This window comes from Gadus chalcogrammus, chromosome 21 (genome assembly GCF_026213295.1).
Source record: "Gadus chalcogrammus isolate NIFS_2021 chromosome 21, NIFS_Gcha_1.0, whole genome shotgun sequence".
Taxonomy (NCBI): Eukaryota; Metazoa; Chordata; class Actinopteri; order Gadiformes; family Gadidae; genus Gadus; species Gadus chalcogrammus.
Window position 1 is genome coordinate 19,326,354 of NC_079432.1, and position 72,089 is coordinate 19,398,442.

The window sequence follows — 72,089 nt, forward strand, 5'->3', positions numbered from 1 at the left end:
GCCAGGTCTTCCAGGCCATTCGGGGTGCTGGGCTGCTCCTATACCCCAAAAAGTACAACCTGCTGCATTGCGAGACCAGGTTCCTGGGCCATGTGGTTGGGACAGAAGGCGTGGCTACGGACCCTGCAAAGTTGAAGGCGGTAATTAACTGGCCCATCCCCCGAAATGTCAGTGAGGTGCGCAGCTTCCTGGGACTCGCCTCATACTATCGACGGTTCGTCTGCAACTTTACATCAATTGCCACCCCCCTACACAGTCTCACAGACAAGGGGAGGGAGTTCAGCTGGGAGGACGACAGTGCAGCTGACCCTGGCCGCAGCTTCATAGTGGACACAGATGCCAGTGACGTGGGACTGGGGGCAGTCCTGTCGCGGGAGGGAGTAGTGGGCGAGAGGGTGGTGGCTTACTACAGTCGCTTACTTGTCTCGCCCCGAGCACAACAACTGCGTCACCTACTACTGCGTGAGCTTCTGGCAGTGGTTGAGGCGTTAAAACACTTTCGCCCCTACCTCTATGGCCAGCGGTTCCTTATGCGGACGGACGACGCGTCCCTGACCTGGTTGCTCAGCTTCAAGGAGCCCAAGGGTCAGGTGGACCGTTGGATCGAGGCCCTACAGGACTACGATTTTGAAGTCCAACACCGAGCTGGGCGTCTGCACAGCAATGCAGATGCCCTGTCCCGAAGCCCCTGACCCGACGCCCCGGTCCCCGATGCCCCTGTGAGGACTGCAGACACTGTAAACGCCAGGAGGAGCGAGATGGAGCTACTCTCCAGGTAGCTGCCACAGGACAGGTCGGGCCAGATGAAGGTTGGCTGACTGCGATGCAAGACCAGGAGTGGCAGGCGGCACAGGACAGTGACCCCACACTGGCCAGGGTGGGACAGTGGGTTGACAACCAGGCACGCCCCTCCTAGCAAGCTGTCTCTGCCTTGTCTGTGGAAACCAAGACCTACTCAGAGTGGGCCACCTTGGCACAGCGTGATGGACTGCTTTACAGGGTCTGGGGGAGAGATGTGTGGCAGTTGCTAGTGCCCAAGGACTGTAGCATGTAGCACCAACGGGTGCTATATGCGGTCCACGGTTCGGTGGGGGCAGGAAACTACGGGGTGGCCAAGACCCTCAACAAGCTGCGCCAGCGTTTTTACTGGCCTGGTTGCAGGAAGGACACAGCGCTTTTCGTTCACTGCTGTGAGTCCTGCATTACTAAGAAGGGGCCGACTGGACGTTCCAATGCCCCTTTGCAGTAATACCAGGTGGGGGGCCCCATGGAGCGGGTTGGGGTGGACATCCTGGGCCCATTCCCCACCACAGAGAGCGGGAAGTGGCCGGAGGCGTATGCGGTCCCCGACCAGAGTGCGGTGACCACAGCCGAGCGCCTGGTGTGTGAGATGTTTTGTCGCTTCGGGGCACCTCAAGAACTGCACAGCGATCAGGGGAGGAACATGGAGGCCCAAGTCTTTGCTGAGGTGTGCAAAGGCATGGGGGTAAGCAAGACCAGGACGACGCCCCCTCCACCCCCAGAGTGATGGGCTAGTGGAGAGGTTCAACCGGATGCTTGCCACGCAACTGGCTATCGTCACCTCACGATACCAGATAGACTGGGACCGCCACCTACCCCTATTCCTGTGGGCTTATAGCTCAGCGGTGCAAGAGAGCATGGGGTGCACACCAGTTTGGCAGAGAGCTGTGGACACCTGTGGACATAGCCTTTGGTGCCCCTCACGGCACTGATCTCCCTAAGATACCGGTCTTCAAATACCTGTGGGACATTCAGCAGTGTCTGGCAGAGGCTCACAATTTTGCAAGGCAGCGTCAGGAACAGGCGGGGGCACGACAAAAGCGGGAGTATGACCTCCGTTGCCAGGGCCGCTCCTTCATGCCTGCGGAGAGGGTGTGGCTCTACAATCCAACCCGGAAAAAGGGGGTCTTTCCCAAACTGACCATTTACATTTACATTTAGGGCATTTAGCAGCAACAATAAGTACATTTGTCATAAGAAGTGCATCAATATATCGCTGTCGGTACAGAAAGGATGATCATAGAACCAAGTGCAAGCACAACAATCGCTAGGCTAACCAATTCCCCGTGTTATAGCAATGATAGCAGCTACTGCAGTTGCTACACCGTTAAGTACTAAATTACAATACAATGCAATACAACATAATACAGTGTACAATGGTGGCCAGAAGGGGGAGGGTAGCTATGCAATGTCGAGGTGGATTCTGAACAGGTGAGTCTTGAGTCTTTTTCGAAAGATAGTGAGCGACTCTGCGGTCCAGAGAGCGGCAGGGAGCTCGTTCCACCACTGGTCCCAAAACCGAGAAAAGTTGTGACTTTGCTGAACGGCCTTTGCTAGCTCTTAGCGATGGCGGCACCAGACGTCCATCTGAGGTAGTTGAGCGGAGGGATCGAGCTGGGGTGTGTGGCTTTAGCAATGCTTGGAGGTAGGCAGGGGCAGTTCCATCGACTGCCTTGTATGGCAGTACCATCGGTTGAACACGAGGCGCGCTGCCGCATTCTGGATGCGCTGCAAAGGTTTAATCGCAGAGGCAGGAAGTACAGCCAGGAGTAAGTTGCAGCAGTCGAGGCGGGAGATGACCAGTGATTTGACTAGAAGCTGAGCTGCTTCCCTTGTGGGGAAGGGCCGGATTCTGCGGAGTGCAAATCTGCAGGATCGGGCCACCGCAGTGATGTTTGCGGTGCAGCATAACTGATTGTCCAATACAACACAGAGGTTTCTGGCAGTTGGAAAAGGAGATACAGTGATACAGTGATCTCAACAGTGACCAGTAATTCCATGTGTGGGCAATCTTTCCCGAGGAGCTCGGTTTTGTTGAGGTTAAGCCTCAGGTAATGGGCAGTTGTCCAGGTGCTGACATTCCGATATGCCTGTTGCAATCAGGGCTTTATCAGATGAGGGGAAAGAGAGAAATAGCTGAGTGTCGTCAGCATAGCAGTGATAGGAAAAGCTGTGTGATGCAATTACCGAGACCAGAGATCTGGTGTAGAGGGAGAACAGAAGAGGCCCCAGTACAGAGCCTTGAGGGACACCAGTTTCAAGCGTGTAAGGTTTGGACAAGGAGCCATTCCATGTCACTTGATAGGTGCGGTTCGTCAGGTAGGATGTGAACCAGGAAAGAGCAGATTCAGCGATGCCAAGTTCGGCAAGAGTGGCAAGGAGGATCTGGTGGTTCACCGTGTCAAATGCTGCGGACAGGTCGAGTAGAATGAGAACCGATGAGAGGGACGAGGCTCTGGCAGCATGGAGCGACTCAGTCACCGCGAGGAGAGCCGTCTCAGTGGAGTGTGCCTTTTTGAAACCTGACTGGTGAGGGTCAAGGAGGTTGTTAGATGAGAGATAGGAGGACAGTTGGTTAGCAACGGCACGTTCCAGTGTTTTAGACAGGAATGAAAGAAGGGATACCGGTCTGTAGTTCTGGATGTCGGTGGTATTAAGAGTTGGTTTTTTGAGGAGAGGCTTTATTCTGGCAGTCTTGAAAGATGCTGGAATAATGCCTGAAGTGAGGGAGGAGTTGATAATTGAGGTAAGAAATGGCAGGATCTTGCTTGAGACTTCCTGGAGGAGAGAGGAGGGGATAGCGTCAAGGGGGCAGGTGGTGGCATGGTTAGATGTTATTATTCTGTTGACCTCGTCAGAGGTGAGAGGGCTAAATTGGGTAAAGATAGAGGAAGGAATGGGAGGAGGGAGAATGGAGGCAGGGATAAAAGAGGAGCTTATGTCCTTCACTTTCTGGGTAAAGTAGGTAATAAAGTCATCAGCAGTGAGGCAGGAAGGAGGTGGGGGTGAGGGACGGTTGAGGAGGAACGAGAACAGGGAAAACAGTTTCCTTGGGTTTGAGGCAGAGGTGAAACCTGAAAGAAGGAAAAGTTAGTGAGATAGATCATCAGGACAGTCTGATCTCTTCCATTTCCTCCCAGCTGCTCACAACTTCAAAACGAGAAGGCGTTTCTCAGTGATCAAGATCAAGTACACATACATTTCAAACAAAGTCCCAATGATGAATAAATAAATAATAAATAAAGTCCAGTGAGAAGATCTAGGACGCTGGTGCATTGAGCATCCTGACAGCTTGAGGCAGGAAGCTGTTCCGCAGCCTGGTGGTGGAGCATCTTAAGCTGCGATAGCGCTTCTTGGAAGGTAGCTGAAAGAAGCTGTTCAGTTTGTTTACGTCCACCCGTCTCTGCTGCGTCCTCCTCCGGGCAGATGCGGGCACAGTGTCACAGTGTCCGTTAGTATCCTATGTTTGCGTAATATGTCCAGATGCCAGCGAATGCCAGTTATGTTACTCGCTATGTCCTAATGTTTAATATTGTTTCCCTGTCATAAACTATGTTCGTAGGACGTCTCACACTCAAACATTCAATCTCAATCTCACAGATCTCGAGAGGGGCCGCTGCGACTGTGCGCGCCGCCCTGGCAACGAGCTTACTTCCTCGTCTCCTAATCCTGTTACTAATTCTTCCTCTCGATCCTATTTTCCTCCGTATTGTCTTCTTTATCAAAGTTGTTGGTATGAAATGTTCTACAAGTCCGCAGAGGATGGGACAGCCAAGGGGGGGGGGGGGTGAGGATCGCGCTGGTCTTGAGTGGAAGGGACAGAGAAGGAGGAGGAGAGTGAGGAAGCAGAGTGTCTGAAGATTCATCTGTAGATAGTTGAGAGAATTGTTCGATAGATGGTAGTGAAGACAGAACAGTAGAGGCAAACGTAGAGGGAGAGAGGGATTTGAGGTTACGGCGAGTGGTGACAATGTGGGGTCTAGAGAGGGGGGGGGAGAGGATTTCAAGGAGAAAAACCAACAAAGTGATGGTCAGACCAGGGGAGCGGGGTAACGGGGAGAGCAGAGGTGACGCAGGACATTGACAGCGTGGAATTGAAACGCAGATCCGGCCAATTGTTCTAGTGGAAGGACCTGGTAGGACCACATGGGTGAGATGAGGAGTCCGGTCCCCCCTCCTCGCCCGGATGGTCTAGGGGTGTGCGAGAATGAGTAGATGGTGGAGAGGGCAGCAGGAGTAGCAGAGTTCTCTGGAGTGATCCAGGTCTCTGTCAGGGCCAGGAAGTGAAGGGTCATGAGGGAACTAACCCAGTTTGTGCAATAACAGTGGCGGGAATCCATTTAGGTTCGCCCCGGTAGTTCCTTACCAGCACAGATTCTCCTGCAGTGAAAACTCTTTCTTTGCCCTTCTCTTCTCTGTACCCAACCTGTTTCTCTTGTTGACTTTGGAAAACGTCCTTCACCGATGAGGGTTTTAAGAGGTCAATGGTGGTGCGCAGGTCTCTCTTTAGCATTAGGCTAGCAGGAGAAGTCTTGGTGGTTGCATGTGCACTGTTGCGGCAGGTCAGCAGGAAGATATGCAGTCTCTGATGTAGTGTTCCTTGTCCCTGTGATGATTTCAAAGCATGCTTCATGGTCTGAACGAACCTTTTAGCGAGACCATTCGTTGCGGGGTGGTAAGGAGCTGACTAAATGTGTTGAACTCCATTAGCTTGTAGGAACCCGGCCATTTCCTGTGAGACAAATTGGGGTCCATTGTCAGAGACGAGCTGTGCAGGAGATCCAAACTGACTAAACATTTCCCCCAACTTCTCAATAGTCTTCTCTGCCGTGGTTGATCTCATGATAGCCGCCTCTGGCCATTTACTGTGTGCATCAACAGCAATAAGAAACATTCTGTCCTCAAATGGTCCCGCAAAATCAATATGCACACGCTGCCATGGTCCTTGTGGAAACTCCCAGTGGTGAAGAGGTGCAGGGGGAGGGTTGTTTCTGACTTTTTGGCATGATGAACAGCTTTTGGCAAGCTCCTCAATTGGGCTATCCATCTTAGGCCACCAAAAGTAGCTTCTTGCTATTTCTTTCACCGTGTCCCGAATGTAGCTGTTGCAGCACTTTTGTGTGCACGCACGTGAACCTTGGTAACAACCGAGAGGGACTTCCGCCAGAATATTACCCAGAATAACCCGGTGCTTCATTACTACGGAATCATAGTAAGCCCAGAATGCACAACACCGAACACATACAGAAATCTTTGTGGGTACTTGGAAAGGGGGAAAAAACTTCAGGTACAAAAAGTATGGAATGCAAGTATCGTTTGAACGGAGATGTTTCGATGCTACTTGAGACCGTGTTGTTTTGGTCGATACCTTAAAGGGGTAGTTTGGAATTTTGGACACAGGACCTAATTTCCAAAGTGAGCCAATGTGTTATTTATCATTGGAGACAATTCAACATGTTTTATTCAGTCCTTCTAGTTGCAGAGATCACTGGTGCTAGGCTAGAGCAAGTCAATGGTTTCTGCTAGACTGCCAATAAAAACAGTCTTACCCTCTGCACATTACACCCAAGAAAAATAAATAATAACGCCAGACTATCAATGTAAATGTCTGTTTTGATAGAATAATGTTTGATGCATTTTGACGCTTTCGAATTTTGAGGGACTCGTTTCACAGCAGCGGCGGCGGAATCATACTTTGCTCCGGTTAGTTGTGTAGTAACCAATTCACTACAGCAGAAAGTAAACAGAAGTGCACTCCAGTCGGGACACCTATTAGGCAATAGTAATCCACTACGCCAACTCCGCTGCCTCCCAGTGGTTGAAAAAATATGCGATACATTTCTTACATAGGGTGTATCTAAAGTGAATTCCCTAAATTATAGAGTAAGGCAGGTTGGACGTTGCTTATGCATTTTGAAATCATCATCACTTTATTGAGATTAATGGTGAACACTTCTGCATTTGACATAGTTATTTTACAGAAAATATGCAGAATCTTTTCACTTATACAAATTTACATTATCGGCTGTTTTTTGCCAGGATGCCTCCCTAGCCTTATTATGTGCAACTGTGTTTCTCCTAGCTGTTATCGGATTTTTTAACTCCTCATAGAAGTTCATTATGACTCTCTGTTCCTCTTGAGTGAAATAGACTGCCCTTTATCAATTCACTTTGTAAAGGTGAGAAAAATGACGCGATAAACACCCCTTTTATGTGAAGGCGCATTGAACCTAAAGCGGAAAAACTGCATGACAAATCAAATCCCAAGTGAGCTTCTTAGTACCATTTAACTCTGATAGAGAGATCCGTCTCTGTCGATCCAGGTTTTCCCAAGAAAGCATCGGTATGTTTGGCTAGGTTCGTAGTATACCCCACTGGTCTACTCAAATTAAACCTGTTCATAATTCCAACTCCCGTCCTGTCTGTTTTCTGCTCTTGGGTCCACCTGCTATTGAACCCTAACAGTACACTTTTTAAAAGTACATGTTTAACATACTTAAAATTAAGAACAAAAAGCATCCTTGTAATAATTGTTGTATGCTTATATTATATTTGTACTACACTAAAGTATACTACTTTTTCACCTGGGAATTGTTGTGTATGAATTTCGGAATCTCTAGCCTCTTGAAATGGAGGGAAGGGGGAGTGACATCGAGCTGTAGAGTAAATGGGCATAAAACAGTGGGCAGTTTCCTTTGAATCAGTGAATCCACTGTGGAAAAAAGCCTTTTAAATGAATCACGTGAGAGCTCTGTGGCACCCTTTAATCCTTCCCTCTGTCACCGTCCCATTCGCTGCAGTTGAGACGGTATTATGGGCCACGCTGACGGGGGAGCTGGGCCGGGTGGCATGGGGTGATGAAGCTTCAACAACTATACTTTTCTTTAACTCTTAAATATATAGTTGCAGCTCAACTTATTAAGAGCTCAAAAAGTTTACATATCTAACCTACTACAGCATGCCAGTAGTAGGAATCGAGTGACAGTTGGTTGTCAAAGACGGAACATATTTATTGTGCTTGATATACAAGTGTTACATCGGGTTGCTTTCATCCCTCCCTTCCTAGTTCCCTTTAGAACTCTTCGTTCCTGCAGCCATAATGAGTCTCATTCTGTGTGCGTGGGTGCATCTGCATTTGTTTTGTTTTTTACTTTGTATTGATTATAATTAATATTTTTAACCTGCTAATTACTCCAGTGTGAATAGCAATACCGAAAAAAGTAAACCTTACTGATACAATAACATTTCTAAATCTACTACCACATCCATTGAGCACAGTTTTTGTGCACACCCCTCCAAGTGATGCATATTCCATCTCTAAGAGCAAATTAGGTTGTGAAGCCTCTAACCTGCCTTGTCGTCTGGCGGGAGCACGGCAGAAGGATCCCAGGAGGTGTGGACTTGTATTCCAAGCTACCGCACCAAGGTTTCAAAGAGTTCATCAACCTGTACACTAACAACCATCCCAGTGGGTTCATGGGCAAGAGAGTTTGGCATAGGATCCAGAGTGAACCCCACAAGGACCATTAAGCACATAATTTAGCAATCCTATTGTTTGGCTCTGTAATATATTAAAGTGATTCAAGAGTTGAACAGCTAAACACAGGGTAGTTCTTTTGACTGATTCTAAAGGCAAGCCAACTAAATAGGAGGTCATAAGAAAAACTGTATAACAAGAGTAGGACAATAATAATGAGAGAAATAGGAATTAAAAATATATAATAGAATGGGATAGAATACAAAGAGGCATGACAAGTGGACATGTGCCTTGGGTAGACTTATGTATATACATTAAATAAACCCAGTGGAAAATGATCAATGATCTCTCCACACACCAGACACTCCTGCTCTCCACAGATAGACACCACAGAACTCCTTCTCTCCACACATACACACCAGGGAGCTCCTGCTCTCCACAGATACACACCAGGGAACTCCTGCTCTCCACAGATACACACCAGGGCACATGCCCATGAAATGTTCCCTTGGGGACGGGTGTATGGATTTATGGATGGATGATAGCTTGTTCTCTCCCACACCAACCACAGACACACACGGGGCACAGACACTGTAATGAATAGCTGTGCCTCCTGTGCCACTGATTAAGAAGGTCCCAATCTATGTTGCGTCGGTCATTATGTTGGAAGGAGGCTATAATAGTCTGGTGAAGGACTGCATGAGCCGCTGTGCCGTGACAAATCCATGCTCTGATCCCTTCTCTGTCAAAGTCATTAAAAATGCAAACGGTTGTCTAATATCATCTGAACCCCTGCCTCCCTGTGTCCCCAATGTAACCGGCTGGAGCTCGGAGTCAGGCAGGTTGTTCTGCATTGGTCAGGGTTCTCGTTAATCACATTCCTCAGGTAGTGAGTGGAGACCCTTCTTCTAACTCCCATTCCCTGTCAATCCTAGCTTGCCCTGGACAGTAAGCCTTCTTCATTCTTCTTGTGTGGATCTCAGAGACACCCTGACAGCGTGGCGATGTTTGATGGACAGCGACATAGTGAGGGAGGCACTGCACCCAGGACAACATTTCATTCATTTGTTAGGACTACTGTTATTCCCTTTTAACATGTATGAATATTTTTAAATAGTACCGTTGAAAGGCTAAATCTTTATTTGGAGACTCGCGCTGTCTTTCAATGAGTGCCTATATGAACACCCAGCTTAGTTAATGGTAAAATAACGTAAGTTAGTGAATGCACAGTAAAGACCTTTTATCCTTCATTAGACCATTTACCATCATTAACATGAAATATATGAACAGAATCCATATTTGAAACAATTGGGTATTATTTTTTTAGCTTAGTTCCGCTATTAACTAACTAACTAACTTTCTAAATCAAACAAGTTTGATTCAGCTAAACTTAAATTGTTAATGGCTTAGAAACTAAAGACAATGACCTCTCTGGGGCCCGTTGTTGTTCATACAGTGAGTAGCGTCAGCGTGGTAAAGCATGGACACACAAACACACTGTATTTAAGAACATCAAGCACCATCAAACATGTTGACATGGGCTGTCTTTGTTGTGCACCCTCTTCTCCGCAGCACAGAGAGCGGCTGGCTGCAGTAAGAATAAAGTATCTGCCCGAATTAAAAAATGGAAACAAAGTCATGCATATGAATGACCACAGATTATGCAGGGTAGGAACCTGTTGCTGGGAGTTTATGTAGTTACCTGAATTGGGCCACAGAATTGCCAACCACTTGTCATGTTCGCCTCCACCTCTTTGACTTAGCCATCATTAGGGTAACCGTTTCCAAAGAGAAGCACACCAACTGGATAACAATATCTGTCCGTCTAGCTCCACAGGTAGCAGAGCCCCCAAGATAGGGGACACTTGGTGCCTGTTGTGTTATCTCCATACGGCTCGGCCCTGGTGGACGTCTACATTAATATGTGTTGTCAAAATGTGGAGGACATCGAGGAAGGGGGCTGGGTAGACGTGCTCGTTGAATGGATGAAAATGATTGAGGTAAAGGAGCCGTTGAGCCAGCCTGCCCTGCGGCGGTGTGCCGCTCTCTTCATCTTCTGGCCCCGGAGCTGCTATTGATTTTCCCTCTTTGTTGTTTTTCTTCTCTGGTGTGAAAGTCCAGCAGATGCATTGCAACTTAATAATTGCTATGTGCTTACTTAAATCGAACATTAGGGAATTCAATTTTGTTCATCAGACACATGCATAAGAACGCACAAACAAATTTAACATGAATTCAACATGGAACAGAGAGCGATGGTCTGGGTGGCTCTGTTCACATTTGATACCGTAGTGCAATGAAAACAGCCTGTTTTCTTTTGTAACAATCCAGCCAGCAGCAAGAAGAGATTTCAACACCCTTACTCCATGTTGCCATCTCATGTTGCTCACTACATATGAGATAGCAAGACAGCTTTCTTCCATGGAGGACATGCCCTTTTTAACCTAGATTCTAAACACAAGACTATCTTTTCTCACGGCCCTGCCCTGCCTGTCTTTGACACAAATCTACCCCTGGGACATCCTGACCACATGCACTCTCTCTCCCTTTCTTTTGGTATGTGTGTGTTACTATGCGTGTCTCTTTTTCTGCTGTATTCGCTCATATTATCTGCAGCCCCACCAGGACTATCTGTTAACATGTTGCTTTCCGTTGGAACTCTGACTAGGGCTAACCCATATCCCTGAAATGTTATTCTCGGTTTTGGAGACAAGCCACTAGCTTGTGAAATTTTCCTTGCAAGTCATTACGGTAAAACAGCCCTCCAAGTAAACTCAGTGTTGCCACCCCTTCCATATCAAATGAACACAGCTAATTTGTCATTCTTTTACATTTTTTATCGTACTATTCTCTAGCACGACGCTGCAATCACAGAGACTAAGACACCCACACTCTTTAGGAGCAGAACTTCAAGGACCTTGATTAATAAAGGGGGGAAGACATGACCATAGTAATCCAGCCCAGGCTGTATTCTTCTGGTACACCTGGGGAGAGGGTCGCAGAGAACAGGAGAGGTCAACAGGGAATGTCTTCTTGCCTGGACAATATCCATCCTTTTTCCATCCCAGAAGTCATCACAATAAGCTGTGGTCTATAAGCAGTCCAAAAAAAAAAGTGTCTAATTCACACTGTATCCCTCTTCAAATGGCTCCACTTACTAACCTTCCTTACTGTGGCTACCTTTGGTTCGCTCCTTGCTTAGCTCCACACCTGCAGGCAGCAGTGGAAAAAAACATGAGCCTGCTTGTCGATGGAGACGTGCATCTGTAAAAGGTTCTCACTATGAATGCTCAGATGGTGTTGATATAAAAATGTTGATATGATATCCTGGGGGACTCCTGACTCGGTTGCAGGGTACCGACAGGCTCGAAGGGCTGCAGCGGCTGCCGTGTCGGAGGCTAAGCAGCGGGTGTGGGAGAAGTTTGGAGAGGCCATGGAGAAGGACTTTCGGTCGGCACCAAAGTGTTTCTGGAAGACTATCCGGCACCTCAGGAGGGGGAAACGGGGAACCATCCAAGCTGTGTACAGTAAGGATGGGACTCTGTTGACCTCAACTGAGGAGGTCGTCGGACGTTGGAAGGAACACTTTGAGGAACTCCTGAATACGAATAACACGCCCTCTATGTTGGAGGCAGAGCTCGAGGTTGATGGTGTTTCGTCGTCAATTACCCTGGTGGAGGTCACTGAGGTAGTCAAACATCTCCGCAGTGGCAAAGCCCCAGGGATTGATGAGATCCAGCCAGAAATGCTAAAGGCTCTGGGTGTTGAGGGGCTGTCATGGTTGACACGCCTATTCAACATCGCGTGGGAGTCGGGTACAGTGCCAAAGGAGTGGCAAACCGGGGTGGTGGTTCCCCTGTTCAAAAAGGGGGACCAGAGAGTGTGTGCCAATTACCGGGGTATCACACTTCTCAGCCTCCCTGGTAAAGTCTACTCCAAGGTGCTGGAAAGGAGGGTTCGGCCGATCGTCGAACCTCAGATTGAAGAGGAACAATGCGGTTTTCGCCCCGGACGTGGAACTACGGACCAGCTCTTCACTCTCGCAAGGATCCTGGAGGGGGCCTGGGAGTATGCCCATCCGGTCTACATGTGTTTTGTGGATCTGGAGAAGGCGTATGACCGGGTCCCCCGGGAGAAACTGTGGGAGGTGCTGGGGGGGTATGGGGTAAGGGGGTCTATCCTCAGGGCCATCCAATCTTTGTACTCCCAAAGCGAGAGCTGTGTTCGTGTTCTCGGCAGCCAGTCAGTTTCGTTCTCAGTGGGTGCTGGTCTCCGCCAGGGCTGCGCCTTGTCACCAATCCTGTTTGTGATATACATGGACAGGATATCGAGGCGTAGTCGTGGTGGGGAGGGGTTGCAGTTCGGTGGTCTGAGGATCTCGTCACTGCTTTTTGCAGATGATGTGGTCCTCATTGGATCATCGGCCTGTGACCTTCAGCACTCACTGGATCGGCTGGCGGCCGAGTGTGAAGCGGCTGGGATGAGGATCAGCACTGCTAAATCTGAGGCCATGACTCTTAGCAGGAAACCGGTGGATTGCTTACTCCGGGTAGGAAATGAGTCCTTAGCCCAAGTGAAGGAGTTCAAGTACCTCGGGGTCTTGTTCGCGAGTGAGGGTACTATGGAGCGTGAGATTGGCCGGAGAATCGGAGCAGCGGGGGCGGTATTGCGTTCGCTTTACCGCACCGTTGTAACGAAAAGAGAGCTGAGCCGCAAGGCAAAGCTCTCGATCTACCGGTCGATCTTCGTTCCTGTCCTCACCTATGGTCATGAGGGCTGGGTGATGACCGAAAGGACGAGATCGCGGGTACAAGTGGCCGAGATGAGTTTTCTCAGAAGGGTGGCTGGCGTCTCCCTTAGGGATAGGGTGAGAAGCTCAGCCATCCGTGAGGAACTCGGATTAGAGCCGCTGCTCCTTTACTTAGAAAGGAGTCAGCTGAGGTGGTTCGGGCATCTGGTAAGGATGCCCACTGGGCGCCTTCCTTGGGAGGTGTTTCAGGCACGTCCAGTGGGGAGGAGACCTCGGGGAAGACCCAGGACTAGGTGGAGAGATTATATCTCAACACTGGCCTGGGAACGCCTCGGGATCCCCCCGTCAGAGCTGGTCAATGTGGCCCGGGAAAGGGAAGTCTGGGGCCCCCTGCTTGAGCTGCTCCCCCCGCGACCCGACCCCGGATAAGCGGATGACGATGAGGATGAGGACAAAAAAATCCCCAGGATCTCTAATGGAATGTGACATTTTTTGCATGCTAGCAGGAAGGTACTGTGGTGCGTGAGGACGACAGAAGGTCGGCTTGTCTGTTGGTTACCTTAAAGAAAAACTTCTCGTCTCTCAGCTCGTATGCTGCGTGTCTGACCTTCCTGCACTGCCACAAACACCCGCTACATGCTAACAACATGTGAAATGCTAAAGGTTGTGGTCCAAAATGCTACTTGCTCAGCACCTTGTTTCAAGTCCTTGTGCTCAAAAAGTATAGAAGTCGGTGTGGAAATTATGTCAACACCGCTTACCTTTGTTGAGGTTGTGAGTTGTGACAGTATTGATTGTCTGAGCACTTTTTTTTTTTTTATCATTTGTCACATGCTACATACAAGTTATAGAGGTTTAATACACCGTGTAGCGGGTATGATGCTCAATGAAATATCAGAATGCACCACATGGACAACAGTTATTATTGTTGATAAACATGGAATTTGTAATAGAATAATATGTTATAAAAACTCTTTCCTTTCCTCAGCCCAATAAACCGAGAGATTGCATGGTATCTTGAGCAGATGAAAAAAGCTACATTGCAGGAGAGCCGGGTCGATTGAAACCCTTTTCAGTTAAACGTCTTTTTCAAAGATGACGTTACGTATACAAATAATTTCAACATGTGATCAACAACTCACATGTGTGTTATCTTAGTTACAAGTGTAATTTAATACATATGTTGGATGATCGAGCTGTTTTTTAACTTTGAAAGTAAGTTGACATCTGTTCTGTTTCAAACACCCCGCCTAGTCGGGACGTTTGAAACACAAATGCGGGACGAATGAAACAGCATATTTTAAAAATTAACTATTGAACTTACTCTTGTTTTCATGCAATATACCGGACAACATAGTAGTGTACTCGTCATTGCTAAAATTTCACATAATTCCGCATAATATAAATAGGTTAAAATATATTTTTGGCCTGTGCGTAATTGTGCGTAATTGTCAAGATGCACATTTCGATTAAAACTCCCCTTTCTTCTTTTGGACGACAAAATTTGCATTACATTTACTTATTTCCCTGTCCTAAGTCATGTTTAGGGATACACAGTTGAACATCCTTTTATTTATTTTAAACAAAAACTACCACGTCAACCGGATAACATGACTCCTGTTGCGTTTGAAACAAGTGTTTAGATCGTCCCGACAGCGACTACTGACACTTAAACCTTTTTTGCCTCTAAACTTCAAAACTCTGACATTGCACACTTTAACACAGGTTTAAGTACTAATTCATCTGTTGTACAGTCATATTATTATGGCATGAAACAAAAAACACAACTATTTATTACAAAAAAACTACCGCAGGAGGATTTTAGTTAGCGCTCTTGAAAACAGGTTTGGGGGATAACATTTGAACGGTGGGACGTCATTACACGAAATTTCCTGGGGTTGGTCAGTCTTGCGTGCTGAACGTAGTGACGAAATTTGACGTGAATGCGTGGTTTTCGAGGAAATCACTGTGTTTCAATCGTCCCGTGTTTCAATCGACCCAGCTCTCCCCTACCTCAAATCAGAGGATTGAAAGTTGGTGGAGCATTTTGCGCAAAGAAAGCATGGACTACTGGATACAACTCCTGGGAGAAATTAAAGACGAGGGCCTGTGTATTGGGGACTACCTGGACAAATCCCTTGTGCAGTTTTGCTTTCGGAACATTATTCAGGTGAGTTTGAAAGTATGTGGGCCTAAGAAATGACAATTTACTAAAATGTAAAGTAGTCCGTGTACAGCTTGTATAACAGTGTACATTTACTGGGGTAGCTTAAAGTGTGGGTAAGCTTATATTAATTTCTCAATAATCGTGTCTACTTTCTTTCATGTTGGTCTGGTAGGATGAGCTAGATGAGATAAGAGGGTCTGGAACAGCCACCGCATCCGGCAAACCAATAATCCCAATGTACCCAGTGGGATCCCTGATGTGATGTTCAATGTACCACAGCTCTGGGGTACTGAGGACTTTATTGTTCCACATAGTTATCTTGATGTCTGCAAAGAGGCTTGCAAATTCCTCTCAGCTGTCCCCTGCGATGAAGATATATTTGACCTGTCTACTATGATCATGTAAGAGTCGGACCTTACTTTCCCGAAAAACATTTCAGAAGCTCAAGAGTTTTACTTGACAATTTGTGTGGCTCTTCGCTCCCTCAAATTTAACTGAGCAGCCTATTGGCAACTAAATGATTGAAGCTACTCCCCAGGCATGTCTTAAGACTTCAAATAGAAAAGGTAGGGGCATCGTCTTCAATGAACGGACTCGATTTTGGTGACCGGTAAAAGGTCAATTGTAATGTCATACAGAGCACATAATGAACTGGTTAGATTATTCAGACGGTTTCTTTAATATATTTCTGTTTTGTTTTCAACAGTCAGTGCAACTCTTAACACTGAGGTCAATGAACCTTTTATGTTGATAAATTGACTTTGACTTGACTCCTATCTCTGCTGGCGACTCTTTGGAATAACACATATAGTTACAGTATGCCCCACTGTGAAAGCCTCACATATGAACAGCTACAATATGATATAATTGATATATGTTATGATATGTTTTATTTATGTCCTAATATTGTTAATCATTGTATTATTCATTATGCTTCCACATCTCTGATGTAGGCCTTTACTCAAACAGTCTGCAGTAAAAAGGATGCATACACACAAAACACAAAACTCTTTGATGTAAATGTATTCAACAATTGCAAAAACATGTTAACACTCCACCTGTAATATGACCAACGATTCTGGAAGTGAAATACAACTCATTACCAATTCCATTACTAAAATATTAGTTAAATGATAACTATTTAAACATGGGTTAATTAAAGCATGGGTTAACAAATGTATGTTGACACTCAGTGGTCAGTGAATGATTTACTTCACACATTTCTATAAATCTTCAAATGTTATGAGTGTATATGAATGGACTTTTGTTATATTTTCTTTGGATAAAATGACAATCAAATATCAAAAATGAAATCAATATAATACAATCATTCAAGGGCATCACATTACTTTTTCCGTACTTTTTTTCAGATATTTAAAGAACATGGAGAGTTCCAAGCACATGGACAATATATAAACTTACAACATAGAATACTTTTGAAAGGACATGAAGTGGCAGAACATAACACATTGCCTTTGTAACTGGTATGCATGTCAGGTAACTAGTTTGAACTGTAATGCAGATTATATTCAGTGAATGTATAAGCAACACACATTTTTTAAATCTTTGCAAGAACCATGAATGAATTTGCAAAACAAATATGTAGAAAAAAGCAAATGTGAATGCATATGTAAAAGATGTACCTGTGTGTGTGTGTGTGTGTGTCTATGTGTGCAGTCATATTAGTGGGTGCATCCGCGCATGGAATAAGACGAGCCTTTAAGAACAGCAGACCAATGCAACAATAAAAAGAGTTTGCAACATGTAATAGGTGTGCCTGTGTGTGTGTCTATGTGTGCAGTCTTATTAGCTGGTACATCCGTGCATGGAATTAAATGTGAAAGACCTGCTTAGGTTTGATTCACACAATGTCCATTACCCAAACTAAGCTTCTCAAAATGAGGTCAAAGTCATTACGGAGGTCTGGGTAATTCTGATAATTGATCGGCAACATTAGCTGGCACCCACACGTGTGCCCCTGTGTGCGACACTGGAAATCAGACGTTTGAATAAACTCCACCTTAATTCTCTGTCCGAAAAGGACATCTGCTCCTGTGCAGAATCTCAGAAATTATCTTAGGGTTGGGTCATCGCATTCCCCTACATACCTTTTCAAATTTCTTGCTGCTGAGTTTTGGAAGGCCGTCATTTGTGTTGGGAATATCAGGAGGTCTTTGACTCGTTTTGGAATTGGGTTATGCATGTCAATTACTTCAGCAAGTTTCCATGGGCACAAGGTGTCTGCCAGCGTTTTTAAGATTGGTCTCCAACCTTTGATCACAAACATCGGCATCTGGATCAACGTCTTGTGAGCCAACTGTGAGATAAATACTGTAACGTTATCTTCAGTGGCCTGGTGGTGGCAATCGTGCGCATCCAACACATCTAAAAGAGCATCACGATCAACTGATTGTAAGGAGCTTAGTGCTTGCTGAAGTACTCCTCTCTCCTCTTTTGAGACATATTTCAAAAAGTTCTCTGTGACACTGCTGTAAGTGGTTCCGTATAGGAATGCGCGATATACGATATAAACGATAAAAAATGGCCTACGATAGAGATTTTAGTTATATTGCTCTATCGCGATAATGCATGTTTGACGCGATCTATCCATGACCCGCGAAATATAAAGAGCCACGAGCTGCAATCGTCTGCAACGCATCGTCCGCGACCCGTGAAATTTAAAAAGAGCCACGAGCTGCAACCAGCTGCATCGCATCATCCGCGACCCGCAAAATTTAAAGAGCCAGAGCTGCAACCGGCTTCAACGCATCATCGTCATCTAAGTAAATATGGCTGAAAGCAAAACGGAGGAGCTGGTGATTGCGCTCATTTCATGTTCATTTCAAAATTGTATGCGTTCATTTTGCACTTTTATGTTTTAATATCAAGTATCTGTGCACACACTTGGAAGATTTTTCTTTATTTAAAATAGCCATGCCTAATACTGGACGCATTTCCCTAATTCACAGTATCCGTTTCTTTATTAACAAGACACCAACAGTTTTAATTTCATTAAGAGAGAAGTATACTTCATTACACAGAAGATATTTTTCTTTGTTAAAGTCTCTGCAGCTACAATATTATGTTGTATGATTACAGTTTTGCACAATAAATGTTCTCAAAACGACATAGGCCTACTAAGTTTCTTTCTTCTTTTGTTTTATACATTTAACAGTTTGGCTTTCCTTAGAGACTATGTTACCTGTTCTGAAATGGTTCTATTATGATTTAAGTATCGTGATATATATCGTTATCGCAATAGGTTGCAATGTATATCGCAATATGGATTTTAGGCCATATCGCCCATCCCTAGTTCCGTACAGTGCTTCTCCGAGAATGGGAGTGGGAGAAGGAGTGGGAAATAACTGCAGATGTCCATCCTTTGACCAGGATCCTTGTGATTGCTTGCCATTCCTCCGCTTGATATTCATGCCGAATGTAGGGTGTTTTGACGTTGGTGCCCAATGTACATTTGCTGTAGAAGTCTCCCCAGAATTCTGTCAGGCAGTCTCTAAGTACACCCGAGCCCTCACCTTCTTCCAGCTGTCCATTTGGGAGTTTCCTTTTCACATTAATGTCTTTATTCATTACTTCAGGGTCCACAAACGCCATCAGGTCTGCAAGGCAGTGACCCCTACGCACAACAATGACAAGGACTGGCTTTGAATCCTCCCACGGAGAGGTGTCATTCAGGAGAACAGGATCTGTCATTGAAGCTTGTCCTATAAATGTTACTTCACGATCATCCTGGACATCGGTGGGGTTCTGCATCTGCACATCTGAAATTGTTGTTTCTTGGTCTGGTCTGTTGTTTTGGTTGTCGTCTGTTGTGTTGGTTGTTTGATTTTCTTGTTCTTGATTTGTAACTTCACTATCATCCTGGACATCAATGGGGTTCTGCATCTGCACTGTTGTCTGATTTTCTTGTTCTTGATGCACCACTTCATGTGACTGCTGCCTTGGTGATGTTCTCTTGGTGCATAGGTACAATCTAAGTATCTTTAGTTTATTTTTTTCATATAGTTTTTGAATTGAACACTCTGAGAAAATCTTGTTCTGGGCAAACTCACTCCGATTGTTGCAAAACTGTCTGCACAGATATGCCGGGTCCCACCCCCTCTTTTGGTTCGCACCTGTTTAAAGGCATTCTCATTTTCAGAGAAGTGAATCCAACCAATTTCTACTCTTCTGAGTGTTTTCTTTGCATTTTTGTTCCCCTTAAATGTCCCCCAGGACAATTGTCTCGTCATAGTAGGCCTATCTGGGGAAGAGTACTTTGCTCTTACTCTTTCTAGAAGTCCTTGTGTAGATGTTCCTGCGGCAGGTTGTGAATGTGTAAATGTTCCTGCGGCAGATTGTGAATGTCTGCGGCAGAACGCGACAGCAGCCTGTCCCCATAATGGGGGATGTACTTGGAGAGATTATCCTCTGACATTAACGTCAGTACTGAAGAATCAATCTGCAAAATACAAAGTGATATGTTAAAAGGATTAAAATTCTACTGCCAAAAGCGCAATGAAACCTGCTACGGGACGAATGAAAGATGGCTAAAAAATCCCTCCTGGCTGAACTAAAGAAAATCCAACTTCAAACATGGAAAACTGGTCAGTAAATATTACAGTCACGGATTCAGAGACAACTGACCAGTCATATTGAGGAAATAACTTCCACGTGATATGAACAATCGACAATGTCATCATTCTTACAGAACAAAGATTATATGAAACTATAACAGCAAGCATGATTTGCCATTTACATTCCTTGAAAATAGCATATATGTATACACAATTTGTTCTTGATTACCTTAAAGATTTTGTACGACGTAAATGAGAAATGGGCCACTTTCAAGAGTAAATCGTAGTATGTGACTTTCAAAAGTAAATCGTTCTGTGTGACATATACGTTTTGGCAGTAGAAATATTTCATGAGCCTTTTCAATTTAATTTTCATTTGAGGACGACAGGGGACGAAAAAAGGTTTACCACTAGATGTCCTCCGTATACTTTCTAAGACTTTGTTAGTAATTTAACAGTTCATAAACCTAACAAAGAAAGCAGTTTATTTATTTACAGTTTGGTCCCAGAATAAATAAAAATTTTCTTCAGAATACCTTGTCTTTTTTCAGTTTGTCCAGAATTTCTTGTTCAATTCCTCGGTCCTCCAGAAACCTCAGCAAGTCATTTTGTTCTTCCATTTTACCTGAGTACAAATGTCATCAGACCAAAAAACAATGGTTATTAGGGAGGTGATAGGATTGTGCAGGTTCAGGGTAGGGTAATGACACTACACTAGATGGTATATCAGTAAGAATATATACGAAGGAGGAGAGATGGGATTGAACTCTGTATTTTTTCATCATTGATATTCAGTGTTGCAATACAACAGGTAGATAAATAGAAAGTATGAAAGGATAAATTAAAAATATGCTCTTTGCAGTTGTGCCCTCATGTATGTGACAAATACACTTTAAACTATTACTATTATAGGAAGGTAATAGGTTTGCGCTGGATCGGGAGAGTATATACACTATACAGGATAGGAAAAAATACAATAAGGATCTCATTTCTAAACAGTTAACATTTAAATCCACCAACTACAGGAAGTAGCCAAATCTACATCTGAAAATATTTATTTATATAAATGCATTACTATTATCATATATTTATGATACATATTATCACATTTTGACTAAGCTGATATCAAATACTGGAAAGGCACAAAACACACAGTTTACATGGGACAGCTAGATCGGATTAAGCCATATACAAATTTTGATACTCGAACGGACCGTGTCACTTGTTTGAATGTACATGGCCTTTCAGAGAATCGAATAATGGCGGGAGCATGGCTGACTCCGCTACACTAGTTGGCACTGTAGCCCTTTCAACAAGAGGTAGTAGAGCCACCGGCTGACCGCTTTACGTCGCCAATCGCCAGCAACAACAAACTCAGCATTCGAGAAAGATGTTTTCAGTAGACAGCTGTAAACTCATGTCATTTCTCCAACGATCCATTGTTCCCTTTGTCCCTTTCTCCTCCATGTAGCGTTTCAATCTGGACTTCAGAGTCAAAGCCAAAGTTCCTTTCCCCCAATTCCTTCTCCACCAGAGCCGAGATAACCCCCACTACGAGACTTTGTTGTGGAAGTACCAGAGAGTCTGAGAACCCGATGCAGTCTTTAAGGTCATAATATCAGAGAATATCCCCGTCTGATGTGAATGACACAGACTCCAAAGTGTCTTGAGGAACGATAGCGTCTACTAAATACATAGCGTTAGCTATGTAGCTACGTAGCTACCCCATGTGTGCGGGAGCGTGTCTATGTTCCCCGGGTCCTATGTTCCCCGGGTCCTATGTTCCCCGGGTCCTATGTTCCCCTCTTTGTATGAGACTGGGGAACATAGGACCCTTTTAAAAAAAAAAGGGTCCTATGTTCCCCGCTTTTCCCAAAAAGGGTCCTATGTTCCCCGATATGTATGCGACCAGGGAACATAGGACCCTTTTCAAAAAAAGGGTTCTATGTTCCCCGGTCTGTTACTTTTTCCACCATTCCTGCCAAATTCCGGCCGAGATAACTACCATTGCATGTCTTTACCTTTTGTGGAAGAGGGAGAGACCTGACGCAGTCTATTCATACGCCGGTAAACAAGCCCAATCCCTACGAGAGCTCCCCGCGCTACGGCCATCCGGAGGCGCACAGAGCTTTTGGCCGTGATATTATACAATACAATTATATTATATTATATACTATTATATAAAGAGCTCCGGGAGTCGCAAACGGCAACAATCACTTTCTCCTCCATGCTTCAGTTCACCCCGGACTGCACTGCACTGAGTTAGCCGGTTGAACGCTGATTGGCTGTTACGTTACGCATGTCACTCAGTGGCCACGCTGTTGGACGCCGATTGGCTGTCATCACGCGAATGTCGCGTCAAAGTTTAAATATTTTTAAAGATTGATAGATTGCGGGGAACATAGGACCCTTTTCCCAGAAAAGGGTCCTATGTTCCCTGCTTTTCCCAAAAAGGGTCCTATGCTCCCCGGTATGTATGGCTACAGGGGAACATAGGACCCTTTTTGGGAAAAACGGGGAACATAGGACCTTTTTTTTTAAAAAGGGTCCTATGTTCCCCAAGCGGGGAACATAGGACCCGGGGAACATAGGGATGACCCCATGTGTGCAGGGGGCGGACGTGGTATTAGCCTGCAATTTAGGCTACACCAAAGATCTTTAACTAACTCCTTTCTCAATACTCCCGGCCTACAAACTTACGTACTTTAATAAGATACCAGTATATCTCCTAATGTCTCGTGTTGTTGAGCCACCATTCAGCCAGGTAATGCTAGTAAGACCAACCTTGTACAGTCGTTTCCAAACTCCAGTTCTCCGCGTGTGGCCACCCGGTATGACTTCACTTGATGGTGTTGATTAGCCTACTCATTCGTGGGCAAAAAAAAGAAAAATCGTGGTCATGAATTATTATGCTGTGGCCAAGAATTATTTATTATGTGGCCACGATTTGTTATTGTGTGACCACGAATTATTATTTCGTGGGCACAAATTATTAATGTGTGGCCACAAATTATTATTGCGTGGGCACGAATTATTAATGTGTGCCTGCAAATTATTATTCTGTGGCCACGAATTGTTATTGTGTGGTCACGAATTATTATTTTGTGGGCACGAATTATTAATGTGTGGCGACAAATTATTATTGCGTGAGCACGAACTATTAATGTGTGCCCACTGCCCAGTGCCCACAAAATATTATTCTGTGGCCACGAATTAATAAATATTCACCCATGTCACCAGAGGGGCACCGTACCTTCCCCTTGAGCCCTAACCCTACATTTTGCGCGTTCCCGTGGGTAGGGGACGGCTGGTATCAATGGGCTAGTGGGGCTAAGCCCTCCCTATCTTTTCCAATAAACACGGGAACATTATTAAAATAATGAAAATATTAAAATATAATAATTACTAAAACTTAGAATTGGTTGATTTTGGTGCAACGGAGAAGCAACAGCACCAATTAATCACAAAAACGCAGGAGATACATATAGATATGTTGTGTGGGCTTATAAAAGTCAGCCCAGACAATCTGTCTGGGCTGATTTTTCTAAGCCCACGCTTAAGAAAATCAGCATCCAATCGGTGTCTTCCAATCGTGATTTACAGGTGTTATGACATACCCTGTTGATTTAGAGTCCATTTGGGCTAAATTAATATAGCCCATACCAGAGTGGTAGATATAACATTTATGAATAAAATATGATATGATATATATAATAATTAAAATTGCTATTTTGCTTTGTTACATGGAATTTTTGTTCAAAGGCCTGTTCAGTATATAGTTTGATGCTCATGGGATCGCCAACAACAAAAAGCAGAGTGAGTGGCAACATGTTGCTGCAGCAGTGAACTCTGTCAGTAGCACGGAGCGCACAGTCCCAGAATTAAAAAAGAAGTGGTCTGACATAGAATTACATATTTTTATGTAGCCTAGTGTTATGGTCCCTAAAATACCCTCTCCCTCCGAATCCTGCCATTTGCATGGTCCGCCAGAAGTGCCATAGTGCAGCATTACCACAGCGCAGACCTCTGTATTTATAGGGTTACGTTAATAAGACTGACCGAGAACACCTTGGATAATCAGTTTGTAATCACCCACGTAAAATGTTCTTGAACATAACCCCTTTTTAATGCGTGATTTGTTATGAAAAGCATCAAGAGTAACAGACAACGTTTGTGATGAGGAGTGTGGCTTGGTTTTCCACACTAGGGATTTAATTGACATTTGATTATGTGTTTACAGTGTCACATAAAAATATTATGTTATTGACACATGTTGGACAGATGCTTTGTTCCATGCAGTCACGCCGTCAGTGGACAGTATGGAGTGACGGGATTAAATATAGAGATTTTTTTTTTATTTCTATTCTAAGGAAATGTTTCTGGAGTAATAACTGAGAAATAACGCAGTAGACTTAAATTATTCTGATTAGGATTTAACGCATGATACGGGTTGAAATTAAATTTATGAAGGGCGATGATAAAACATAATCGTTCTTCTCACTCTACAATTCTTCGGTCTGACTTCAGTTCACCACCACACCATCTGTGTCGCCAATTCTCCTTTTCCTCCAAACCATGCGTACGCATGGGTCAGAGTTTGCTTAGGGCTGCACACATTTTCCCGTCAAGTTGGTTTTTTATAGATCACAACCTTGGCGTGGAAAGTCACGTACGCCAATTTCAGCCCAGTTTTGTGTGTACGCAACGGTTATAAATGAGACCCCAGATGACTATGATGCTCTATGTTAGAGCCCTGATGACTATATGATGCTCTATGTTAGAGGCCTGTTGACTATATGATGCTCTATGTTAGAGGCCTGTTGACTATATGATGCTATATGTTAGAGGCCTGTTGACTATATGATGCTCTATGTTAGAGGCCTGTTGACTATATCATGCTCTATGTTAGAGGCCTGTTGACTATATCATGCTCTATGTTAGAGGCCTGTTGAATATATCATGCTCTATGTTAGAGGCCTGTTGACTATATGGTTTGATGCTCTATGTTAGAGGCCTGTTGACTATATGATGCTCTATGTTAGAGGCCTATTTACTATATGATGCTCTATGTTGGAGGCCTGTTGACTATATGGTTTGATGCTCTATGTTAGAGGCCTGTTGACTATATGATGCTCTATGTTAGAGGCCTATTTACTATATGATACACTTTATTACAGGCCTGTTGACTATATGGTTTTAATCTATTAGTTAGGGGCCTGAATTTTTTTTTACAAAAATTGCAATATTTTTTTAATTTAATATCATCCACCATAAGTGAACTTTAAACATAAATAAAGTCTATTAAGTGATGGAGCAATATGGGTTATTGATGGTCACCCATCAGTAATGTATGTGCTTAGTGTCCTACCACTTCCCTTCAGCCATAATCACACATCTGATGTTACAGGCTTCACCATTAGCATAACGGCAATTGTGATCTGTAATCCCTCCATTCTGCTGGGTCAGGTTAAAGGGGATTGAGCCAAACAGGCTTTGTTCACCAAAAATAACATAAAGAGTCCTAGGGCCCTATCTTGCATCCGGCGCAAGTGACTTAGTCACTGGCGCATGTGTCGTTGCTAGTTTACAACTGGCGCAGAGCGTTATTTTCCCACCAGCGCCACTCGCCGGTAAATTAGGGATTGATCATGCGCCCCAAGGGGCGGTTCGGCGGAAGGAGGAGGCGTGTTCTGCCGCAAACGGTATTTTGCCGTCTCTGAATACCATTGCGCTACTGACCAGGAAATACCTGGTTTAAAGTCAGTGGCGCGCTGTTCAGATCCTATTTTAAGGGCGCATGCATACATGCATGCATACGGATTGCTTGTGCACCTAGCGCATACACTTTGCTTCTCTCATCTACCTAGCCGCACATTCTTGGTAAATTATTTGGGAAAGAACAGCTGATGCAGCGGTAATAAGTTGTACTTTTAAATCAATGCATCTGCAAACACCGTACAGCAAACACATATTTTCTTGATAGAGACATCGTGTAGGCCTACATGCCCATAACTTTTAGGATTGATGAGTAGGCCTATTTGATCGTGAAAAACATTGTTTTACCGCGAGTGAGTGTTAAAAAGAATGAATGAATGCGGGCGCGCGTGTGTGCTCTGTTTAAACACACGCAAACTAAACACTCATCATCATCTCATCTTCGTCCGCTTATCCGGGGTCGGGTCGCGGGGGGAGCAGCTCAAGCAAGGGGCCCCAGACTTCCCTTTCCCGGGCCACATTGACCAGCTCTGACGGGGGGATCCCGAGGCGTTCCCAGGCCAGTGTTGAGATATAATCTCTCCACCTAGTCCTGGGTCTTCCCCGAGGTCTCCTCCCCACTGGACGTGCCTGAAACACCTCCCAAGGAAGGCGTCCATTGGGCATCCTTACCAGATGCCCGAACCACCTCAGCTGACTCCTTTCTAAGTAAAGGAGCAGCGGCTCTAATCCGAGTTCCTCACGGATGGCTGAGCTTCTCACCCTATCCCTAAGGGAGACGCCAGCCACCCTTCTGAGAAAACTCATCTCGGCCGCTTGTACCCGCGATCTCGTCCTTTCGGTCATCACCCAACCCTCATGACCATGGGTGAGGATAGGAACGAAGATCGACCGGTATATCGAGAGCTTTGCCTTGCGGCTCAGCTCTCTTTTCGTCACAACGGTGCGTTTAAGCGAACGCAATACCGCCCCCGTTGCTCCGATTCTCCGGCCAAAGCACGCTCCATCCCTCACTCGTGAACAAGACCCCGAGGTACTTGAACTCCTTCACTTGGGCAAACTAAACACGTAACGACGCATCATACAATCAATGGCAATGTCTATTACCGCGGGGACCATCGGCGTCGGCAGACCCTTTTCACCGGGGCACGTGCCCCGTTGTGGATCTGCGGTGCCTGGGGCACTGATTTTCTGCGGTGCCTGGGGCACTGATTTTTTAATTAATTTATTTATTTATACCTTTAATTTTTTTTTATTTAAGTCTGACTCATCTGGCAATCTACAGAATGCATGCTTGCATTTTTTTTCTTAAAATAGGCCTATAGACTACCACTTTCGTTAGAATTTAAGTCCGACATACGGACAGAGTAATTAGAATCCACTTGCGGCCACTCGGAGCATGTTGCAGCCGGAGAGTTGCCTGTAACACAGAGCCAGGAGTTCGTCATATCTTAGGCTATCTTTAAGAAACACGGTACTAGTCCTCCTAGTAAAGACACACTAAAAGATTGATTGTACAAAATTTGACACCCTGAAGAAATTTACTATTTGAATTAGCCTACGTCAATAGAATGCATGGTGCCCCCCTCATTGGCCGGCCGCTGCAATACGTGACGAATGCACACACTGAGGAGAGAATCATTCTCCTTGATATCGACTTTTTGAACCTGTCCAGCACAGCGTCAGCGACCATTCACTCCGGCCGGCGTGAAGTGAAGTAAACAGTAAGCGTTACATTTTTATCCTCTGGAAGCATAGAATGTCTAACAAATGTGTATGCCTTTCATCAAATAAGGTGAAGGGGCGTCTCTGAAGTGGTGTTATTAGCTAATGTGGTCACGTCTGTCGTTATGCTATAGTAGCCAGACAGTTCGCTAATATATTAAACTGTAGCGATAACTGTTTAAGCTGGACCTGTTGATTGAAAAAAAATTTGCCTCGCACGCTCGCATGGACTTTTTCCTACCCTATTGTGCCCCTGTATGGTATTGGGTGAGCTGACGCCCCTGGCGGGGACACATGCATATTAGGATAGCATACAATACTGATAAGAAACAATGTTTATAATGTATTGCGTAATAGAACCACAGTTACCGCATATCATATGTTATAGCCTATCATACGTTTTCTTTGCTGACATTTATTTGAGGACTTAGTATTTCTGAAGTTGTGGAAGAAAACCCCTTATTCCATGTGTGAATTAGGCCATATTATTTGGCAATAAACTAAGCCATTTGCAGTTTGAAATTCATGTGCATCTGTCTCATCGGAGACTGCAGACGCGCTGTCAAAATATCAACTCGTCCGATTCAAATGCCCTCATGGCTCTTAAAGGGGATGGGAGCTGGCACTCTCATTGGTTTGTTGCACGTTACGCCCAAACCACACCTACGGGTAATTAGGCCGCTTCAGACCAACCCTTTTGACACTTGCGCCGCGGCGCAAGCGTCATTTATCCGCCTGTAAAATAGCGATAGCGCCGTAGAACCGCCCACAAAGCTACTTGCGCTTTGCGCTTCCCACTTGCGTTTCAGACCGTTAAAATAGGGCCCCTAGTGTCCTAACCTAAAATGGATTGGACAATTGATATTGATGCATACAAATTGTGATATTGTGAGAAAACAATAGGGAAAGGACTTTCATCGTTGGCAACGCATCTGTGTGTCAATGTCTGGAAGAATGGTTTGAACCACACGATAAACAAGATGATTGTTACTTTCTTGATGTCGTAGAAGAGAACATTGGGTAATGAGATAGATGAATAAATAAGGAGAATCAGTGTACGACCCATCTGATATTGATGATATGTATGGGTCGTAAAATGGTCTTCATTTGCTCTGAACATTGTGGGACATTTAGCGGGCCTGAATTAGTCTCTGTCTTGCTGGAGTCTCTAATATCAATTATCATAATCATAATCCTATCATATCCTTTTCTAAATCCTACAAAACATTACATATTGTCTTGTCCCATGTCAACTTTGGAACGTATTTATATTTATTGAATAGAAAGCACATAATATATTTCCATTTAGCACATATTGAGAGTTGTGCAATATTCAAATGATCTGTGCGAGTGTAAAACTGGAGTTACTCCCACCCCAGGCTACTGCTGAGCTCTGGGACACGCTCAGAGCCCAGCACTAAGCCAACGGCTCACAGACAGCCGGCTGAGATAGTGGGGAAGAGAACACATGCAACATGGACGATGTTCGGGCTGGAGTTTAAGGTGTGAACAGCAACGCCGTCGGTGTGGGTGGGGCTCATGAGTGGAACGTGTGAGAAAACAGATCTGTGAGGCGCTTCCAGCTGGATTATGGATGCTGTGTAATATAGCTTATTACAATTTGGCAAGCAAATGTCTGACCAGTGAATACTGGTCAGACATTTGCTTGCCAAATTGTAATAAGTTATACCGTACTTGTTTTAAAATATTTGCATTGGAGTATATTATTGTTGCTGTGCTGGATTACATAACCAGAACACACACACACACATACGTGTGTGTGTGTGTGTGTGTATATATATATATATATGTGTGTATATATATATATAAATGCCTCTCCCATGATAATGGTTTCTTTACCCAGCTATAAGAACCCAGGTGTGTGTGCTTGCGTTTGTGCATCTTTGTCAAATGCCTTCTGCTGTATTGATTTTTCCTGGACTTGGAATAAAAGGTGAAATGTTAATTTCAAACAAGAGGTTTCCAGGACTGGTGAAAGGACTCCCTCTGTGATGCTCGGCTGCAGTTGATTGTGGGGCCGTAGTGGTGATTGATGAAGTGGCAGCCAATCCTCTTAGGGCTGCTCTTCTGTTGATGATGTCATGGTGTGGTAATTGTTTTTTAATGGCCTCTGGCATAGCTGTTCTCTGTGGACTCCCTAATGCAGACAGTGTGCGGTGTAATAGAGGGCAGTCAGAAGACTTCCACCATTGATTTATGATTACACTATGTGACAATGATTGCACAGATTTTCTGCTCGCCTACTTCGGTCTTGTGAGGTGTTCCTAAATCCCCCCCCTCCCCCTGCTTAACAAATCATATTGTCAGCCTCTTTACCTCTGGTATGTCAGGAACTTCTCTTGGCAAATTATTTTCTTCTCCGGATTAATATCCATACATGGGGTCAAACACAATAGTGCCCATCTCTTTGTCTATTGGTCGATAGACGCATGCATCAGAACACATTAAGAATTCAGTAGAAACAATTTGGTGTTTTCACAATCAATTGTACCCACCACAGAGGCACCAGGTAGAACAGACATGGGTTAGGAGTAGGAAGAAAATGTTGAGGAGCTCAAAAAGTATGCCTATAACCATTAATTTATGCTTTATTTATACTCCTTACTGACAACCAAAAGTCCAATATTGTTTCCATATCTGACATAGGTAATATAATAGGTATCAAACAATTTCCAGGTGCCAGCATTGGTGTCAGTGCACCTCTGATTATGTTCGGAAAGGTTGTAAACACAGAATGTAAGGCCCTGTCCACACGGCTTTGATTTTTGTGTAAAAACGCAGGAGTCTTGCAAGTTTGCGCCAATTGTACTACAGACCAGTGTTTTCGGTGCCTGCAAATGCCATTTTTTTGGTGCTATTTTTGTAGCTTTGTAGCTTGGTGATTGTAATAACTTAAGGTACATAAAAAAGTATCTTCTGCTTAATCTAAAGGTTTAACAAATGCTGTTGTTCTTCGGTCTACAAAGAAATTCCTGCCACGCTGCGAAGGAAAACGGCGGGGGGAAAGGTTGTTATGGTGTGGACAAGATGTTTTTAGGGTTGGGTGATGCCGTATTAAGCCTTGCTTCATTCAATCTTCATTGCTCTGCATCATTATCCTGCAGATTATACAATCCATTTACAGTCCAGTACTTTTCATGGAAATGATTTACGGAACCAAATGAGACTATTTCAAATGAAACGGCTGGCCCTGGAAGACAGGAAGAAAGGTAAAAGTTGCACTTTTGTTGGCCTTTGTGATTAACTCTCGGGATCAAAGCGTTACCTATGATGGGACAAATGAAGCTCAGTGATCATGAAGAGCCTCAGAGACGGAAGTATTATAGTGTTTCCTTCAGTCACCAGCCTACCTTGCCGCATCCGCCAAATGAGAGTCAACCAAACCTCTACAAAGTAAATACTATGTATTTGAGTATGTTATTGTTATTTGACATTAGTTTTAATATACCTGTTTGTCTTACTTTTGCAGTGTATCTAAAAAAATGATGAAATGAAATGAAAATGCAGTTATACAAGAACTATGCCAGGGGGTTGCCCAGACATTGGTCCTTTCCAAGGTCAAAGCTGATTGGGGCAAAATATGCAACCACTATCCAATAATTATGGCAACTAGAACCAATATCGAACTGAAGTATCCATATTTTAAATATGTATTATTATTCTGGTGTTTGTCAACTGTCGCTATTAATTTGGTTTTGTGTGCTCAAGCCCCATCTAATTTGAATGGTTAAAATTAGATGAATTGTTATTGTCTGTATGATAATTATTTCTCTCAAACCTCTTCAAATTCTCCATTCTTTCAACCATTAAACCCATGATTTACTTAATACCTGTTTGCTGGTTTCAGTTACAGTATCCAAATCAGACTTGACACACTTAGTTACTGTGTCATGAATCTGTATATTACAAGGTGAACTATAGAATTGCGGCCATATTGTGTTGCCATGCAAAGTAGTAACTTCAGTTACTACTATGCATTGACCGCTGAGCCAATAACTTTGGAAAGCAACCAGAGAGTAGTTATATATAATCCCTTCCTGCAGCCAATTGTACCCCTATTCGATCTTTGGCTTTCAATAAGAGAAAGGGTTGGACAGAAGAACAGCACACTTCAGACCATAAATGTTTTGCTCATCCTTTACTTAGCTGTTGCCGTTTAATGATAATACTCAAATGGATACGGTAAATGTGATGAGCTCATATAGCTTTGGTGTGTATATGTACCTCTGTGGACTGATGGTACAGAAAGTGAAAGGCAAAGCCAGCAGTGATAAAGATGACTGATGGTTCTGGCAGATGGAGTCCATTTTACAGCCTCTGCTAGCACTCCATTTAAGTGTGTGTTAAATGATTGCCGGACATAATTGTCTTTTGTCATCAGGAAAGTACCTTTTTGCATTCAAATTAATCTTATAGATTGTTTCAAGAATAAGGGATATGCCTTCCTTCGGTGGTGAATGCCACTGTGAAAATTGTGTATATTTCCATGGCTATGAGCAACGTTGTTCATACAGTCATTAAATAAAAAAATGATAAACGATAAAATACACCCATCCCCGATCCAACAGACCTCCAAGGATTTTCAGACAGTGGTGAGGGATCGTTAGAAAGTCAGTATGCTAATTTCTCCATCCAACATCCAGAACTCCTTCAGGCAAAAACACAGACTTTATAGAAATGTACAGGTGGTACACTAGAGAGCGATGGTACGACTAAACGTGTGATCTGTGAACAGGAAAGAGGGGAATCTGTAGGCCAGGACCTTTTAAAGTTGGACCTTCACAGCGCCTACAAAAGAGCACCACCGACTGCCCTCATGTCCTTTCAATGAACCATTGAAATCATCTGTTGACCAATCTCTTCAAGATAATCTCATTCATTTAAACAAACAAATACATTTCCCCATCTATGACAAGCAAAAAGGAAATTGAAAACTAGCTTACTGATTATAATCATTGTATATATCATGCATATAATGAATTGCGTTCAATATTGTTAATTTGATTCCTGAGAATGTCGCTAGAGGGTTGAATCAGGTATAGCACACTGTGAACTAAGTTTAAGATAATTTATTCTTTGCTGTTGAAAACCTTACGCAACATCACAAACACAATCTCCTCCAGGATCACAAACACAATCTACTGCTGGTTACTCCTCCAGGATCACAAACACAATCTACTGCTGGTTACTCCTGCAGGATCACAAACACAATCTACTGTTGGTAACTCTGTTGGTAACGATCTCTCTCCTGATTGCTGGACTGGAACCCTCCCTTACACAAAGTTGTTATTCTGCCTTGTAAATTGTTACTAGTTGTTACTGCCTTGTATCATGCCATCAGTCCCTGCAGTGAGCCTCACAACCTCTTTGTCTAATAGTAGCCTTTCTCACATAGCTAGAGCAAATGGGCCTCTTAAGGCCTGGCTTTTCTATGAGTTCAGAACTTCTTATCGATCTATGTTAACCTTCCAGCATTGATAAAATGAAAAACCACCCATAAATATTATGACTTACATGACTCACATACATAAATGTTGCTAAAGCATAACTTTTACCACCTGATTCGTTTTATAAATAATGGTTTATTTGGTCAGCACCTTGTGTTACAGACGATAGAAAAACATACTAAAACCAGAAACAAATAATCATCAAACACTGCAAATGCCACAATGACCATTGAAACAAGAAAGTGTAAATCATTGATAACTTCCAAATGACCCTCGTAAATACATAATAGACAATGATACAATGATACATGCAATTCAAAAGACGACTTGGCTCTGAATTTTCCGGCTCTGAATTGTCCATTCAGAGCCGGTTGATGCTCAGACACCCTTCATTTTATTTTGGCCTATATCTGCATGGTGGTCCTCTGTTTCTAACCCGCCTTGTGTTTTTTCCCAACCTCCACATTGCCGCTGTTTGCCTGCTCGTCCTCCGAGTTTCCTTCAGGCTTGTGTTTGCAGGGCCAGGATGGCCTCCTGTGTGCAGCTCATGACTGAAACATCAGAACCGTTGTATTAATGCTCTGTGACAGTCCGCTGTGCTCCCGTTCTTCTGGGCTGGACTTGACGTCCCTGGCGGCGCTGCTGCTTCCCGTCGAGTGACCGCGCATTACAGCGTCCAACACATGATGCTCACATCTCAATAGAGCCAATATTAACAACCCTATCCTAATATATTACGATATAAAAAGCAGTAAAAACATAAGACATACATAGAGGAATTTGTGAGACCAAAATCTGAATTATGAGATATTATTTCAAAATCCATTAAAACTGTACCGAGCATCATCATGTCCTTGGCCCTCTTTCTCTCTTTGGAGCCCACAAGCGTATTCAAATGCATAGGCGATAGCTTGTAGGAGCCAGCCCTACCAGCCTCCTGTTTGGAGAGCTATTCCTCAGAGACAACACTTCCATGGCCGAGCTCCCAGTGGTGCTACATCACATGTTGAAATATGCAGGATTATTGAGTGGTTTATATTGGGCCTGATGTAGGAATTGAATCATTCATTATACTTACCATATATTATCATATATTGAAAAAAAAAAAGGAGGGTTGAGGGATTAAGTGGTGGGATAGGAAGGAAATGTATTACTGGATGCTAAAAGGCTTTGTGAACATCCTCTGCGTACAGTGTTAGCTTTTGCACTCACGTTTTGTGTGATCCTATTATTGCCTTGGTAAGTATTCTGAGGGGCCTGTGTTACCAACACAGAAGCAATTTAGTGTTATTGTTTTGACAATTCCATTGCTAATAATGAAACACATTTTGCGTTGTTATAAAGTTTGTAATAAAGATGTTCTGGTTATCAAACCATCGTAGCTGTCTTTCCGGACTTCAGTAGCACATCTGGTAAAAATTTCCGGATGCGCTACTGAATCCGGATTTTTATCAAAATTAATTAGTTGTTGCATTTTGTCATTCAGCGCAAGGGCGCCTGCAACACTTTGGTTGATCAGAATCACTGTGCGGCGGTCACTACGGAGATTTTAGACAAAATAAAAGTAAGTATCGCCTCAACAATACAATGCTATTGTTTACATTCATGGCAGAGACGAGATTTGACAAATTATATTTGTAAAAGATTTCTTTGGGATGTCAGGAGTGACAGTTACAATGGTCTGATCACACAGATAGATCTTGTCTGTTCATCTTTTCCTAAATGTTCTTCAATCTACTGAAGGACAGTAAACGCCCTCCTTCCCGCCGTATCAACAGTACCCTAATCAAAATATATGGGTAAAGAGAATGCTACGTCATGAAAGGATGTCTGAAGGTGAAATACAAATCAGGGGAAAACACAACGGTCCCTTTATTTCTTAAAATGATCTATTTTCAGTCCAACAAATTTATATTGGTAGCAAACTACTGAAGAGTCGCCAACAGTGATACATAGATTACTACGTTGACAGTCATATAGTTCATTATAAACTTTTTGGTAACGCTTTATATTAAGGTCCTTGTAATAAACCTTAGTTAATATGTAATAAGACCTTATTATATGCTTATTAACCTAATTTGTGTAAATAAGTGTCAATAAGTGTTAATAATAACATAATAACATCTTCATTGTGAGATTATAAGACTTTTACAAGCCCTTATAAGAAACTTGTTAATTATTTATTGATTGCTTAATAACATTAACAATGGTCTTATGAGTTTCTTATAGTTGTTAATAAACACGTTACAAACCCATTTATTGAGTCTTGCTAACTTACCTATTATGTCATTGTTAAACCTTTACTAAGCATTGTTTATGCTTATTAAGGTTAATAAGTCCTTTATTAAACTGCCAATTATGCGTTTTGCAGGTAGAGGATCTAAAGCGGGAACCATTCTTATTAGGGGTTAATAAGTCCTTTATTAAACTGGTACTTATGCATTTTGCAGGAACGGGATCTAAAGCGGGAACAATGCTTATTCTGGTTAATAAGTCCTTTAATATACACTTATTAACAGTTAATGAATACTATATGTTATCAATGTTGATAAAAGGTAAAATGAAAAATATATAGACTGTAAATTCAACGTTTTGCCGGTGAAGCACAAAAACACATTTTTATATAGTTTTTTTGAAAAATATATATTTCTTTAATTTTACAAACTTCAGAACGTATACTTGAACATCAACATTTAAGAAAACAGACTAAACGATCCGAGCCAAGCTTCTCCATGGCCTCAGGGGATGGTTGAGTATTCTTCTGGCTGGTCTTTCATGTTAAAGAAACACAGTGAACATTGACCACAATAGACAGTTAGCAGACAGGTAACAATAAGCATTAAGCCGTTAAGACATGGATTCATGACACAACTGTTAGAATTAGATTTTTTACCTAGTTTCATATTGTGGCGACTCCTCCAGGGTCACTCAGGGGATCCTGGGAATTAGTGGGGTCAGATGACAAAACGGGCTTTTGACGTCCTTGTTTTGTCGTTTAGGTTAAGTGGGGTTAATGGGTTCGGGGTGTTATTTGGTTGTGCGTAGTTGTGTGTTGTTTCAACCCGGTATCACGCGATTGCGTGCTCATGCGCACAAACGTTAATCTATTGAAGCGTGTTCCAGAGTACGATAGTCCGACTTTTTGCGTGCTACACAGAACGAAATGTAAACCAATGCTTTCTGAATGGGAGTGTTGTCAGACAATGAACGTGCTCCACAAAACGGTACGAGAGAGAGAGGGAGGGACAGAGAGAGAGAGAGAGAGAGAGAGAGCGAGAGAGAGGCTTCAGAAAGGGTGTGCGCAGATAGTACAGTGCACCCTAGTTATGTTTATGCCAAAACCACAAATGCTATATGTATATATATATATATATATATTGCCTAATTATATATATTGCCTATATATATGTATAGGCTATATATATAATTAGGCTATAATGATATTATTTAGCGTGTAATGAGACAATCTATAGCCAAATTGTCGAAGATGCCCGAGAATCTCCGGGGATATCAGCATGGGAAATCGGCGAATCAGACCCATGAACCTATAAAGAAAGACGTCATCTCAAGCGGGAGAGAACGTTTGCGGTGCTGGTTTGTGTCACGTAAGTACAGTGCCGTGTTCCAATACCCGTACTGTCCGTACCATAGACATCATATAGGTAGACGCCGCCTCCACTGCTTCAGCCCGTTGCCTCGGCGAAACGCGTCGCCGCCATATTGGTACGGGAGCTCTCTGAAGCCAGAGGTCTGTCAGACGTGTCAAACAAGCGCAAGTTGCCAGGAGCTGCGGTTTATCTGGATAAAAATCACGATAACCTTTTACATTTCGCAACCAATTTCATGGAGTATTCAAGGGTTTATGCTCTACGTGAAGTGTGTGAAAAAGATTTGCCTCTACGTTACTTTGAATCTCGCTAGTTAAATCGCCAGTCATACATGTGCATGGGTCTATGATAAACGCTCACTTTTCTTGCACAGCCCGTGCACTTTGAAAATACTGAGAAGATCTATAAACTATCGAAATAGTGCTTCTTAATTACTACGTATTGACCATCATTAAGAGAAAGAGCATACATCAAATAGTGAGAAACTGGCAGTCAGTGTGTTTTTCATAGTTTAATAGTTCCTTTTCAAGTATGTGCATTAAGAAACCTTGAACAGTGCAATTGGCAATACACATTTATTTCACAAGTCAACATTACCAAAAAAAGCTATATATTTCTATAGCAGTAAAAATATACACATCTCAATATATACATACACATCTCAATAGTTGAACTGTAATATAAATAACATATATATAATACAATATAATATAATATAATGACTCAGTATAATGTGCAATGGAATAACATATATATGATATATATAATATGTGAAACAATATAATATATTTTAAGTATAAATATATATATTTGTATATTTGTACATTTGTACAATTTGACATAATATACAATCATGCTCATAACATTTTCACATCTATGCAGTGCAATTGACAAAATATAAAATTTCACACAATATATGATATAATAAAATAATTGAATCTAGGCTAGAACCCTTTAAAAAGTATTGTCTTGCTGAGCTTTTTTCGACTGTTGCCAGTCTGTAATTGCAGCGTGCTCAGTTTTGCAATGTGGTGCAGCCTGATCTTGTGAAATACAGACACAACCAAGGACAACAGTGCAAAGTGGTGGTTTTCAATTCAGTGTCCTGAATGTGCTCCTTGAGGAGAAACACATCATCTGTCCAGATGTCAGCCAGGACAAACTGCTTGACCACAGACACACTGACAGCTTGCCCTGATGCAGGCTGGCGAATGAACCGCTCTGCTGACCTGACCACCTTCACTGTCCCCTCTGAAGGAATCATCAGCCCTCCTTTGTTCTTCAGAGTCAGCAGGTGGTAGTTCTCGTCGAAAGATGCGCGTGCAGCATCTGTCACCAGGCTAGCACGACATGACCCGGATGCCACGCTCATGCAGGGCCTCCAGCGCATGTACCAGCAGGACCTTCTGTGTGTCGGGCGTCAGAGACTTGGTCAGGTAGTAGGCAATTGGAGCCTTCCAATGGCCTTGTAGGCCAACCACCATAAAAACCAGAGCCTCAGTGGCAATATCTGTCTCGTTTAGGCCATCCCCCATGTCCACAAATCTGGTCATTTTCTGGGAATGTGGACTGTACTGGACATGTTTCCTGATGGCCATGCCATCCAGCATGAGCGCCACACGTCCATACTTCACTGGATCTTCCTCTCTTTTTCTTCTCAACATGTCCAGCATCATGGTGTTGAGTCCAGGCTTGGAATCCACAGAGCTCATCCACGTTTATCAAATGAAAAAGTAGTTATTATTAAGTAGCAATAATATAATACAAATGTATTTGAACCAGTAATTTCCTATCAGTAAAGTGCAATTAAATGTAATGGCAAATACCTTTGCAATGTATGTGGATGTGGTAGGTGGAGGTGGAGAGACTCTCTCAGGTAAGAGTAGGCTTTGGGCCCGTGCAGGTGGAGAGTGAGGGCAAACTCCCTCTGCTCTTTAGTGTACTCGTGGCCCTGTTTGGACAGGAGGCCTAATGGAAGATCTGAAATGCAGATAGCACAGAGTAATTAGTAAGTGACTGAAAGAGTATGAATGTCATTATGAAAACACCAATAGGCTAATGTGTTTATTTCCAGGCAAGGCCATATGAATGAAAAATGTAATCTTGTCGTGGCTGTAGACCAAAGCCAACAATCATTGACTTAATAGCTCTAGCTTAAAGATGCACAAAAGCCAGGAACCATGACTGATTGCTCTAAACAGGTGCCCATAAACTCCTGCCAACAAAGGTACCTGGCTATTGTGTGTCTTGAAGCTAGAGCTATCAGACTATGATTGTTGGCTTTTGTCTGTGCCAGATGCTATTCAAACTATGAATTGGGGCATATTACAGACGTCAGGTATTTGGAGTTTAAGTTTGATATATGAAATTCAGACAAGCCAAGCATTTGAACACATTATTGCAGTTGTATTTCTTTGGTTACAGCCCTAAGATATACATGACATTCAAAGTTTAATTTCAATGTTACCTGAGTATAAGTCAAGCCTCTCTTGCAGCTCTTCATTTATGAGGTTCTTCCCCCTGAGGTCCTCCAGAAGACAACGCACTGTTTTCTTCGCCCTCCACTCTCGGGCCTTTGAGTTCCTCATCTCTTTCTCAAGACTCTCCACCCTAGCCAGGGCTTCATTGAGTCTAGTCTTGAGAAGAGTGGGAGATGGAGGCAATGCATAAGTGTGTTCCTAGTAAAAAAGGACAAAACAGTAGTGAGTAATGTTTATGATGCCATGCCACTGCTGTTTTGGGGCATTGCTAGTGTAAATACTCACAAGGTAGGTAGGTGAAGGTTCAGTGACTTGTAATGATTGTAAAGAACAGTCAATTACAAGGCTCGCTTCAGCCTTCCTTGAGGCTTGTGTAGTCCTGGCTGCCACTTTCTAAAACCGAAGAACAAAATACTTGAACAGGTGTATCTCATTCTCAATCATTCCAAATGAACACACACACACACACACACACACACACACACACACACACACACACACACACACACACACACACACACACACACACACACACACACACACACACACACACACACACACACACTAAAACCATTTTCAGCAAGCTTAGTGATGCACTTACTCTTTTGAGATGTGTTGGGAAACTGAACACAGATGGTTTAGTTCCATCCCTGAGCCTGACAATTTGGCCTTTCCGGTCAAAATCCTCCGGCTGAAAGTGCTGGCTACAGAGCATTGACCTCTCATTGGCAGAAAAGTCTTCCCTTTTCACAGCCACTTCCCACTGTCTCCTCAACTGCTTCTCTTTGGGAAACCTTAAAATTGCGAGAAAGGTTAGCTAGCCAGTCAGTCAGATTCATAATACAGATGTATCTTTAAAAAAAAAAAAAATTAAATAGAAATAACGTTTAAAACGTCAATTTCGTCCGTCTATTTAACTGTCCCAGGGTCGCTACATTGCCTCCCCCCTTCAAAGTTCCTCGTCGTCGAGGGAACAAACAAAGTCTCGGAAGCGACCCAGCGCTCTCCTCTCCCTACGAGGCCGCGTTGGGGCCACGGGGGGCTGGGGAGAAGCGCCTGGGGGCGGGAGGGGCCCACGAGTGTCAGGCGCGGGGGGGGGGAAGGGGGAAAAGGAGGGGCGGGGCTGGGGGCCAAGTTGCTGACTGTGGTGATCGACAGGGAGGGGAGACAAGGATAGGGTTAGGTGGGGACCCAGGGCCAGAACACTGAGGTGTGCGTGTCCGGGGCCCATTCGCACCGGTGCGGGGAGCTGCAGGGCTCGCTGGAGTAGGTTGAGGGGTGGCGGTGCCTCGATAAGGGGCCAACCGGTCTCTGTGGAGAGCCACCCTCCTTCCCCGAGGTGGTAGCTGGACCCTGTACACCACCTCCCCCATCCTCTCAAGGACCCTGCAAGGCCCTATCCACTCGCTCTCGAGCTTTGGGCATCTTCCCTTCTTTCTTTGCGGGCTGTAGGTCCAGACCAGCTCCCCAGCCTCAAAGTGCCTGCCACGGGAACGCACATCATAGTTCCTTTTCTGCCTCACCCCTGCGCTCAGCAGCTGTCCCCTGGCGAAGGAGTGAGCCGTCTCCAGGCGGTCCTGGAGTCTCCTGGCATACTCTGGGCCGGGAGGAACAGGGGGAGAATCGGGCGGCCGGCCAAACGCCAGGTCAGCTGGGGTGCGAAGCTCCCTGCCCAACATCAGCAGAGCAGGCGTGCAGGACGTCGACTCCTGGACAGCTGACCTGCATGCCATTAACACCAGAGGCAGATGATTGTCCCAGTCCCGCTGATGCTCAGCCGAGACAATGGCCAGCTGCTGCTCCATACAGCGATGAAATCGCTCCACCAAGCCGTCACTCTGTGGGTGCAGGGGGGTAGTACGGCTCTTCTGCATGTCCAGCCTGCTACATAAAGCCGCAAAGACACGGGATTCAAAATTTCTCCCCTGGTCACTGTGGATGGACTCCGCTGCCCCAAAACGGCTAATCATCCCCCCGACCAAAGCGTCCGCTATGGTCTCCGCCCCCTGGTCAGGCAGAGCGTACGCCTCCGGCCACTTGGTAAAATAGTCCATGGCCGTGAGGACATACTTGTTCCCCCTCTCTGTGCAGGGTAGCGGGCCCACCACATCCACCCCAACCCTCTCCATAAGGGACCCCACAGGGAACTGCTGTAGCTGGGCATGGGACCTTTCAGTGGGGCCTTTGCGGGCTGTGCAGCCATCACAGCGGCGACAGAAGTCCTCGACGTCCCTCTTGTGCTGCCCCCAGTAGAAGCCAAGGCGGAGGCGACGCAGGGTCTTTGTCACCCCAAAGTGCCCGGAGCCCACGGCACCATGGACCGCTTGAAGTACTTCCCCACACAGAGAGTGAGGCACCACCACCTGCCACCTCACCTCTCCGGTGGCGGGTTCCTTCCAGGCCCGCTGAAGCACGCCATCCCACAGTCGCAGGGCCTCGAACTTAGCCCACAGTCCCTTGGTGACCAGGGAGAGAACGGCCACTTCTTCCCATGGGGGCCGCCGCTGTTGGTCCAACCACTGGAGCACTGGTCGAAGGTCTGCGTCCTCCTCCTGCTGCCGTCTCCATCCTGCGGTGTCGACCTCCCGGAGCTCACAGCAGACTGGGGACGCCACCTCCACCGCAGAACATCCCTCCTCCTGGCTGCACAGCTACTTCTCACGGCTCTCCATCCTTTCACAGTAGCGGCAGTCATCCTGACTGCAGGGGCGTCGGGAGAGGGCGTCTGCATTAGTATGGCGTACCCCTGCCCTGTGCACCACACTGAAGCTGTAGGACTGCAGCTCCTCGATCCACCGTGCGACCTGCCCTTCTGGCTCCTTGAAAGACATGAGCCACTGGAGCGCGGAGTGGTCAGTCCTTACAGTGAAGCGCAGGCCACAGAGGTAATACTTGAAGTGGCGTACAGCTCTAACGATAGCCAGCAGCTCGCGACGAGTGACGCAGTAGCGGCGTTCCGCTTTGTTAAATGTCCTGCTGTAGTACGCCACCACCCGCTCCCCTTCCGGCCCCTCCTGTGCCAGCACGGCGCCATTGCCAACGTTACTAGCGTCCCGTGTCCAGGATGAAGGGCAGGGCAGGGTCAGGAGGGGAGAGCACCGGGGCTTTGGTGAGAGCTCCCTTGAGTGTCTCGAAAGCAGACTGGCAATCCTCTGCCCACACAAACTCCCTGTCCTTCTGTAGCAGGCGGAACAGGGGAGCGGCCACACAGGAGAAGCCCCTCACAAAGCGTCTGTAGTAAGACGCCAGTCCGAGGAAGCTTTTCAGCTGTCTGGTGTCAGTGGGGGTGGGCCAGTCCTGGACAGCTTACACTTTGTCCTCCATGGTGCTAATGCCTTCTCCCCCCACCCTGTGCCCAAGGAAAGTTACCTCTCTCCTCAGGAAATGGCACTTATCAAGATGGAGCTTCAAGCCCGCCACAGCTACTCTCTCCAGAACCTGACGCAGTGAGGCAAGTGCTGTCTCGAAGGAGCCCCCGTGTGCCAGTATATCGTCCAGGTAGACGATACACTGCTGCCGGGGGATGCCGGCGAGCACTCTGTCCATCAGCCTCTCGAAGGTCGCAGGTGCATTGCAGAGGCCGAAAGGGAGGACCCGAAACTGCCACAATCCTCTGCTAGTGCAGAATGCAGTCTTGGGTCTGGCGTCCGGGGCGAGAGGGCACTGGAAGTAGCCAGAGCGGAGATCGAGTGAGGAGAACCAGGACGACCCAGCTACGACATCTAAGGCCTCATCAATGCGCGGGATGGGGTAGGAGTCCTTCCTCGTCACTGCGTTAAGTGGCCTGTAGTCAACACAGAATCTCCACTTACCCCCCTTCTTAGGCACCATCACCACGGCTGCTGCCCAGGGACTATCTGAGGGCTCTTTGAGGCCTGCCTGCTGCATCTCCCACAGCGCCTGGTCCGCAGCCTCCTGGCGGGCCAAGGGCAGGCGACGCGGGCGCATTCTGATGGGCCTGGCATCCCCAGTGTCGATCTCATGCTGCACCAGGTGCGTCTGACCCACATCGCTCTCATTCAAGGCAAAGCTGTCCTTAAACTCTGCCAGTAGTAGCCACAGCTGCTCCTGCTGTTGAGGGTCTAGTCCATCACAGTGCCCCTGCCAAATTGCCCGCACAGTCGACAGCACAGTCTTCTCACCTGTCTGAGGAAGCTGAGCAGGGCAGGGGAAGGGGCCCAGGCTCATGAGGTGGGGTGCTGGAGTGGCAAGGGAGTAGTCTGTAGGGGCCGAAACATTGACACAAGGGGGTGGGAGGGAGGGAGAAGGGTTGCGGGAGGAGGACTGAGACAATGGACAGGGATCAGGAAGACAGGGTGGTTGGAAGGTCTTTGCAAGGGGGTGAAGGGGGCCGGTGACGTGTGACTGGTCCATCTGAGCTGTTGTCGGTTGGGGCCGGATGTAGGAGGTGTTTGGCGGGGCCATATAGACTGTGGGCCCTCCTTGGAAGCCAATCGCCCCCCTCTCCAGGTCCAGCTGGCAGCCTGTACACCGCAGGAAGTCCAACCCTAGGATACAGGGGTCCTGCACAGCGGCTACCCACACTGGGTGGAGGACAGTCTTTCCCCCTACGCAGATGGACAACAACCCCTTCCCTTTCATGGGGGCCCTCTCCCCCGTGACTGTGCGGAGCTGCACAGTTGTAGGTTGGAGTACCGTCCAGGTCGGCAAAATGTCTGGCCTCACCAGGGTCACAGTAGACCCCGTATCGACTAAAGCCAAACAGGCCACCCCCTCAACAGTGACAGGAACATGACAAAAGTCTCCCGCCCAGGTCCGCCCCACCATGACAACAGGCTCCAGGATGCTGTCGTCTGCTTCTGGGGGGGGTGGAGCCCCGCCCCCCCGGCTGTGATGATGGGCTCCTCCAGACGACGACGGCGGGGGTAAGGGGGCAGGGCCTCGCGTCTCCCCAATTGACCCGTTTCCCTGGGCTCTCACCGTTGTAGGGCACTCTCTGACAAGGTGGCCAGGCTGCCCGCAGCCCCAGCAGACCCTCTGCTCTCGACGAGACGGGGGGCGGCGGTCCGCCTGCATAGAGACAGCGCGGACGAGTTCAGTGAGCTCGTCCACCCAGGCTGGCTTCTGTGAGTCCTCACTCCTCTCCCTTGCCGATCTCACCATCGGCTGAGGAGCAGGATGATCGTCGATTGCTCCAGCCCACACCAGCTCCCTCTCTATGGCCATCTCCAAGGCCTCTTGCAAAGTCTGCGGGTGGGCTAGCTGGGTCTGGATGCGCAGTTCTGTAGGGGAAAGGGCCTGGAGAAACTGATCCCGAGCGAGTTCGCTCTGCACGGCTGGCGGCATGTGGGCGTATGCTCGCCGGGACAGGCTCTTGATATCGTTGGCCAGGGCCCGCAGCGTCTCCCCCGGCTTCCTGCGCCTATTGCAGAGTTCCGAGCGCATTAACCCCGGCTTAACACATAGTCCAAAACGCCTCCTTAGTGCCCCCACTAGGGCAACATAGTCCCCCCTGTCCTCTGGGCTAAGCAGCAACAAACAAGACAAACAAGACACATCGCAAGCTGCAGCGCTTTGACCTTCACTGACCATCCGGCAGCATCGGCTAAAAGTTCAAATTGCACGTGGAAAGCTTCCCAGTCAGCCTTACCGGTGCATCTAGGCGTCTTGATGGACACCGGGCTTGATGTGAGGAAGGCGCCGCCATGTCTGTCGCCGTGAAAATCATCTTTTCCAACGGCGGCTGGTTCCCGTTGGGCTCTACCCCTCACCAGAGACTCCGAAGCTACTCCACACGCCCCCTCGCCGTAGTCGTCCATCTCTATCTTCACCCGACAGTCCGCAGGGAGCATTATTGTTGTAGAGAAAAAAAAAGTGACAACAAAAACAGGGCTAACGGCGATAGCAACTTCGGCTGACTCGCCGAGCACAGCAGGACCGAGAAAAAAATAAAAAAATAAAAAATAATGATAATAGTTTCACTTCTGACACCAATGTAACGACCTCGCCGGTGACATAATCATGTCGAGTCATTATTTTAAGGTAGTTTTAATGGACCAAAAACCAGGTCACAGAAACCCGTAACATTGTAACAACATTGTAACCAACAGCTGAAAAACCGGACCCAAACAAACCCCGGTTACCCCGGCAACACGGTCTCACTCGCGTGCAGGCCCCCACCCTCCTGTTCTTCCAAGGCCCTCCCCCAGCTGACCTAATGATTCGCCCCCCACGCTGATTGACAAGAATAACATTACAACGCATGCACAAGAACAACTGGCATAACGGACAACGAAATATAATGTAACACATAACACACAAACTATTTAACTGTCCCAGGGTCGCTACAATATATTGTAGAACCATTACATATACAGTGGCATGTTTTGAGCCTTTTTTTGTTTTAATCTAGTCTCTTTTTTAAATACATCACAGAGAGAAATTAAGGCCAGTCGCTCAGCCGAAACGCAGCTTTCCGTCGCGACCATAAATGCTATATAATTACATTATACATACATTGTAATTACTCACAAGCAAGTAGTGGTAGATTATATATATATATATATACTGTTATATCCTATATTTCTTGACAATATTATCTCCTGTTAACGAACGATAGAATAAGGCTTTGCTAACCATGTCCATTTCACGTTAGACTAGCTATAGTCTGATTCTGGCGGCAACTTAGCTGTCTCAACAGCTCTTAGCTCTCAACATAACACATGATCTACGTGGCATGACTGAATTTTACAATTACAAATAGAAACAATAGGCTCTGTGCACTAGAACCCGGAAGTCAACTGACGGTGTCGGCATTCTAGTTTCCGGTCTACTTACTGACCCAGTCCATAGCGTGAACATGTCTGGCTTTTCTAGATGTCTCCAAGACCTACCGACAATAAATGTTAACGTTGTTCACCGCATTGTTGGTGCTAGTTCCCTTGCCCCTACAAGCAAGCGGGAAAAAGGATTTAAGCTCTATATTTCGAGTTATTTGCGTAACTTTGAGGGTAGGTGACAGACTACCGGCTTTTTAGTGAACACTTTTTAGCGACAACATTTTTTTTCTGTATTTAAAACACTTAACTGTCCGTTGTAGTACTAACTGTACCAACGTGTGTCCATTTTTTTAGTGTCTAGCAAAGATAAGGGAACATCGGAGGTGATTATCAGAGCATTGTGCCACAGGTCCATGAAGAAATCAGAGAAGCCTCACAGCTTGAGTGTATGTTAAAGCTAGCGATAAACCAACCGTTATAAACAAACCGTTATACGCCTGTTTCTTTTATAACAGTGTCCGTGGGGGGATTTAGCTGAGGTCATATGTTTAATCAAATAATCAATACAAACATGTATAATTAAAAAAACAGCACAAATGTACACACAAGCGCACTTTCCTCGTCAGCCACCACAACACGCAGAAAGCTCCAGCCGAGAGCGCCCACCACGGCCCCAACACAGTGCAAGCACACGAGCCGCACACAGACACAAACACACCAGCTTCACATTGCCTCAAACTCCACAAATGTCTCTTTTTGTATAGCACTGTAGTGCTCACGGTCAACACACACTGTACTAGTAGCACTGTACTCATGGTCTAAGACCATCGGAACGGGTAGCTCAGGCTCTTCGGGGTCGGAGCAAGGCTCGGGACTCGCCGGTCTCTCTCTTCGCTCCCAGCCTCCCACACACCAGCCCGTGTTACCGGCTGGAAGCTGAGCACAACGGTACACAGCAGTGTTGGTTTGATCCGCCTTCATTCCGTTGAAGCTTGTGAAGTCTTCTAACATTAAATTTCCGTTGTTTGGTTGGGTTTTCCATCTTTTTACTATTTATAGTTGCCGTGGTAACTGATACGGGAAGTAGACCGGAAACTAGTATGCCGACACCCGGCGACACCGGAAGTTCGCTTCTAGAGTTGCTAATCGTGAAGTGTGGATCGAAGGACACTCCCCGTACTCAACGGCAGCCATCTTAGCTACGTAGCGAAAGAGGCGGAGCCAGGCTGAGCCGAAGTCGGCGCATTTCATGGAGCTCCGTACAGATCATTCTTTGTTGAAAATTGTCTGTGATAACTAACAAATGACAGCTTTTGGCCACCCGTTTCTACTTAAAATTGTCTGTGATAACTAACAATACGACAGATTTTGGCCACCCGTTTCTACTTTCACCTTTGATACTGAGAAATTGTGACAATACACGGATATATTAAATGTAGGTGCGCTGCTCTGTAGGCGAACCGCGAAGGAAAAAATGGTAGCTGCTTCATCTGTTCTTTTTAGAATTGTATGTCTTGATGTTTATTTTATCTAACCATCTATTCTCTTGTTTTTGGCTATGTGAATGAACGTCCGCGTCGATGCCTCGATCGCAAGTCCAGTGTCGCGAGCGGACGTTGCCATGACATCTAGAAATCATACCGTATTTAATGGGTTGTAGTGAGTGTAACATAATTCACCTACAGTATTTTGTTATGTGTTGTTCTTTCAATTGTGTTAGGCATGTCGTTTACTATCTTGGTGGTTCAGGGATCGCTGTCCCTTTTAAGGATTACGAGCGCCTCATGACGTCAGAGCCCATGCGGGATTTGTTTACCTTCAGCACGTTTTGATTCCCTGTTTCTCTCTTACTAAATAAACGAGTCACACAACTGTGTACTCAACGTGCGAAATTGTATCTCTCACTTATGGCAATTTCCACAGGGTTGTCATTAATATTGATGTGTAGGGGTTGTTTATAACTCGTGAATAATATTGTTTAGACCACGGTCTGGGGGAATACTCTGATTCTGATTGGCAGCAGTGCGTGCATTAACTCCTGATATAGCCCTACAGACACCTGCTAAGTAGTTCCAGTCAGTGTTTAGATTCTCTGCCCGATATTTCTCACCACTATACTCGGGCCGGGCCTTTGATCGAGCGTTTTTATTTTTATTTTACCATTGGTTTATTGGCCTAATCTGAGGAGAAATCTATGCCATAAACAGAAATATTATAGGCCTTTATTACACGGGTCTTCTCAATGCCGTGGAACGCTCCGTTCATGGGTAGTAGTCATGGACATATTAAAGGATGGACCACAGACTGGAAAATGGCCGCCCATTCATTCCTATGCAAACTGCTCAGTGGCGCGGCGCAGGGTAAAGGCTAGATTCCACCGGAGGCGTACGCGCCGCGGGACGGCTGCGCCGCGGTCACGCTGCTGATCGCTTCCACTATAATCAATGAGACCATTTCCACCGGGCGCGCCGCGGAACGTTTCAGCAGCGTCCCAGGAGCGGCGTGCCGCGCCGCGGCGCTATCTTTCCGTCCAATTCTATTTTTGCCGCGAGCCGCTGCTAAACCGCGTCAATTTCGACAGAGCAGGTCGAGCCGGGCAGGAAGTGAAAAGTAAAAGCCATAGAGCATCCGGTCAATTTTCAAAATAAAACACAATACTCAGCTCATGTAACTTCATATCAACATTATTACGTCATGACCGGTGGGTCTCAGAGGGTCGGCAACATTGACGACGAGAGACTCATTGTCGAAGTTCAACAACATGAAGTCATTTATGTACCAAATCATCCTTTTTATAAGGAAAATGTCAGAAAGGACAAAGCGTGGCATTTAATTGCAATAGTTTTGGGAGTGGAAGGTGAGTACATTAGGTTTAGGATTATCGCGTGATCTCGTGATCTCGCGTGAATACGGCTGGCTCGCAAGGCAGCGCTACGCTGCCGTTACGCGCCCGGTAGGAATGGACGCAGGGCAGAGGACGCAGCCGTTCCGCGGCGCAGCCGTTCCGCGGCGCGTACGCGTCCGGTGGGATCCCGGTGTAACATACAGGAGCGATTTGCTTCCGCGTTATGGGGCCAAGACACGTGACCTATTCCGTGACGTGCCGGATGCAGAGATCTTCTTCTTCTTCTAGTTTAGTGGTGGATCATAGTTTTTCCCCATATACCGCCACCTACTGGACTACTACACAGGAGTTTGTGACAAGGACGTTGGCAAATGATACTTTAAATCATAAAAATAAATTCAAAGAAAAAAACAAACTAACGAAATAAAATAAAACAAACTAACAAAAGAAATGAATAAATAAAAATAAAAAACATATATACTTAAGGGTAAATTCTTCTAATTAGGTTAGTATCTTTTAGCTAATTTATCAGCAATTTCATTGCCATATATTCCATGGTGGGCTGGAATCCAACAGAACTGAATAACTCAACCAAGGCTTATAATATTTAAAAGAAGATGCTTTACCTCTATCACCAAATCTTCACGTATTGAATTATCTGTTATAAAACTTAGTATCTACAACCCATCTAAGAGCGGTTATTATTGTGGCCATCTCGATTGAGTATACTGATAAAGTCACCCACTTTATATCCATATCCTTTTTCAAATTCTGGAATATATATGCCAATACCACATTGTCCTTTGGGATCTTTAGAACCATCTGTAAATATTTTCAGATATCCATAGAATGAAGTATTTAAATAACTTGAGCAGGCATTAGCAAAACTTTGCTTGGTGAGATGCTCGCTTTTTCGAAATGGAATAAGATGCAGCTGGGTAGGCGCTGAGAGGTGATGCATGAGGCATGATGGTGGCACGGCAGACAAGTAGAGGAGCATGATGGACTGGGATCTGATGAGGAAAAAAGATTATCTAACTTAAGATAAAATATACTCTGAAGTATTTGATAAATCAGTAATTATAACCTTTTTGGTAATCATTTGCGTTTATCACACTGTTCATTTCACTGTTCTTCCTCTCATTCCTTTCCTTACTTCTTCTTTAGGCTACCTGTCTTTGTTTCCCCTTCCACTCTTCTGCCCCAGCCAAACAGCCAAAAAAAGTGTTTTGTTCAAATGTAGGGTGGGGGGTCTTGTAATAAAAGCTTTTTTTATTGTAACACTTGGTTCAAATCCTATTTCTTACACATGCAGCCATTTGGACACCATTCTATGCTAGCTGATAACCAAGGTACACACTGTAATACTATAATCAAGAGGACATACAGGCAGTTCAAATAAAAAGAGATAGAACTTTATTGATCTGGAAACTTCATAAATATGTAAGATTGCTCCATATAATACCATAGTAACATAGTAAACGTATGTAGGCCTAAAAAATTCAGTTCAATGTTATTGCTTAAGAAACAGATTCCTTCCAACTAACTATTTATGAAAAATGCAATCAATAATCTATATAAAAGTAAATGTTTACATATCTACCAGCAACGAAGTTGGAGTAGCCTACCCAAATAATGAATTGTAATACACCAACATTGTCAACTGTCATACATAGCTAACCATAACCCTGTCATACATAGCTAAACAAGCAAATTAAAATGAAATACCTACCAACGCAACTGAAATGTTAATATTAGACAATTAACAATATTATCAAAATTACGTAGGTCTCCCATAATCATTCAGGTAATCAATACGTCCGTGCCTGTTACAGCTATTTCAATGATATGTGTGTTATATATCCGTGTTCAACGCCATTCATGTTAAGTAAAAGGAAAAATCTCAGTCTTTGGAAGCTAACAGGCACGGACGTATTGATTACCTGAATGATTATGGGAGACCTACGTAATGACTACCAGGCCCCCAGGATAGGCGCTTACTTCCGCAATCCACCAGTGCTCAGAGGCCAAGCCTGGGATAAAGAAATAGGTTATAGTAGAAGTCTAAACTGCAGAAAATAAAAACATCCAAGCTGCCTTTTAAGGATACCTTGGAATATCTGCCTTTTCTCTAACCATCGGACCCTAGTTTACGACAAAATACAACACAATGGACGGCAGCTCCTTTGCCGCGTGGTTTTTAGAGCCATGTAAGGATTAGAGGGGGCGGTCGATAGCAACCACCATAGCAACCATAACGGTCAAGTGACTGGATGCAGCCCCGTTGAAAGAAATTGAATACCACCCTACACACTCAGGATATTAATGATATTTAAATTATTATGACCATGAAGTCTTTATTTGCATGGGTTTACATTTCGTTCTGTGTAGCATGGAAAAATCAGATAAACACTCCCATTCAGAATGCATTGGTTTACATTTCGTTCTTTGGAGCACGGTTATTTTTATATATTTATTTATTTTCAGTTTTTGAGGAGGTGCTTCAAAGATGCAAATGTTTCAGCAATAATCCAAAATCCAATGGCAAAACCCGTTTGCTTTTTGTCGAGGGAATCCAGGGCGACGCTCACTTCCGGGTTGGCCAACATACGTCATCCCTCCACCACTCTACTGTAAAAACACATGTTCAAGTTGAATGAGAATAATAATAATAATAATAATAATTCTGCCATAGTATTTATTTAAGGGGGGGGGATACAAGTCTTTTGGCCATTCGTAGTGTTGATCAGAAGAGAAATAATTTGTCCGCAAAGACGTTGACGTCGCTTAGCAACGGAAGACGCTGGGATAGACAAGTCACCGGACTACTACCAGCATAGACATCATATAGGACACGGGTTTTGCCATTGGATTTTGGATTATTGCTGAAACATTTGCATCTTTGAAGCACCTCCTCAAAAACTGAAAATAAATAAATATATAAAAATAACCGTGCTCCAAAGAACGAAATGTAAACCAATGCATTCTGAATGGGAGTGTTTATCTGATTTTTCCATGCTACACAGAACGAAATGTAAACCCATGCAAATAAAGACTTCATGGTCATAATAATTTAAATATCATTAATATCCTGAGTGTGTAGGGTGGTATTCAATTTCTTTCAACGGGGCTGCATCCAGTCACTTGACCGTTATGGTTGCTATGGTGGTTGCTATCGACCGCCCCCTCTAATCCTTACATGGCTCTAAAAACCACGCGGCAAAGGAGCTGCCGTCCATTGTGTTGTATTTTGTCGTAAACTAGGGTCCGATGGTTAGAGAAAAGGCAGATATTCCAAGGTATCCTTAAAAGGCAGCTTGGATGTTTTTATTTTCTGCAGTTTAGACTTCTACTATAACCTATTTTGGAAAGCAAAACACCATGCTCATTGATTTAACGAGGCAGGGTTATTTGAAACAATTGATTAAATAAATATTTGTGAGATGTCATTACTTCTCCTGAGTTTGCTTCCTATTTATGTCGAGTATACACCCCTACTGTCCACAAGCATCCCCCCCCCCCCTCCCCATATAGATTTGGAGAATTGTTGCCACGTCCCAGTGGTGGAGATATCATATATATGAAACGAGGGCATTCAATTATACTATAATGATCAATTAGGAGGCCGAAGCCCGAAAGGAAGTGATGCAATAGGTGACTGAGGGTCAACATTTGAGGATGCATACGCTTCAACTTGTGGCTCCAGCCCTACAGGAAATGACTCAGCAAGTGCTCCATCTCGTTGCACCTGCACCCAGCGGCTCGCTTGCAAGATTTTGGCCTGAAGTTCTTCCCAGACCTACACCCTAGCCATCCAACATGCATATCTGAGAATCAGGCCTCTCTTTAATAAGGACAAAAAGTTACGAGAGAAATACACATGAACTTTTTGTTATCTCATAAGCGGCGTGGTGCCGGCTCCTTTTGACCTTTTGACCCCAGACTTCTGAGGGAATAGCTGAATCAATTCATTAGTCAATCAGAAGTATGTAAATATCTTCCTGGTGGCGTAAGAGATCGAACAAGGTGTCCTTCAACATTTACGCTTCCAGGTGATTGTAACGGTGCAACACATGAGCACATTCGAACATGTTTAATGGTAGTAATTAGCTGTCGAAATTGGAGGCCTTAATCAATAATGAGCAGCTATTGATTTGGATTTGACCTTCCTATCTCAAAAACGGTTTTTCCACCACATTCTGAACCATTAGGTCTTGCAGGCAACACTTCTGAGGGTCTTTGTCCAAATGACAGTCCATTTGGGAAAACTTTTTTTCTCTAAGGGCTGGAACTCCAAATCTCGGATATGTAGTTCTCGGGGCCCCGGGAAATGTGTGTAAACATTTAAGTATCCCTGGCTATCTCGAAAAGGCCGGAAAAGGGGCGTGACCTCCAACAGTACAGTAAATGTAGATAAGACAGAGGTTAGTTTCTAGTCCCCATTTTTTGTGGGATGGAGGTGTACATTTGTGGCTTAAGGTGTGTAGACACAGCTGGCCTGTGGCCACGTTTTTGAAGTCTGGGGTCAAAAGGTCAAAAGGAGCCGGCACCACGCCGCTTATGAGATAACAAAAAGTTCATGTGTATTTCTCTCATAACTTTTTGTCCTTATTAAAGAGAGGCCTGATTCTCAGATATGCATGTTGGATGGCTAGGGTGTAGGTCTGGGAAGAACTTCAGGCCAAAATCTTGCAAGCGAGCCGCTGGGTGCAGGTGCAACGAGATGGAGCTCTTGCTGAGTCATTTCCTGTAGGGCTGGAGCCACAAGTTGAAGCGTATGCATCCTTTGAGACCCCCTTTGATAAAAGGGGGTCTCAAATGTTGACCCTCAGTCACCTATTGCATCACTTCCTTCAGGGCTTCAGCCTCCTAATTGATCATTATAGTATAATTGAATGCCCTCTTTCATATATATGATACCTCCACCACTGGGACGTGGCAACAATTCTCCAAATCCATATGGGGAGGGGGGGGGGGGATGCTTGTGGACAGTAGGGGTGTAAACTCGACATAAATAGGAAGCAAACTCAGGAGAAGTAATGACATCTCACAAATATTTATTTAATCAATTGTTTCAAATAACCCTGCCTCGTTAAATCAATGAGCTTGGTGTTTTGCTTTCCAAAATAGGTTATAGTAGAAGTCTAAACTGCAGAAAAAAAAAAGATCCAAGCTGCCTTTTAAGGATACCTTGGAATATCTGCCTTTTCTCTAACCATCGGACCCTAGTTTACGACAAAAACAACACAATGGACGGCAGCTCCTTTGCCGCGTGGTGGTGGTTTGTCGCTCTCTCTCTCTCTCTGTCCCTCCCTCTCTCTTTCAATTGATTAACGTTCGTGCGCATGAGCACGCAATCGTGTGATACCGGGTTGGTTGTTTAATGTTAACATGTGTGTTTATCGTTGCCGCCACCGTCACTGACTATGACATGTTTGTTCGTTGGGTGTGCTGTTTCCTTATACGTTGTTGGTGTTGAATAAAAGTAGCCTGCAGTCGTGCGGTGTATGGGACTCAGAGCTACAGTTGACTTAAGCCTGACTGTGTACTTCATAGCCGCCGCTACAATATGAAAGCATAAGCTAAACGTTAACTCAAATGTAGCACGCCAAAGCCTCTGAAAGAAAGTAATGTAACCCAAAAAAAATTGGTAGCTAGAACCAGCTACTGTTACTATAGCATTACATTCTTAAACTTACCAGAGTCCTCCTCCAGTTCAGACCTCTTCCTCTTATCCGGGTTTTCTATGCTTGTTCCTGTCTTTAGTCCGTCTGCATGGACCTCTTTATTTAGAAAAGCGCTATAAAAAACGGATCTATTATTATTATTAAAGGTCAGTTGATGGTCTGAGGCCTGTTTCAGGTAGCTGGTTTAACATACTCTGAGTTTAATCCTGCACTCTGAGTTGGTTGACTCAGAGTTCAGGGTTGAAAAGCAACTCTGGGTTTTAGGTTTCAGAACAGGGCCGTGTTCCAATACCCGTACTGTCCGTACTGCGTACTCAAAATTTGAGTACGCAGTACGTTCCAATTCAGATCCGGCGAAAAGAAGTATACTTCAAGGACCCGGATGCCGTACTCAAAATGGGCTAATCGTGAAGTGTTGATCGAAGGACACTCTCCGTACTCAACGGCAGCCATCTTAGCTACGTAGCGGAAGAGGCGGAGCCAGGCTGAGCCAAAGTCGGCGCATTTTCCACATAGCCTGCATTAATAGAGTCATTTTGTAGTTTTTATAGTTTCTATAGCTTTTTATAGCTGCTAGGCATAAAGAGTTCACCGTTCAAAGCGGGATGTTTATTACGGGGGAGGAGCCGCGGCGGCAGTCGTGATCGTAATTTCCGGTAAGTGCACCACGGAGTACTCGATTTGGAACAGCACTCACATCTGAAAAATTACCGTACTCAAGTGAGTACGGATAGTGCAGATAGTGTACTTCCTTTAAGTATACTCATGGAAGTACGGGTATTGGAACACGGCACAGGTGATCAGCGTTGGGTTAATCAACTCTGAGTATGTTCACTCTGGGTTGGGGGCGTTCCTGTTGACTATAAAGAGCCATCATCAATAGATCTCTGATAACATGATCAAACATGGACCAAAAGCGTAGATCCACTTACTTTCCCCCACGGAATTGGAAATTCTAATGAACGCGTATGCCGAGCAGTTACCCAGAGAGAGCTTGGCCTGAAATAGCTGAACAAGTCAATGCGTGAGTAAAATAAATTAGTAAAATAAAATAAAATAAGAGGAAAGTTTAATATCTTCCACTTAATCAATATGTAAATTGTGTGTATGTGTGTGTGTCAATTTACGCAACCCAGAGTTGCCCCAAGAGGACTTGGCAGCAAATGAAGATGAAGTACAAAAATATAGTTCAAACAGGTAAACTAATGTTGAATTGAAATCAAATCAATTGTGCTGTTTTTCCTGCTGTACCTAATTTAACAGCTATATTCAATGATGTGATGGGCCTATATTTAAGCAGTAAATGTAAGTAGTACATTTCCCAGCCACCCCCAACACTGCCAATATTTAATAGGATTTAGATATATTAGAAGGCTACACTGAGGCAAAATGCATTATATATATATATATATATAGTCTTCAAAATAGCGCATACTGAATATTAGGGTAACATTTTCCTCCATGTTAGCAAATCAAAAAAAGCAGAGGCCCGGAAGACTGGAGGGGGTCCACCTCTGCAGCCCTCACAGAGGCTGAGGAGATGGCCCTCAGACAACAGAGTATGCGTCCTGTGGCTGAGGGCATCCCTGGGGGGAGCTCCTCTGATCCCCCCCCCACCCCCCAGGATAGAAGTGCCTTTATAAGAGGATGGTTATTCAAAATAATTAAATATGTACACGCAACCCAGCATGTTGCAAATTAGATGGGGCAATATTCTGCGGCTGCGCTCAAGTAATAATTTCACTGTCTAATCATCTTCTTCCAGTTACTGATGGCGTCATCGCCCTACTTGAACCAGATGCCCTCACCAACCTCCATGCAATTGTAACAATTCAAAAGATGCAAAAGGATGCTTTGGAGATCCACATTTTGGAACATAAGTTAAAGGTGAGTGAGGTGCAAACTGGGATACTGTTCTCTGCTCTAAAAACATACCCGATATGAATGACTTTTTTTGTGCTTTCAGGAAATAAAGAAATCCTCATAAAAAGTAGATTGTCTTTATTAGAACACGGGCTGTGGTGGGACAAGTTATTTTGTTGAACAGTTTACTCAAAGGGTTTTACTTCAGTGAACAATGCAGACGATGCTGATTATGCATGTGCATGTAGAGAAGAACAGCATCTGGTTAAAAGCAGAACCAGGGTCTTTTCTGCCTTGCATTCTTAAAATTAGTTTCTTGACTTGCAGCAGTTATAGGTCCGTGCTTAGTCAGCCACTCTGATCATGGGAAAGCCACAACGTTAAAGTGACTGTAGTAGGCTACAGAGCGGGTGGGATGCACGGGGCGGATCATTCTGCACATGCGTTAATTGCGTAAAAAAACAAAACTTAAACTTAAAGCATGCCCCCGGTGCGTTTGACAGTTACCATGGGGACTGAGAAGGTGGTCTAAATAAATGATAGATTGCGCTGAAAAACGATAGCGGTCGTGAAGAAAATTATCAGGAAAAGAAAGTATATCCAACCGGGGTGTTAATAATCGTTCTTCACGGAGATTCCTTCTGAGGATCGCAGCCTCTTCATCACTCAACACTCCTGCATCGCCTTCAGCAGCTTCAGGTCAACCCAGCACTGACACTTTGGATCAAGGAGTTTTTAAAGGACAGACCCCAGCATGTAAAGGTCCAGGGTGTAACATCGTCCAACATCATCCTTAACACTGGAGTCCCACAGGGTTGTGTCTTGTCTCCCATCTTGTTCTCAATATACACCAATGAGATCACATGCAACATCAGTGGATTCAAGCTATTTAAATATGCAGATGATCTGGCCTTGGTGGCCAAACTGACAGATCAAAGCACCCTGTCCAAGTACACCCAATATATCACTGAAATGGCCCTGTGGTTCAAAGAAAGCTCACTGCAGTTGAACATCAGCAAAACCAAAGAACTGTGTTGCCATAGGAGGAGGGCATCCAACACCCCACATCCACTTTCCTCACCTTTGACCCTGGAAGGACAAGTGGTTGAACAGGTGGTGAAGTTCAAATACCTTGGCACAGAGATCGACCAACGTCTGTCCTTTAGCCAGCATGCAGATGGGGTTTACAAGAAGGGACAACAACGTATGTATCTCCTGAGGAAACTAGACACCTTCAATGTCAGCAAAGACATTTTGTCAACTGCCTACCAATCTCTGGTGGAATCCATCATCACTTGCAACATTACATCCTGGTACGGCTTCCTCACAAACGCAAGCAAAAGCAGACTTAATAGATTAACTAAGCAAGCAAGCAAGCTAATAGGAATACACCAGAAAGCGCTGGAGGATCTGTATATCCAAGCAGTGGGAAGGAAGACCAACTCCATCCTCTTAGATCCCTCCCACCCACTCCATCCTTGTTTTGATCTACTTCCTTCTGGCAGAAGATTCAGAATGCCTTTGGCCAGGAAAGCTATCTACAAAAAATCATTCATCCCCATAGCTATACACACACAGAACACTCATTCCTCAAAGAACTCACACAAATAACACACACACACACACACACACACACACACACACACACACACACACACACACACACACACACACACACACACACACACACACACACACACACACACACACACACCTCCAAGCCTTCAGTCAAAAGACAATTTTCTAGTATGGCAACATACTAGACAATAAAGCTTTTTGAATCTTGAATCTTGAATCTTGAATCCACAGGCTCTCGTAGAAAAGGACATGCCATTTCTAACACTTCCTTCTGTCGGAGAGCTGCCTTCAGCCTTATAGACAACAAACTCAGAGTAGGTCTAACCACCTCCCGAGCAGGTTAGGTCCACGGCGTATGTTGCCGCTAACTCTCGGTTGCGCTGAACCTGCTACCTGAAACGGAAAACCCAGAGTTTCCACTAACTCAGAGCGAACAAACTCGGGGTTGCCTCAAAACCAGCTACCTGAAACGGGCCTCTGGGGTATGGCGAGTGGATAGTGCCAAACCTAAGGATTCCCTGGAAGAGGCGAAGGAGCAGCCTACCCTACGTCGCCGTGGGAACGTGTGAAATTTTGAATGGGATTGATTGGGACTGCAGACGAGAGACCAGCAGCGACGTCACGGCGACGGCATGGAAGATCCGCCCACCGGCGGCGGTGTCACGGCGACGTACAGAAGGAAATTCAGACAAAATGTACGTCTACTCTCGACGTGTGGATAAGTTCGTCGCCACTAAGACGCCTGCTACCCTACGTCGCCGTGGGAACGCCTGAACTAGAGAGAAGGCTATTTAAATATATTAAAGATTTGCGTGAGAATCTGTATCTCTCCAGCAAAAAGTCATCCGAATATAGCCGTGGTCTTATAAATCTCTCCCGGTGGATTGACGACGCTGAAGTTGGCATCCGATTCGCAGCATCCGATTCAGCAGCTGGTCCACTTTAAATCGGTCCTGATTGAAAACCACTACACCTAGACTCTTCAAATCTGGACTAAATTATCACAGTGAGGCTATACATTATAATAAACATAGTTACAGATTTGTGAAACCTTTTTTCTATTTGTGAAAATGCAATACAGGCTCATTTTAATGCTTTTTAGGGGTCCAGACTGCATTAGAACGGGTCCTGATTGAAAACCACTACACCTAGACTCTTCAAATCTAGACTAAATTAACACAGTGAGGCTATACATTATGTAAAACATAGTTTCAGATTTGTGAAACCTTTACCCTATTTGTGAAAATGCAATAAAGGCACATTTTAATGCTTTTTAGGGGTCCAGACCGCATTAGAACTGATCCTGATTAAAAACCACTACACCTAGACTCTTCAAATCTGGACTAAATTATCACAGTGAGGCTATACATTATGTAAAACATAGTTTCAGATTTGTGAAACCTTTAACCTATTTGTGAAAATGCAATGCGGTCTGGACCCCTAAAAAAGCATTCAAATAAGCCTGTATTGCATTTTCACAAATAGGGTAAAGGTTTCACAAATCTGAAACTATGTTTTACATAATGTATAGCCTCACTGTGATAATGTAGTCCAAATTTGAAGAGTCTAGGTGTAGTGGTTTTCAATCAGGACCGATTTGAAGATTCTAAGTGGTTTTCAAGCCGAATCGGATGCTGCGAATCGGATGCCAACTTCAGCGTCGTGGTGGATTGCACGAATAATTGGCGCTCCGGTATCAACAGGGCTCTCATCAAAAGGGCATGCCATTGTGAACACATGGAATCTGCGGTGAACGCAGCTATAAATCCCCAAAACCGGGTTATGTTCAAAACTTAACCTGCACAAAACCTGGTCCGACCAGGTTTGATTCAGAGCATATGTTGACATACCGTGTTCATTTTGGAACGGAAACCCTAGGGTTACCCCAAACCCTCGGTTCATTTGCCCGGTTATGTGATAAAACCGGCTTTAAGGAATACCCCTATGAAGTGACATCATGCCTACAATCATCAAAACATTTTTGAGATCTGTTTTAAAACAGTTTGTCTTTTTGACGCATAAAAACTAACGTTTTTTATAAAATGTCATCAACTTATTCATCAACAAGTCATTAGATAGATTAATACCAGAAAATAATGAAGAAAAAATTATACATATAGACTGGGAATCGAACCCCAGTCCCAACGGCGGCGGCGTGCATATCCTCTACACACGGCGGCGGCGTAGCAGCTCCACACGTTCATTTCACACGTTGTTATCCTTCTCCAGGGAATCCTGGCACTATCCACTCGCCATACTGGGGTGCTTTTGCTGACGATTCCAACATGTTCTCCAAACGTTCGTCAAACACTTCAACGTCAACTTGCATAAACAGAACTTCTAGTTTTAAATTACCTTCAAAATAAAAGCCCTTAGGATATATTATATGAGGCACAAAACAGATCACACTCACTTAACATCTGCAGACTTATTAACCTTAATAAGAATTTTTCCCGCTTTAGATCCCGTACCTGCAAAATGGATAATTTGCAATGCAATAAAGGATTTTATTTTTTATTAACAATTATAAGAAAGACTATTATTAATATCATTAAGAAGTCAATAAATAATTAACACGTTTCTTAAGTGCTTATACAATTCTTATAATCTCACAATAAACATGTTTATTATGTTATTATTAACACTTATAGATAGTCTTATTAACACCAATGAATGTTAATAAACATATAATAAGTGTATTATTACCTATTAACAAAGGCTTATTACAAGGACCTTAATATAAAGCATTACCAACGTTTAAACTATTTTATTTGTCAGATGGCCAGCACTCGGAGTCCGACCCAAACGGTGCTCATGTATTCGTAAAACATGTTGAATACAAACACCCGTTAACTTTTTTTTATGTGGTTGGAAGTGATTGATGTGCACGCGAGTAACGCAACGCAACATGGATAAATATTTGAAAAGAAAAGAACCCACTCGATGAGCCCACAACAAGTGGGGTCCAAAAGAAAGCAAAAAGGTGAGCTCAAGGCTATACAGTGACACGTATCTGTCATTTGGTTTTTCCTTTACTGGGGATCCTGTTCTACTGTGTCCGTTGTGCGTAGTATGTGGGGAGAAGCTATCAAACAGTGCCATGGTCCCTAGTAAGCTTAAGCGACATCTTCAAACCAAACACCCATCCCTCCAAAATGAGCCACAGGAGAGGTCAACAGGGAATGTCTTCTTGCCTGGACAATATCCATCCTTTTTCCATCCCAGAAGTCATCACAATAAGCTGTGGTCTATAAGCAGTCCAAACATTTTTTTATGTGTCTAATTGACACTGTATCCCTCTTCAAATGGCTCCACTTACTAACCTTCCTTACTGTGGCTTCCTTTGGTTCACTCCTTGCTTAGCTCCACACCTGCAGGCAGCAGTGGAAAAAAACATTAGCCTGCTTGTCGATGGAGACGTGCATCTGTAAAAGGTGCTCACTATGAATGCTCAGATGGTGTGACACACAAAAACTAACCATTATTTTAATATTATGCAAAAAAATCCCAAGGATCTCTAATGGAATGTGACATTTTTTGCATGCTAGCAGGAAGGTACTGTGGTGTGTGAGGACGACAGAAGGTCGGCTTGTCTGTTGGTTACCTTAAAGAAAAACTTCTCGTCTCTCAGCTCGTATGCTGCGTGTCTGACCTTCCTGCACTGCCACAAACACCCGCTACATGCTAACAACATGTGAAACGCTAAAGGTTGTGGTCCAAAATGCTACTTGCTCAGCACCTTGTTTCAAGTCCTTGTGCTCAAAAAGTATAGAAGTCGGTGTGGAAATTATGTCAACACCGCTTACCTTTGTTGAGGTTGTGAGTTGTGACAGTATTGATTGTCTGAGCACTTATCATTTGTCACATGCTATATAGAAGTTATAGAGGTTTAATACACCGTGTAGCGGGTATGATGCTCATTGAAATATCAGAATGCACCACATGGACAACGGAATGTGTAATAGAATAATAATATGTTATAAAAACTCTTTCCTTTCCTCAGCCCAATAAACCGAGAGATTGCATGGTATCTTCTCATTCCTTCGCTAGTCTCCTAGCTGTTCAAGCCTTAGTGAAAGACTAATTTCTGTCCAATGTAACGGTGATGAAATTCATAATAGTTCAAAATATGTTTTTGCATGCAGTGAGTTTGTGTGTGTCCCATACTGCTTAGCAGGGTGAAATGATTGGCTCACATGTGTGTGGGTTGATGTTTTAATCACTGGGAAGGCCAATATCAAAGTGATATAATATATCAACCAACAATCGTTCTCTGGAACACACTCTCTGCATTCATTCTTCTTTGGTCTCACTATTTTCAGTGTCAAAATGTTTCACTATCAGTGGCAGAAAGATGAGAGAGCTAGTGTAGAGTGCTAGCATAGAGGCCTAGCATTGAGCGGGAGCGTGTCTATGTTCCCCGGGTCCTATGTTCCCCGGGTCCTATGTTCCCCGGGTCCTATGTTCCCCGGGTCCTATGTTCCCCGGGTCCTATGTTCCCCGGGTCCTATGTTCCCCTCTTTGTATGAGCCCCGCTTTTCCCAAAAAGGGTCCTATGTTCCCCGGTCTGTTACTTTTTCCACCATTACAGTAATGGTGGACCTTTTTTTTTCTTTTTTTTTTCATTGTTCACAATATTTGATGTGATACATAACTGCAAAACTTCACGTCTTGAGATATGAAACACAGTAGACAGCTTGAAGAACTACTGCTGTGTTTCTATTCACACCTAAAAAACTAGATTTGAATCCTGGGATTTAATAATTTTCATTTACAACATGTGGATTCTTGTTGAATACGAATAATGACTGCAGGTAACAGATGCCAAGAACAAAAGCTGTTTGATGGCCAGGATGGTCAAACAATGTTTTACTACTCAGTAAACTCGTCTCCCTTTTCGTGCCCTTTAGAGCTGGCCTTCTCAATGGTCAAGACTCAGGACTCCGATGGGTCATTAGCAATTTAGTCATGGCCCAAAAATGACCCAGATATTGCATCCACAATGCTGTAGTGTTAAAAAAATGCCTGTGAAACATTAATAAACAACGACAATTTGTTGATTTGTTTGGCATATGACTGCTTTAGATGGCTAAGGATTTCACACAACGGTGTCACACAGCGGTGTCACACAACAATGTCACACAACGGTGTCACACAACGTTGCCTTTGAAGCCCTTTGAGACTGGGATTAAGTGCTATAGTAATGAAATGCTTCCCACAGCTCCCCTCCATGGAAGCCCTGTACACAAATCGCAGTAGGAACTAAATAAAATGAAACATATTTATCTTAATAATATATTTATTAGAAAGTGGACTGTTTTACTAGGAGTTTAATAATATGTGCTATACTTATTTTACATTTCTATATTTCTATATTTTCTTTTTCTTGGACAAATGGCAAAATAAACACTTGAACACTTCAAATTGAACTTGAAATGGACATGACTTGATTTCGAGACAAAATTGGCGTGTCCTAGACCCATGAGAGTTGACTGTCTTGTTCGGTTATGTAGATGGTTAAGATAATTGAGCTTTGCATGTGTGTACTGACTCCAATCTGAGTGTGTAGTTGTCCAGTGTGTGGAGTCATTTCTGTGTTCATGATCAGCTTACCTTTGTTTGCCTTCTTGGTGAGACAGACACCCCATATCACCTCTGACATGATGCTTGTAAAATCCTTCGCTGCACAAATCCTTCACTCGATTTCTGAATTGGCTCAACGTTTTTGTGAATAACCTTTAAAAGAATCATGCAACATAACTTATTTTGATTAAACTCTGGAGGTAAGTTGATCTCCACTTGGTTGTTTCATATGCAGTCTACTATCATAGAGGTTATTGTAGTAATCTGTCAAGTCCAATCCAGTCTCTTGTCATTTTTTCTTCGGAACACAGCAATGCCAGCATTGCTAGAATTCATACTTTTTTCTAACCAAGAACACACCCTTAGTATGGGCGAGAGGGCAACTCCAACAAACCCTCATTTCAGTTGTGCTACCATTGGCTGTTACTTTACTCTCCTGTTCTTCCTGACTTCAGCCCAACCACAACTGTGAGGAGAAAGAGTTCTAGTCCCATCTCGAAGAAAGCTACAGATCTGGGCCTGGAGCCCTTGCTAATCCATCCTCATGAAGCTGCAGTATAAAGGGGAGAAGATGATGTTTGACTCCTCCAGCTGCGGACGACTTTATCAATTCTTTGCCATGGACATTGTGCCCTACATCCTCCAGACTGCTTCAGGCTGGAACGAGGGAAAGTATTGTGGTCATCAACCCACAGGGGAAGAAGGCAACTCATTGGACATGGATACATGTTAGCTCTACTTGGAAATTGCACTCTTACAAGTTCTGCTTTTTGTGTCTATTGAGGTCATCGCAAGTGGAAGTCTAATTATAGTAGCATTGGATGTTACTTTACCTAAATTGTAGGCTAAAGCTAACCATTTTAGGTTTGTTAGACAATTGCTGTTATTTCTGCCATGGTAGCTGTCAGTATAAAGCCTCACTGATTAGAGATAGCCGAAGAAAGGTTTTCTTTAGTCGACTGTGTGGGCACCCCTGGTGCTATAGCCACGCATTGAGGTGGACTGGTCACGGATTATTTACATATTACAGACATACTACAGACCTTCTGTGCGTTCTGAAACTGTTGATGCAATTGCATATAGTTTTTCCTACCCCATCGCGGATTTAGCAGACATTATATCCCATACATTATCAACAAAAGACTTGGCTGTGATTGGCAGGGCAATCTACTCAATCACAAACTAGCATTAATCTCAGTTTACTGCACGAATGAGCCAGACAAAGAATTATTTTTATGATATTAGCAATACATTACTCAAACAAACTCAGTGCTCCTTAGTTGTGGGGCTGATTTCAACGCCTTGCTTAACCCTAGGCTTGATTAATCTAATCCTGATGCAACAGCTAATCTTTCTTCCAGCTTGTTGAAAATCTTATCAAAGACCTTAATCTTATTGACATTTGTCGGACAGAATACCAACAGTAGAGATGACATGTTTTACTGTTTAAATGACAAAAGGCATTTTCCAGGATAGATTCTATTTTTGTTAGCCCAGACTTTTTTAAGAAAATGTATCCATTATCATATTGCCTGCCCTATGGTATTATCTGGCCACTCAGCATTAATATGGAACATTGAACTTCCCAATACAAAGATAAGGGCCCCAAGATGGCGGCTGAAGACATCTCATTCAGAATCCCTCAACTTGCTCAAACAACAACGACAAGATCTCCTAGATATGACTCCCTGGGTCATATCTAGGTGGATGTCCTAATTATGTAGGAGTGCTATAGGAGACTAATAAATGTTTAATTCAGGATTTTGTATTTAGTTTTCCTCAAACCTAGCGAAAACAAAAGCGTAACAGATCAAAAATCTAGAAAACAAAATAGAAATATAACCGCAAGCGGTGATTAATAGGTTCCGAGCAAAATTAAAAGTCAAGAACACACTGGAAGATATATATATGAAGGAAAGATGTTGATGAAGATGTTCCACTTAATGCAATACTGTGTCTCAGCTTTCAGGTGAGCTGCAGAGAAATGGCTGAATGTAATGTTGAGCTGGTTCATAATGCTCTAATCAGGATCCATCTCTCAAACTAAGGATCACCTGTGCAAGGCATTATCCCATTGAGCCAACTATAAACCTGAACTGCAGCCTCATTCACATGGTCAAAATGTCTATTGATAAGCACAAAACATCCAGAAAACTCCAAACACACATTTCTCAAATTAATTAAGGGCTTTCTTAAAAGCATTTACCTAAAAAATCTTTGAAATTCTGGGGAAATTAAATATTTGTAGTCAAGAAAACAAACGGAAGAAATATAAATATGACAGAATGTTATGTTCAGCTTGTTCATAATGCTCTAATCAGGATTTGACCATTCAACCTAAGGAACACCAGTATAATGCATTATCCCATTGAGCCACTGACATTCCAGAACTGCTTGAATTCACACGGTGAAAATGTCTATTGATAAGCACACAACATCAAGAAAACTCCAAACACACAGTTCACAGATTAGAGATTTACAGATCTGAAAACTTGCACTGTTAATGGTATCCACCTAACATGCACGGCGGCAGGATTTTTTCTCTCCCGGTGCTAAGGGGGGGCTTGACCGATACGTGGGGTAGCTAAGAAAATAATTGATTTTCATGACGTCACTTACTTTATAAAGAGGTTCTTGGTTTTTTTCTTCAATAAAAGAAGCTATGATACACAGCACGAGAATGTAATACAAGGGGCAATGGCGGAAATGTTTCACGTGCGTGCAAAGGTGACATTCAGCTCCGGACAGCGACCATGCGCCTGCCCATAACCAGACAATACTTCCAAAATGCAACAAGTATTTATTTCATATGCATAATAAATTAAAACAAACAACTATGCATTGACAATATTGTCTCGGATCACAACATAATAACTTAGGCTACATTACATTAATAGTAAAACTCATAACTACAAAGTGCAGCCACAACGAGAAGGTGACATTCAGATCCGGACAGCGACCATGCGCCTGCCCATAACCAGACAAAACATCCAAATTGCAACAAGTATTAAATGAAAACAAACAACTATGCATTGACAACATCATAACTTACATTATATTAAAAGTAAAACTCATAACATAGGCTACAAAGTGCAGCCGCAACGAGAAGTGCGAACAGCTTGTTTGAATGATAAAAAAAAAAAAAAAACTCACAGAAGGACGATGCGTCTATTGCTGTGGTTGAGTGCAAATGAGTCTATAATTTTCTTGACATCCAGGGTCTTGGTTCTTTCTGCGTGTATGGACAGGCAGGCAAGGTTGCTGAGTCGAGGGTTTGCCATTCTGTTCCTCAAGTAGGTTTTTACGCGCCGCATGCACGAAAAACTGCGCTCGCATGAATCGGAGGTTACAGGCAGTGTAACAGCAATGCGCAAAAGTTTATAGATGTCCTCAAAGGAGTATTTGTAAGGTTTAAGCATGGACAGAAATTCCAGTGTGCTGCTGAGTGTTTCACCTTGTTCTTTTTTTCTTTCCAAGAGCCGGCGCATCTGGTGCACCTCGGCCAGCAGGTCATCCTTTTTGATCCCATACAACTGCGCCATGGGCTCAAGGCTCTACTTTTCAAGGAATGTGGCATTTTCGGGGTTGAGGGCTGACGTGCCCATGAGAACGGCACCTGCTTCTGTTGAAAACCGTCGTGTCATTTCATTCACTAGTCGGTCAATGACAGGGTAGAATGAGGATATTCTGAGTTTATCCAGAGAGGACATGCATGGATGCTCTGTTTGAACTGGAGCTTCAACTACATAGTCCTGCAGATGGTGAGGTTGTTGAGATTGCCTCTTCTGTTGTGGGAGCTGCGGTGGTTTTGCGACACCGACTTTGGTGCAGAGCGCCTCTGCCTTGCTCCATATGGCTCTCCAAGAGTCCTCTGTGCGCTTTTCTTTTAGGCCCGTGATGACTGAGTGCGCGAGGTCGGTGGCAGTCTCCAGCAAAAGTTCGGGGGACTGTAGAGTGTCAGACATGAACTTTGCTGTACGAAAAAGATCCTCAAACAGAACAAGGTGGAGGATGAATTCAGCATCAATGAGTGCGAGTAATGACCGAGCATCAGTGGATCTGCGTGGATTTGGTTGCGCCTTAATGTCATTTAACGATGCAATGATGGCGGGTAGGGTTTTTTTGCACTGCCCATAGCGAGTGATACTGGCAGGACCAGCGCGTATCGGACAGTTTCTTGAGTTCAATGGGCTGCTGAGAGGGCTCAAGTTCCCGTTGCTTCTTAACGAAATGGACATGGACAAATGAGCCTGAGAAAAACTTGTACATGTCTTGCACAATAACAAAAAAATCCCCCGCTGGCTTCACGTTTCTCACACAGTCCACCAAAACTAGATTTAGGCGGTGTGCATGGCAATGGATGTAGATTGCCTGAGGGACCTCTTCTCGGAATTTCTCTTGGACCCCGTTGTGAACACCGGACATCACTGCAGCGCCGTCATAACACTGAGCAATACAGGCAGTGTGATCAATGTTACATTTGCTCAGAGTGTCTTTGATTGTAGCGAAAAGTGACTCTGCATCCAAACCGCCAGCTGGCGTGAAATGGAGAAATTCTTCCACAGCTTTATCATTTTTCACGTAGCGCAACACAACAGACACTTGTTCCGTTTTACTCAGGTCCTTACTCTCATCTACCATCAAAGCAAACATTTCAGCATCTTGTACTTCACTACTTATCTGATCCCTTATCATATTTGCCATAATGTCCAGTATTTCGTTCTGTATGTCATGATGTGTGTACTTCGCATTTCTTGGATTGTCAGATATTTTCTGTGCAACTGTTTTGTCAAATTTGCCTATCATCTGTAAAAGTTCAAGAAAGTTTCCCTGGTTGACAGCCGTGTTATTCTCTGTGTCTCCTCTCTGTGAAAGTCCCTGGTATGCGGTGAAACGCAATGACTCCACAACTGCTCTCATATACTCTCTGTTCTCGTTTACTGTTTTTGCATGTCCATCACTCAGAGCATTGCAAATTGTTGAGCCAGACTCTTTCTGAATAGTCCACTCATTCCACACTGCCATAGCATATTTATGCTCCACACTAACATTGTGTGTCTTGAAGGAACTTGTCGCCTTCTTCCAGTTCTGGTAGCCGTTGTGGGTAAATGCTGCCTTCTCGCCATGATTTCCTGGACGTTGAAAGTGGCGGCATGCAAAGCAGAAAACACGGTCCTTTGAAATGGAATATTCAAGCCATTTGTAATCCTCATACCATCTACGATTAAAATAGCGATCCTGCTGTCCAACTTTGGTGGCCGGATAACGCCGAAGAAGAGGCCGTCTCGGTTCATTAGCAGGTGACTGGCTTAAATCAGAGGGGCTGGTGTCTGTGTCAGCAGTGCAGCTAACGGGGGATGTAGAGCTGATAGCAGCGATGGACTGCCCTGGTGCTCCTTCTGGTCCTGGCTCAGGAGTTCCTCTCTCAGATTCATTTTTCGAATCTCCCTCTTCTTCGTTGGCCGTCTGGGAGACTTCATTCATTGGTTCTTCATTTTCTACCTGCACTCTTTTCTTGATCAACCAACGATTCATTTTCAGCTAGCCTTATTTAAACATCCATTTGCAGCTAACCTTATTAACCTTTATTTAACACGTGAGTATATATAAACAAATAGGTGATATAAACAAAAGACTCCCCCCGCCCTCCCCCCTCTTGTCCCCTCTCTCTCTCACACACACACACACGCAGGCGCAGCATAGGGTAAACGGGGTACGGGCGCAGTACAAACACGCAAGCGTGGATTTGGAACAGAATGCATACATATGAACCTTTACAGTTTTTCTCAGTCGCTTTGGTACATTTCTCAAATCATCCTCGACATTTGCAAAACAGTGCTAAAATGCTAGAGGGGCTTAACTGGGGCTACACATTTTTTTGCCGGGGCTATAGCACCCCTTAGCCCCGGTGTAGCGCCGTCGCTGCCACCTAATGATAGCCGTATGGTAGTTATACAATAACAGTCATATAGGCAAAATGGGTTGAGACTGTGGACGTTTGGTTTTTCTATGAAATTGTGGGAAAAGCAAACATTTTGAGAGCAGAAGACCAGGGTGAAAAGATGCATCTGATTTTAGAGATTAATAGGATGGAAGAATTTTGAATCCAGGTGAATCTGGTAAGGAGAAATAAGGCTAGGTCATAATTTTTTTAAATAGCGCCACCTTTGGGTGCAGTACCACAATTTGGGTTTATGGGTGGTGGGGGGTATTGGTATCCACCTAATAATAGTCGTATGTTTTTTTTATACAATAACAAAATGGTCATATAAGAAAAAGGGGGCTAACTGCTCCAAATGTATTGGCCAATATTTCTCAAATGGAACTAAATTAAACATTCTGTTTGTTGATTTTTGTGAGGCTTGTTCTAAAGATTTCATGTGGCAATTTTGGGGAATTTTTTATAATTTTTGTAGCCTGTGAATCTTTTTATCATGTTTGGCTTTAATATTAAATTGTGGGAAAATAAACATTTTTAGGGCATGAGACCCTGGTTTTATAGATGCATCTGATTCTAGAGATTACTAGAGATTAATATTATGAAAGAATTTTGAGTCCAGGTCAATCTGGTGAGGAGAAATAAGCCTAATTCATGAGTTTTTACAATAGCGCCACCTTCGGGTGCAGCGCCGTTTTGCGACGTGGGAACGGGCACGAAAACCTTGGCGGTTTCCAGGAGGGAGGAACGTTGTCTGGCCGCCGACCAGGGAACCGAGGCGTCAGGAATAAAATCCCCTGGCACTCGTAGGGCCTGCCCGTAGACCAGCTCCGCCGATGAGGAATGCAGGTCCTCCTCAGGGGCACACCTGAGGCCGAGCATTACCCATGGCAGCCTATCCACCCAGTCGGTGTCCTTCAAGGAACGGTGGAAACGTTCGCACAAGCCGTTTGCCTGGGGGTGATAGGCGGTAGTTCGGTGCAGCTTGACCCCCAACCCCTCAGACACCGCGTTCCAAAGTTCCGAGGTGAACTGCGAGCCCCGGTCCGAGGAGAGGTCTGAAGGAGTCCCAAAATGTGCCACCCACGTGCCGATGAACGGGCGCGCCACGTCAGAAGCCGACGCCGAGGAGCTTCAGGCCGTCCTATCGACCATGGTGAAGAGGTATGTAAACCCGTGAGAGGAGGGAAGCGATCCAACCAGGTCAACATTGACGTGGCCGAACCTCCTCTCCGGAACAGTTAGCTCTCCAAAGGGGGCATTAATATGGCGGTGCACCTTGGACCGTTGACAGTCAACGCATGAGTTGACCCAAGCACTAACGTCCTTTCTAAGCCCCTGCCACACAAACCTCTGGGAAACCAATTTCACAGACGGCTTCCTGCCGGGGTGGGAAAGGCCATACAACGCCTCAAAATCAGGCCGGCGGCAGGTCATCGGTCGAGGCTGGCCTGTGGAAACGTCGCACCATAGCCTCGCGTCTGAGCTGCCAACCGCAACCTCCTCCAGGCGCAAACCCGTATCCTAATTCCTCAGGGTCTGGACCCCATGGTCCAGGCGTTGGACTTGTATCGGATGGTCCGACACAGCAATGTGTCGGATGTCCGTGGTGTACTCGGAGATGTACGAAAGCTGGCGGGCAGACCACGGTTCCGCCACCTTGAACATGCAGAATGTTAGTGGCTTGTGGTCCACGAAAGCCGCATCTCTCGGCCTTCCAGGAGGAACCGGAAGTGGCGGATCGCCAGCCAGAGTCCAAGGAGTTCCCTGTCGAACACGCTGTATTTGCGCTCCCTGGGGGTCAACTGGCGACTGAAAAAGGCGAGTGGCTGCCAGGCACCATCGACCCATTGTTCGTGCACCGCGTCGACGGCGTAGTCAGACGCGTCGGTGGTGATGGCGATGGGAGCATTATGCGCAGATGGGCCAATATGCCGGCTTGGCCCAAGGCGGCCTTCGTGGCCTCGAACGCCTTCTCCATCTCCGCCGTCCAGTCGACAGCCTGGCCAGGGGACTTGTCCTTGAGAGCCCCGTACAGCGGGCGCATGACGTGAGCCACCTGGCGGATGAACCGGTGGTAAAACGTCACCATCCCTAGGAATTCTCGGAGCGCCCGAGCTGTGTGCGGGCGGAGGAAAGCAGAAATCGCCTCCACTTTCGACGGAAGAGGGGCGGCCCCATCATTGTTGATGAGATGCCCCAGGAAGTGGATGGAGGACAACCCGAACAGGCACTTCGCCGGGTTGATGATCCGTCCGTGCTGGTCAAGCCTCATCGAGAGGTCGCGTAGGTGACCCTGGTGCCCCTTTTCGGAGGAGCTGGCAACCAGGATGTCGTCCAAATATACGAAAACGAAGGACATCTCCCTGAGCGCGGAGTCCATTAACCGCTGGAAGGTCTGAGCAGTGTTTTTGAGTCTGAACGGCATACGCAGGAACTCGAATAACCCCAAAGGTGTCACTACTGCCGTCTTGGCGATGTCCGAGGGATGCACTGGCATCTGGTGGTAACCGCGCACCAGGTCCACCTTCGAGAAGATCCGCTTTCCCGCCAGGTGTGCTGAGAAGTCCTGGATGTGCGGGTTTGGGTAGCGGTTGGGCTTGGTAGCGTCGTTCAGGCGGCGGTAACCCCCACAAGGTCGCCACCCGCCGCCTGGCTTTGGAACGATGTGGAGGGGTGAGGCCCAGGGGCTGCCTGAGCGGCGGATGATCCCCAGGTGCTCCATGTTGCCGTACTCCGACCCAACTTTTCGGGGTTAAGTCATCGGGCCCTAGCATAGACGGGTGGGCCCTTGGTGTGCCATATGATGCTCTACGCCATGTTTCGCCGTGACCGCGGAAAAGGTAGGTCGGGTTGTACCGGGGAACTCCCTGAGCAGGCGTCGATATTCGTCCCCCTCTGAGAGGGAGCTGGAGAGCCCGCCATAAGCTGCTTGAGCTGCTTGGAGGGGAAAGGAGATGTCGGCCATGACGAAATCCCACCTGAATCGCTGGCCTCCAAAGCACAGGTCCGCAGTCTTTGTACCATGCGTGCGGATGGATGTGTCGTTAGCGGACCTCAACTGTGCACCGTAGCCGGCAGGACGCTCCT

At 44.7% G+C, this 72,089-nt stretch overlaps 1 long non-coding RNA gene and 1 pseudogene across 1 annotated transcript; one reads left to right on the forward strand and one right to left on the reverse strand.

The window, feature by feature from the left end:
* Positions 1-2,202: 2,202 nt before the first annotated feature.
* On the reverse strand, positions 2,203-33,345 carry LOC130374243 (uncharacterized; annotated as a pseudogene).
* A 21,508-nt stretch (positions 33,346-54,853) lies between these two features.
* Positions 54,854-55,971, forward strand: LOC130375052 (uncharacterized). Its single transcript, XR_008893718.1, has 3 exons — positions 54,854-55,061; positions 55,174-55,234; positions 55,803-55,971. It is a non-coding gene; the product is annotated as an uncharacterized LOC130375052 (long non-coding RNA).
* Positions 55,972-72,089: the final 16,118 nt, after the last annotated feature.